General features: G+C 41.3%; 2 protein-coding genes and 5 long non-coding RNA genes across 7 annotated transcripts; 5 read left to right on the top strand and 2 right to left on the bottom strand.

Annotated features, from left to right (window-relative positions):
• The first annotated feature begins 26671 nt into the window (after positions 1–26671).
• On the top strand, positions 26672–28115 carry LOC124257036. The gene is made up of 3 exons (XM_046691009.1): positions 26672–26864; positions 27604–27763; positions 27901–28115. Exons 1-3 carry the CDS (start codon positions 26731–26733, stop codon positions 28099–28101), a joined length of 495 nt encoding a protein of 164 aa, XP_046546965.1. The 5' UTR covers positions 26672–26730; the 3' UTR covers positions 28102–28115.
• A 2289-nt stretch (positions 28116–30404) lies between these two features.
• Positions 30405–33262, top strand: LOC124257075. Its single transcript, XR_006893181.1, has 2 exons — positions 30405–30544; positions 33047–33262. It is a non-coding gene; the product is annotated as an uncharacterized LOC124257075 (long non-coding RNA).
• Positions 33263–33972: 710 nt separating this feature from the next.
• On the top strand, positions 33973–36059 carry LOC124257064. The gene is made up of 3 exons (XR_006893179.1): positions 33973–34147; positions 35237–35377; positions 35837–36059. It is a non-coding gene; the product is annotated as an uncharacterized LOC124257064 (long non-coding RNA).
• A 4512-nt stretch (positions 36060–40571) lies between these two features.
• Positions 40572–44504, bottom strand: LOC124257043. The gene is made up of 4 exons (XM_046691020.1): positions 44297–44504; positions 42195–42350; positions 40943–41065; positions 40572–40749 (listed from the first exon to the last, which is right to left on the bottom strand). Exons 1-4 carry the CDS (start codon positions 44316–44318, stop codon positions 40577–40579), a joined length of 474 nt encoding a protein of 157 aa, XP_046546976.1. The 5' UTR covers positions 44319–44504; the 3' UTR covers positions 40572–40576.
• A 32-nt stretch (positions 44505–44536) lies between these two features.
• On the bottom strand, positions 44537–45802 carry LOC124257050. Its single transcript, XR_006893171.1, has 2 exons — positions 45627–45802; positions 44537–44623 (listed from the first exon to the last, which is right to left on the bottom strand). It is a non-coding gene; the product is annotated as an uncharacterized LOC124257050 (long non-coding RNA).
• A 1115-nt stretch (positions 45803–46917) lies between these two features.
• Positions 46918–47761, top strand: LOC124257069. Its single transcript, XR_006893180.1, has 3 exons — positions 46918–46994; positions 47401–47465; positions 47647–47761. It is a non-coding gene; the product is annotated as an uncharacterized LOC124257069 (long non-coding RNA).
• A 6112-nt stretch (positions 47762–53873) lies between these two features.
• Positions 53874–55562, top strand: LOC124257059. Its single transcript, XR_006893178.1, has 3 exons — positions 53874–54812; positions 55217–55281; positions 55464–55562. It is a non-coding gene; the product is annotated as an uncharacterized LOC124257059 (long non-coding RNA).
• Positions 55563–72089: the final 16527 nt, after the last annotated feature.

Genomic DNA, 72089 nt, shown 5'->3' with positions numbered 1-72089 from the left:
AACAATATGGCGCCAAGCAGGGAGTGCTCATTAAACTAAACATCTCCGGGAGAAATCATTGTCAAATTATTCTCTTACATGATCAACCTTAATATATAAATGAAGATAAAGACCAACTATTATCACCAAAAATGACCAAACATTATCACAAATATTCAAAACAGGTGGTAATGAAAGAGCATTATCATCTTTCTCTTAAACTTTGTGGTGGATATACTGGAAACAAGTGAAATGTTAAAAACTTGTTACCTTAGCATTGCTCCTTTTATGTGATCCACAAAATTGATGCCACCCAATCTTCGAAGATGAGATTTCTGCAAATTCCATTAAAATTAAATCTTATTTCATAATTAACTGTTCCTTACTAAATTACTTCTTTTGTATGTAACATTTTAACCATTAAGAGACATAAATCATCACATCCCTTCCAAACAAGTGTAAGAATGAAAGTCTATGGGTGCAGTTTTGTTAATTGTCCCATCAAAGAATCATTAGTGAAGTTACACATTTTGTAAATAAATAAAAGTTCAAATAAATTATATACAATTTCATCCTTAACAAAGACTTGCACAAAACATTTTGATGTGAATTTTCGTTGCATGATCTGAGAAAGATTTCCTTTCGCCATTCTCCATCCCCCCTCCCTCCCCCCAAATAATATACATATGTTGACAGGGTTCAGAGCGTGCTCAATGCACAATTTACTGATAGATCTATTCAAACGAACAAATGTTAATAAAAATGTGATGCAATATAAAATGTTGATAAATTCTATTCGATTTTGTATAGCTGCCCTTAGGGACCGTTCATAATGTATTGCTTGGGGTGGGTGGGACACACACACACACACACACACACCCCCCCCCTTTTAAAATCATCACCACCACCACCCATAAATTATGAACGGTCCCTTATATTGATGTACTTCATTGATTATTTGAAATCTTATTCGATTATATAATAATATGCCAAATATATGCATGCAAATATATTGAAAAATAACAAAACAAGTTCATGGAAAACACGGGCTTCCACGAAATTGAGAAACAACATTCCTACGTTTTCATTACACATGAAGGACATACTTACCAAATAAGTGAAGATATTGAAAATAGAACGATATTGCGTTGAACTTTGCCAAAGTGAACTGACAACGATCAACTGCCTTTGCGCGCGATAATTGTGCGCATGTCCGGAAATGACCAAACGAGGCGATCGAAAGGTCAACATCTGGCATGTGTTTGAAAGCAAATTGTCGGGGAATTATACAATTTTGACAATTTGGTGGGAAACTATCAAATGTAATGCAATTCGGATAACTGATGACTTTATACCTAAAATTATTGATCTTTTCATTTTCAATTCGCGAAGTTACGTAATATTTCCTCAACCGCTCATCGATGCACAATCAAACAATATATAAGATTATATCTGTCACTAGCTTCGATCTTGATCTTTTATGAAATTAATGTTCAAATGATAGTTGGAAGTTGGATACCTATTACCGATATGGATACCTATTACCAATATGAATTATGTATCAAATTTGCCAAGGAAACAATTAGTTGACATTTTGTTGGTTCCTTACGTTGAAACAACGTTGACAACTAAACGAATCTCAACTAACTTTCTAGATATTCCGCTTTGGTTTCAAGTGGATTCTGTTGCGATGCAGTTCTGCACCACTCTGTGGGTCAAAAACGAGGTAAAATCGCGGAGCGTCTACCTTCTTCCTCACGACGGCTGGCTCCCACGTTCCCTGAGGCATGTGTGCCATGACCCTTTGCCCCTCGTGTAGGTCTGGCAGCTCTGTCAGCTCTGCATTTTTGTAGTAGTTCTTCTGCTGGATCTCTTTACGTACCTAAGACGGTCGACATGGTCCTCTACAGTCTGGTCCCTCTGGAGGCAGCCACTTGTAGGTAATAGGGTCCTATAATCACGACTGTTGAACAGTCTAGCTGGAGCAGGTAGACCATTGTCGATGTTGAAGGAAAACCAAGTTCTATGGATAGTCAACTTCTTTATTGCAATGAGTGTGACGTTTCAGTGTAGGTACTAACACTGTTATCACTGTTTGTACCTACACCGAAACGTCGCACTCATTGCAATAAAGAAGTTGACAATCCATAGAACTTGGTTTTCCTTCATCTATACAACTTCAAAAATGCCTCTCAAAGAAGTTGTTGGTGTTGTCCTGTACTGTCCTGTACTGCAGGAGTGCAAGATATGCCTCTTCACCTAAAAAAACAAATATTTATAATCTTACATTTTCATAATCATTTTGCAAACATTCATCACGCAAGGCTTGTTTATGGTCACGTCCCCTTGCATGTCGTGTGAGAGAATTAGTCCAATAATTGGAACTTCCTTGTGGAGCGGTCAGTTTGTTGGTCTTATTATGTCTCTGACAAAGTTTGCCTGTCTTGCCACATTTCTCGTTTGGCTTTTGTAGCCATGTGCAAGATTTAATCCAGTTTTCTTGATACTTTTCTCTCTCTTTTGTTTCTTGGATTGTTGTTATCAGAACTAAAAGCTATCATACATCTACAGTCAAATCCCCATCAGTCATGAAAGGTGTCATCCGCTCTGGTTTGTTAATTGCATAAGTTAGCTACGCCAATTAATTCTCATTCACTTACTTCGGCTTATGTATACAATATTACTGTTGTTTCAATATCATGGCACCAAATTTACTTCTCTAGTCATTGTGGTTATTTATCATACAAATTCGTGTAACCGGAAATCAAGTTATTACAACTGTAACAATAAATGGTAGGTACCCACAGCTACTTCGGGTTATGCATAATATTCTATACGCCGACATTCCACTAATCAGCATTTCACTGTATCTCAATAGTCGTGCGTGTTAGTGCACCTTCACAGTAAAAACAACCTGTCTACATTTCCGCATATGACTTGCATCTAGGGTACGCAGGTGCACCTCCATTGTTTACCTCCATTGTTTCGTATACTGCCCATGTTGCACAATATCATTGTGTGGACATTAGCTACCCATACTTACTAGCTACCAGTTACGCACCGTTCATAATTTTATACAAAGTCATTCACCCCCCTGCTTGTGATGTACAACATTTATCACTCCCCCCATAACATGTGTACAAAATGTATCACCCACCTACCTCCCCATAACAAAATGGGTCATCCCACATAAAACCATCATCATCCCACCCCCACCCATATGTTATGAACAGTACCTTATCGCCATTTTTTAGCGGGTTTTAACTATTAGCTCCATTTGTTCTTAACATAATGAAACAAAATTGGTCTTCAGTACACATTAGCCATTCACCTACATTTACTGCTTGTTTACAGTTGCCCATCGTGTTTCTCCCAAACGCGGTCAACAGGTAGCGCGGTAGTGTTTATTGTGCTTTCCCGACAAGTAACAGTACCAGTTATCGCCATTTCGTAACCAAATGTTACATAAATTTGGTAATAAAACTATTGTTTTTTTAAATCTTTACACGTTCAATAAATTTCATAACTGTATTTGTTTAAAAGTTATATCGATTCAAATTTTCCACATTAACCGAGAGTTCTATGTCCACAATAAACACACCATGGCTTATGTCCCTTGGAAATGACGTCACTGGTGCCAGACCGATAAACGAATCACGTTGTTACACCCATTTCACGTGATGCAGGTATAGGTGTGGTTCTAGTGTCTGGATGCGCAGGCTACTGTTTAATCCAGCTGTTGCCAGGCCGTCAGCTTGTTATGTGGTCAGTTCAACACTGTGTTTGAAAAAACCCGTATACATTGTACAAAACAGTGTTACAACGTAACAAAAAATCTAAAACGCTTATAAATGCACTACTTCTACCTTGCCATCAGTGAATGTGTCGGGCATTCCAAGTTGGTTACTTAATTCCTACATAAATCGTGAAATGTATGTCCCGCCTCTTCCACTCTTCCCACCTATCCATACCATATCCCAATACATCACGATGTTATAAATTCTGTTTGAAATTTGGTTTCTATCACATCATCTGCTCATTGTAAGGCAAATATGCTGAAAATTACATGCATCGTGAAATCTGGCCAGTTTTGATACATTACGAAATACACACAGTTAACGCCAAAGTGAATTTTCATCCCACTTGCTTAATAAAATCAATCAGCCACACATACTCTTACCACGAAATATATCACATGCCGCCATTGCATGGGAAATGTATTGTTGCGCTTATAGTTAAATAAGATAGGTGTATTCCAATCGTTTCCCAGATTCATCACAACATATTATAGTTTCTGAAAGCGTCACACCATAACTTATGAAAAATTCACGCACACCCACGATGGAAGTTCTCCTCATTTCTTACTATTTCCCTTGGTCACAATGAACACAAAAAGAAGATAAGAACCAGCAGATTGTCAGAATGTTTCCTACAACTTACATGTTACATTTATGTACACATATTTGGTATTTTCATTCACGTTAGGTTATGAATGAATCAATCTGTCCTGCTGCTTACATTTTCAGTTGTTATGTTTCTTTCGTATTTTTACAAAAAAATTCTCACGTGATTAATTTCTCACAGTATTATTATCTTTTGATTTGGCTCTTTTAATATTCTATCCCAATTAACACCTTCCCTGCATTTGCAATAATCATAAATAGTCTGCACAGGGTTTCTAACCTAGAATATCACCTTTCTAAAAAGTATGAATGTAAACAAAATCAAAATGGGTGGCCTTGCTAAGGCATAAAGTCGTACCAACTATGTCAATGGTATCTGTAAACTTTACACATGTTACGTCTAATAATAACGTTATTACGTTCACAGCACTCAGTGTGTACCTTGTAAAAATAATCATAACACATTATCGCCAATACATCTGTATCACACGTGCCCAGTTCCGGTCAATTACAATTCCGTTTTTTTTTCCCAATGGTATTTTACAACAATACAGGACAGCAAAAGAAAATTCTTCACGGCAAGTAACATAAGAGCAAGATCACCTATATAATAGCAAATTCAAGTTCACAAGTCATTACTTGTTTCATTACGTATCAATCTATTGCGAAAGAAACACTGAAATAGTCACACAATGAATTATTCAGTGTTTCTTTCGCAATAGAAATATACTGGATACATGTTGTTACACAGGGTTTGGGAAAGGCGGGGGCCATGGGCCAATTTTGCACATTAGAATAAAACATGGGCCATTACAATTTGGAAGTTTACTACTGATACAAGGACAGTGGTACATTATAAATTGAGAAAATGGCTTAAAAGATTGAACATGGCCCATTGTTAAATCTATGTATGTAAATACCTGAATTTACATGTTGTAGTGCGTAGTGCCTGACTATGGATGGTAAATTGTGATGGAACAAACCTACCTTCAGGATCTGTTATGATAGCAGCCGGTTCCAAGGGCTTCGGGCCATCTTTTCTTGCGCCATCTTATAAGTGTGGAAAAAAGAGTCACATGGAGATTGAATACATAAATATTACACTGTGCAGAACAATCAGAGAAATTGGACACAAAAAGGGGCGTTACTATCAAATGCCAATCTGCAGGAAAGACTGAACAAAAACTTGCTGGTGTATGCGAAAGCATGTAAATACATGCACATGCATGAAGAGCATACGTGATACATGTGGATGGCATTGAACGAACAGGATGCATGTGGTTACATGATGTAGTGACTGACTATGGATGGTAAATTGTAATGAAACAAACCTACCTTTACGACCAATTTTCGGAGCAGCCAGTACCAAGGGCTTGGGGTCATCTTTCCCTTTCCCTGCGCCATCTGATGAGTGTACCAAAAAAAAGTGGCATGGATATTGAATGAATAAATATTAAACTGTGCAGGACAATGAGAGACATTGCACACACAAAGGGGGGTTACTATCAGGTGCCAATGCCATCCCACATGCATGCATCATGAATGGTCCCCATACTACACGCATCCAGAATGTAACATACCCATCCGGATTTGTAGGCCTCATCCTGGATGCATGCTGACAAAATCCATACCCATCCGGATTTGGGGTGCCCATACTGGATGAATACTCAGAAAACCAGTGTCACCCACATGCATCCATCATTCATCCTTACCGTCCTGCATGCATCCGGAATGTCACAGACCCATCAGGATTTGCAGACCCAAGGATAACATGTACTAGGGCAAGCAACATACAGGATACATGTGGTTACACAGGGTTTGGGAAAGGTGGGGGCCATGGGCCAATTTTGCACATTAGAATACAACATGGGCCATTACAATTTGGAAGTTTACTACTGATACAAGGACAGTGGTACATTATAAATTGAGAAAATGGCTTAAAATATTGAACATGGCCCATTGTTAAAGCTATCTATCCCAATACCAGAATTTACAGGGTGTAGTGCGTAGTGCCTGACTATGGATGGTAAATTGTGATGGAACAAACCTACCTTCAGGACCAGTTTGGGTTGCAGCCGCTACCGAGGGCTTGTCGACCTCTTCTCTTGCGCCATCTGATGAGTCTATAAAAAAGAGTCACATGAACATTGAATGCATAAATATTACACTGTGCAGAACACTGAGAGAAATTGGACACTAAAAGGGGTGTTACTATCAGGTGCCGAGCTGCATGAAAAAGTGAACAAAAACTTGCTGGTTACATGATGTAGTGCCTCACTATGGATCGTAAATTGTTATGAAACAAACCTGCCTTTAGGAGTGGATGTCCAATCTGGGGCATGCGTGTTCTCTGGCTGAGACATGCTAATTTCATCAACCTCTGGAAATAGGCACATGAACAGGTGAGTGTAAATAAAATGGGATGTTACGATTAGCTACCTTACTCCATACAAATGGTCAACAAACAGTTGCTGATGTGCAATGTACACAAATGAAACACCCTAAGGAAGCCATATAGATAATTTATAATAACACATAGTAATAGAACATTACGCATTTAATGGGCTGGGTTAGGGCTAGGGTAACTGCAACCTTTACTGTGCAATGATTGTATACAAAAGTTGTAGAAAAGAGGGTACAACTCTAAATGCTTACGAGAGGTTGTATCACCTGTCATGGCATTAGAAGGGCTGGGAGGCGTTTGGCTGCACCACCCTAAGCCCCAGCTACATTGCTGTGTCCTACAAAGGATTAAACATCATGAAAATTTGAAACACACCATATTTGTATGAAACACAAAGATTGCAATTATTTTAAATATATTAATTACGCACTCTGGTATACATCATATTATTATGTGTTATTTATGCCAGTGTAGCTTGAACACTCACATTGCAGGTTCCAACAGCATAATCGCTTAACACGAAAACTGAAAAGAAAAAGAAAAACTGTAGTGTAATATTATACCATAAAGTTGTACTGGGATGCTTGGTTACATTCTTTAAGCATAATATATTACTCATGAATTTAGTGCAATACAACAGATAGAGACCAAGTACACCTTTTATAATACCATATATGTATATATTTATGGGTGATGTATACCTGCCGTACATTATGGAAAACTGTACAGATGAACAAGATAAAATTGTGATTGAAACTGCTTATTTGTTCAATACAGGAGTAATGGAGTGTATACAAATGTGTACTGGATGTGAGTTACGCATATGGATGTATACTGGATATGACTTAGTCAGAGGTATGTATACAGGATATGGCTTAGACATACGGATGTATACTGGATATGCCTTAGACATACGGATGTGTACTGGATATGCCTTAGACATACGGATGTGTACTGGACATGGCTTAGACATACGGATGTCTACTGGATATGGCTTAGACATACGGATGTCTACTGGACATGGCTTAGACATACGGATGTGTACAGGATATGGCTTAGACATACGGATGTGTACAGGATATGGCTTAGACATACGGATGTATACTGGATATGCCTTAGACATACGGATGTCTACTGGATATGGCTTAGACATACGGATGTGTACTGGACATGGCTTAGACATACGGATGTATACAGGATATGGCTTAGACATACGGATGCATATGTGACAGGATATGGCTTAGGATATACTGGCTTAGACATAACGGATGTATACTGGGCTTATATGGATGTACTGATAGATTAGACATACGGATGTCTACTGGATATGGCTTAGACATAACGGATGCATACTGGATGTTAGACATACTGGATATATGGCTTAGACATAATGGATGTATACAGGATATGAAAGCTTGACATAATGGATGTGTACTGATATATGTAGACATACTAGGATGTATACAGATATGGCTTGGAACATCACGGATGTATACTGGATATGGCTTAGACATACTATGGATGTATACTGGATATGCCTTTAGACATAATGGATGTGTACTGGCTTATATGGCTTAGACATACGGATGTATACAGGATATGGCTTGACATGTATACTGGATGTCTACATCACGGATATGTGTTAGACATATGGATGTATACTGGATATGGCTTGGCACACATACTGCATGTGGCTTGGTACAGATGGTTACTGTACACAATAAGTAGAATTACAAATGTGCTTGTGCTGTGCTTTGTTGTAGGCTACAGTTGAAACTGTTTTGGAGCAAATTAGAATGGAAATTGTTTAGTTGATAGCACAGGCCTATCCTAGTATTACAACTTAGCTAAACTCATACAGCCAAATCGAAAGGATGGAAAAAAGAGAGGCGTTATGTGCAGTAATACTATGGTATTGCTTCCACTGCAAATACAGGTTTCTAGGTAGAAAACGCATGACATGCATGGGAATGTAACTGTTTTTATGAAATAAATTAATTCTGTCTGAAGGTAAGCTGAGCGATATGAACAGATTGTACTTATTTTTACTTCACAAAATAGGTTTTAAGTTATGAAATAGTTTGCACATCTGATTGCTAATTCTGGCTCAGATACACGCAGTAATGTTAATCCCTGTAAATAATACAATGAATGAAGGAAAGGTTTATTCAGCGGTGTATATATTTTTCGTGCATAGATAAACACAAACCAATAACAGTAAGTTATTTAAGAAGATTCATACCTGCATGTGTTCATGTTAGCAGTAATACACAAATATATAAAGCCCTAATTTGTAATGAGTTCATGTGTTTCAATGTGATGACCTTTACAAAGAGACACTAACAAGTACACATTTATTTACTGCTGATTATTTTAGGACACTTTTACTATGTTAAACTAGTTGAAATTTGTGTACAAAGTAAAATACAAACACAAGTACATAATGAAGGAACTGAACACATGCATTTCTTAAGTAAATGACACCAAAGGAAAATTGTTGTATATGCAAACATATTTTTAAGTTTGTTTTTTCAACGATGGCATTTTGCAATAAAGACAACAGGAATTACCAGGAGATAGCCTCATACAACACACACAATCAAGGACATATCTATATCTTTAACAAAAATAACAGGAATATATATCCAGTTATTATTTACAGAAGCACTGACTACAATTTTCTACACTAACTTAGGGGAACCATATGCAAACCTGATGCAGATTACTTGCACTGGCACTATGCATGATTTTTGTTTTAAAAAGCATATGCAAATATAGCATGTCAACAGATACCTTCTAGTATGAGGGTTTGTTCAAAATTACCCAATTTTCAGTCAGTTTGATAATTTAGTCAACTAATGAGCGTAATTGTTTACACCTTAACAATTTACTTTACAAAATAGAGTTCATGTGTGCACAGTATGTTTAAACACTATGGAATATTCACAAAACAAAGTTTCAAACCCTTCACTAAAGTAAGTAGCTACATTTACACTTGTAATCATACACTTTCAATTAATAGTATCATTAAATGCCTTGAATAAAAACAATAAACATGACTCCAGACGTACTCACTATTGCAAGTCCTTCCAAACGTCCTCTCATCAATGTGATGATACCTCATCAACGTCCACTTCTCAAATGCGCCCAAACATGCTTCGACCAAGTGGTCACGTGACATACGAGAACCTTCTAGAAGCTTCCAGGAGGATACACCATGTGACTATGACACAACGCCACCTAGGAATGTAGTGAGAGTAAATACAATGCCGGCAGCAGTTATCTCCCTTGAATGAATTTTACGGCAGCCTCTTTCTATTTACAATGCCCACAGCAGTTACCTCCCTTCAATTGAAACAGTTGCAACTCCGTCAAAATGTCTATTCCCTACATGCATCCAGCATGAATCCTCATCATCCCGCATGCATCTTTAATGTCACATACCCATCCGGCTTTGCAGGCCACATACTGGATGCATCCTTGAAATGTCGTTGCTATCCTACATGCATCCAGTATGCATCCTCAACATCCTGCATGCATCCTTGATGTCACATACCCATCTGGATTGGCAGGCCACATACTGCATGCATACTCATAAATGCAATGCCGCACCAGATACATCCAGCATTCATCCTCACCATATGGCATGGATCCCGAATGTCACATCCCCATCCGGATTTGCAGGCCACATGCTTGATGATGCATCCTCAGAATGTCAATGCCACCCCCCTATGCATCCAGCTTGAATGGTCGCGATACTACATGCATCCGGAAAGTCAGATACCCATCCGAATAGGAAGGCCACATGCTGTATGCATCCTCATCATGCAATGCCACACCAGACACCTCATTATGTTAGTAATAATTAATCTAAATGTTAGTGATAATTAATTTAAAGTGACATGTTACATTGTAATGTTTTGGAATACATAGATTTACTGATAGACAATGAGTCTTTTGTGTGTTTTGTAGCATGTGTTTAGGGGAAAACCTTTTATTTTTAAAAATATGTTTCATGCTCTAAATATCTCACGGATAGTACAGAATAGGGAGGTGGAATTTAAATATTAAGCAAGACTTACCTGTAAGGTGAAGTTTAATATTAATTCCACCGACCTATGAAGTACTGAGGGATTAGGTGAGATGTGCGCATGCACTGAAACATCAGTCTTTAGCGAGAAATATGGTTCCTGGCCGACAAGGGTGGGAGTGGAGAGCACGTAATCCCTCAGTACTTCATAAGGCCTGAATCTATTTCCTTGGCCACAGCGAGCTCCACATGAAAAGGGTGATGAAGCAGTAAATCCCCTGTTGGCTTTGTCCGAGCTGTGTAGTTTGTTGCTCAGTTCTTTGCTCTCTGTAATGTCCTTTATGTTCTTTGGGAGGTCATCCCCTAACAAGTTTGTTGTTGCCACAGTTTCCCCTGAACACAACCGTTTATAAGGCCCACGAAGGTCAGGCTTAAATGTCTCTCGTCTTGTGTTGTTGATGTCACTGTGCAGGCCAACAAGCATCCTGACTGCGTCCTTGGTCTTCCCCAGAAGTTCTTTAGCATTAGGTTCCTTCTTGTGTACAACCGCCGACATCAGTGTATCCATCATCTGGACAACTGGAATAGTGGCCTTGTCAAGTAGACTTAGGATGCGTTGCAAATTAATGTCTTTAGACCTGATCATGGCTCTCGCCTCAAGCCAAATGACCGAATTTACAAGGGGTGCCATCAGGTAGTCCAGGTTTTGGGGGCATTTGTATGCTTCCATAAGTGGCTTAAGTTTGTCCATATTTGGTCTTTTAGTGAGTCCATCGTTGATGGACTTTGCCAAGTCACTGTTAATCTCAGGCCCATGGATTAGTGGTAACCTCCGTGAGGCTTTCCACAAAGTCAAAAATATTGTCATTGTGGGGAACAAAAATGCCTTCTTACTCTAAAATCTATTCCATCTACATGTACTGGATGATATGAACCTAAGTTATAAGCACAAATTATGAACGTTTACCCAATGCTGTTGACTTTGTCATGCATACATTGCTTGTTTATGCTGCTGTTATTTAACATTTTATATAACATGAAAACAAAAGCAAACCAGAATAAACGTTATTAGGCCAGACCAATTTTATTTCTTGTTTTACAGATTTTTGTACTCAGAAAACCTAAAGGAAGGAGGGAAATTTTTTTTTAAAAATAATCACCAGTATTAAAGTGTCAAGTAATAAGAAAACTCATCACGCTAAAACATGCCGTAGTTCAAACGTCATTAACCATGCTACATGCATGCAGGTTATCTACTGCCTCTCAAGTCCATGCTACATGCATGCAGGTTATCTAGTGCCTCTCAAGTCCATGCTACATGCATGCAGGTTATCTAGTGCCTCTCAAGTCCATGCAGCATAGGTATCTACAGATAACCTCCATCAAAAGGCAAGCACACAACTTTCATATCCATGTCTTGAACACTGATCACATGTCTCTTTGAATATTTTGAAAGGGTGTTTGGTTTCAGCACAGCAATGTTGATCAAATTTGAATCGCAAGGAAACTTCTGAATTTCCTACTCGTTCCTAACCTCTAATCTTTCTCGAAAACTACAGGATGCGTAGATTCACCGAAAGTGCTAGCAAAATGAATCTCCCCACTCCATCTAACCTTACTTAACCCGTACCCCGAAATAATACTTTATTCAAAAGAACATGTTGAGGGAAGGGGACGTGCAGTTCTTATTCAGAATGTATCAGTGGGAAAGAGTTCTCACCTCGAACCACCTGCTGGTTGTTCGGACTGCTGACTGAAACACTCTGCAGCGCCTATATACCGGACCACCGGCAAATAAGTGGATAACAGAAGTGAGGCTATCAACAATTGGTCCGCAATCCTGATGCCTCCACAATCAGAGTGTTCCTAGTAAACAACCGGACAATTAAAACATGGCAACTAACCATAACTGACTGTCAGACCTAGGATAAATCCAAAGGATGTACAAACGGTATTGGGATCTACATAAAGTGCAACTCATAAGAATAGACGTAATCAAGAATGGCCATATACCAGACGCAAAACACGTTTTTACTACACATCCTAAAACTTGTTCAGGTTTTTATTCTGTAGCAAGTCCACACCATTTTTAAATCAAAGGGTCAGATTTTTAAAACTATATTTCCAAGGTTTGTTGACACATCAGCATTGCAACAAACTTTACCTGTTTAAATTCTGTCCATCCGTTCATGACCAACAAGGTGTTGAAGTCAACTGCCGTCAACTCTGCAAAATGTCCACATTTCCATTTATTTTTTAAAAACGTCACACTTCTTCATTTCAAATACAAAACTATATTAAGCAAATGTTGTTGAACCACAAATATATTCATAGTCTTTTCTATCAGCACAGTGCTTTACAGAGGAAAAATGTTTCATCTGGAATTATACTTCTTCATTGAACATCCAAGAACTTCGATTCAAAGTACGTCCATCAGGTCAGCATACCTATAAGAAGAAAGAAACAGTTCATTACACATCATGAATGATGTACAATGTCAATATTGGCAAAAACAGTATCTTAACACTAAGTTATTGAGACACATTTAAGTTAGTGAGTCAAGATTATGAACTGCTACCTTTGTTTTGCATCAATTAAGATGAACTTAAGCTTGTAACATGTTTACATATATTCTAATCTTCAACCTGTATCACCAGTGTGAATATAGACAATGCTTTAATACCGAAGATACCATATTTCAAACATGAAGCACATCTGATACTGAATTTTTTCAGTGAAAATAATGAAATGGAGTTAGTATACATGGTTAATAAAACAGAACAAATCTTAACATAGGTTAGTATGTTAAAATCGTCAAACATAACATGACTTTCAGTATGCACTTTGCAAAAGTTATCAGATAAACAAAACAAACTCATTATGGTTTAATCCTACCATTTAACAGCAAAATATAAACCAATCATGTAAGGAAAACGGCTTTTAATTCATTATATTCATTATAATGATAAGAAACAAATCAATAACAAGGAACAAACAAATTCTCACAAAACATTAGTGTAAACATGTAAGGCCTAAAAAAAAATGCTTGTGGTTCCGATTTCCCTACCAACCCTAAATATTCCCGCCGAGCCTAACAATTTTACTCACCACATAATAAATTAAATTTATTTTCTGACACATGAGTAATGTCAAAATATTTTGCAAAAAAACCCCAAACCCCTACCTACCTACCCTACTGCTGAAATGTAGGAAATCGGAACCACAACATTTATTTTTTTTGGCCTAATAAAGAAACAATCATCTGATTAGTAAATCATGCAAATCATAACAATGCAGATCACAGTCATGCAGATCAGTCATGCTGATTCATGATTTATGATTGGTTGATGATTTGTGTTGAACTCCAGGCAGAAGCTGCAACTGTCTGTAATTGATAAGACTGTTCATGTACACGTGTGTAACTCATTGTGAACAATTACTCCTAACTTACCAAAGATTTTCAACTCTAGTGAGGAACAGTCTTATCACTTCATGATGCAGCAATGATGGGAATGATACCTCAGCTGCTATGATCTCCAGGTCACCTCTCTCATAATCACTACGGAGTTCACACACATACAGGCTTGGATCACCATCATATTGAATGTTGTACCATGATGAGTGGCCAGGTACACATGAGAGCACAGTTCCAGCATACACTCCATCATCAAATGTATGGCGGACTCTCTTTCCAACTAGTAGTGGAGACCCATGTTGTGTCTGTTCTTTGGTTGGCTAGCTGAATGACGCATGAACAAGTTTCATGACCTTTTTTCTTCAGTTCTGCCACGGTTGGATTCTTCTTTCCTTTTTGTGTGGATGCTCTGTCTGACATGGTATCTCTTATACTAGCCAGTATGTGATAGCCAACATCGGATTGCACAATGCCCCTTCCTTCATACACTACACAGGCTTCGGATATGTCAGACAGGATGTCTTTAAAGGTATCCAATGTTGTCACAGCGCTTTTGTCAGACATATCTCTGAGTCCTACGCAGTAGGTGCTGTCTCCATCTGCAATGATATATGTGCAGTACTTGTCGCCATACTTTGATGTTTCATCTGACAGAAGTGTTGTTGCTTCTGTTGTCCTTAAAACTCTACCAACATGAGCCTGTGTTAAAGCCAGTCTGCCATCTGCACACTTACTGACCATGCTTTTTGATGGTAATCTGTTAGCATGTTTTCCCACCAGAGACAATTTCATTGTTCACTTTAAACCTGAGTCAGTGAATGGAGTAGGCATGTTGTGATGTTGTAATGAAAAATTTGAAAAAATACTTACTCACTACTCAGATCCACATGTGTTGTATAAGTGCAATGACATCCACAAGTGTTCACTGCTGAATTCTGCTGAAATTAGAAGATCAATATAATATATTCAGTTTTAAACTATTATCCACTGTCTTGAGTTCTATGGCTGTCACTTTTGGATAAAGACAACAAAAAAATGCAAATCTGATTTATCATTGCTTAACTATCACCATGAAAACAACATACGGATGAATTTCACAAGGTATTTGAATCATGAAAAATGCCTTCCTACCTGTTTAATTAATTATCAAACTACACACATTTGAACACATTATAATATATTGAGCATATTAAATAAAATTAATCGATGAATGACACCATCATTGTCAGCTGGATTCACACATGGAGTTATCTGCCCTTGGCAATACACCCCACCCTGACACAAAACTATCTGAATTTTGCATCCGTGGTTGTATTAAGTTAAAATTTGTTTTATTATGGAGAGGATTGATATGTGCATATGATAATAATAATCTAAAGCGTGCTATCCACTGATAAAACACATTTCAGCGTTCAGCAATATTTCCAAGAGTTAAAAAACTACGAAAGAACAGAGCAAACCACCCTTTTTTCCAATGGCGCCAACACGGGAATAACTTCTGAAGGGACCAGTCATTGTTTTCCACTCAAATACATCGTGGACAAAACCAGAACGCGTAAAACAAGGACCCCTCCCGCGGACAAAAATAGACCAGGTTTTCATAAGTACTACAGAGTTACGTCCCTTGGCAACTCCGTGCGGACTTGCTATATTCTGGTTAATTAGCTGGTAAACCAAAGAATCATAACCTGAACCAACCACAAATCCGTCAATTTGGTCTTCAAGTGATTGTGGCTACATTGCCACCATCCTCTTAGCAATCATCTCAGATTGCCTCTTGTAGGCATTGTTGGTGATTTCTCTTATCTCATCAACGACCATTCGAACTAGTTTCTTCCGTGAATCTGGCTCAAGTTTCTTATTGCTGTGCAAACAAAAGGTTATCCCAGGAACTTTGTTCCATGGTGTTATGTGTTTACAGGACATTTTAGTCAGGATCAGCTCAAACACAACACCATTAAGGCTGATTCAAGGGAGACAACTCCTTTATAGACCCATTGTAACATACAGGCTGAATGGAAAACTGAAAGCACATCCCATTAGTAACCCCCATTCCCAACCGGTTTCTCAATTCTCACAGATCTGCTGATATAGTTCTCAGATAGGACTGGTGATATGGAATGAGATAAATATCCATCATTGGGAAGCCACAAGAGATAATATAAATGAAAGTTACTGTAGTGTTCTATGGGTCCTTCACTGCATGACTTGCTGTTCCTAGGAGGAGAGACAACACAACTAAGTGTTGACGATATGCCTTTTACTTCCCGAGTGCCAGAGCATCCGGTATGCCACGCATATGCGCATTACAACACATGATGTATAATATCACTATGCTACATTACATGATGTATAATATCACTACCCTACAGTTACCAACATTTTATTTAAGTTTGCGCTCTTTTTTTTTCTTCCATGTTTCATGGTACAGGCAAACATGTATGGATAAGTTTCATAATAATGCAATGTATATGTATATGAATGCATGTAAAAAATGTACAATTTGCTGAAAAATGTACAATTGGCAGGATTAATAAGTAATAAATGTAAAGTTGACCAATATTGAAAAAACAATTGTTCAGTTCCCGTTGAGGTTTCAGGTCTTTATCGTCGGGAAATCGTTGTGATAGGTGCGAAGAAAAGTTTTTCCCATGATGAGACACACATACGTGGGGCTTCGTGTCATCACCACAAAAGACAAAAAAAAAATCAAGGGAGCTAACTCTTAATATGCCAAGTTACGGATTCAAACCTAAAACGAAACTGGATATAAAAAATATACTTAACATGTTAAATAAAGACACACGTGAACTGTCAAGTCAAAAACTTTAGTGGTAAAACTATTAACAGTTTACATGTCTCTCGGAACATGTCTCGCTCTCTGTGGACTGGCCATATACCAGACGCAAAGCAGGTTTTACTACACATCCGAAAACTTGATCTTATGAAATAACTTGCCCACTCCTCAGTTCAGGTTTTTATTCTGGTTAATTAGCTGGTAGACCAAAGAATCATAACCTGAACCAACCACAAATCCGTCAATTTGGTCTTCAAGTGATTGTGGATACATTGCCACTATCCTCTTAGCAATCATCTCAGACTGCCTCTTGTAGGCATTGTTGGTGATTTCTCTTATCTCATCAACGACCATTCGAACTAGTTTCTTCCGTGAATCTGGCTCAAGTTTCTTATTGCTGTGCAAACAAAAGGTTATCCCAGGAACTTTGTTCCATGGTGTTATGTGTTTACAGGACATTTTAGTCAGGATCAGCTCAAACACAACACCATTAAGGCTGATTCAAGGGAGACAACTCCTTTATAGACCCATTGTAACATACAGGCTGAATGGAAAACTGAAAGCACATCCCATTAGTAACCCCCATTCCCAACTGGTTTCACAATTCTCACAGATCTGCTGATATAGTTCTCAGATAGGACTGGTGTGATGGAATGAGATAAATATCCATCATTGGGAAGCCACAAGAGATAATAAAAATAAAAGTTACCAACATTTTATTTAAGTTTGCGCCCTTTTTTTTCTTCCATGTTTCATGGTACAGGCAAACATGTATGGATAAGTTTCATAATAATACAATGTATAAGTATATGTATGCATGTAAAAAATGTACAATTTGCTGAAAAATGTACAATTGGCAGGATTAATAAGTAATAAATGTAAAGTTGACCAATATTGAAAAAACAATTGTTCAATTCCCGTTGAGGTTTCAGGTCTTTATCGCCGGGGAAATACTTGTACATCACTGTTTAATACAGATCGTTGTGATAGGTGCAAAGAAAAGTTTTTCCCATGACGAGACTCACATACGTGGGGCTTCGTGCCATCACCACAAAAGACAAAAACAAAATCAAGGGAGCTAACTCTTAATATGCCAAGTTACGGATTCAAACCTAAAACGAAACTGGATATAAAAAATATACTTAACATGTTAAATAAAGACACACGTGAACTGTCAAGTCAAAAACTTTAGTGGTAAAACTATTAACATTTTACATGTCTCTCGGAACATGTCTCGCTCTCTGTGGACTGGCCATATACCAGACACAAAGCAGGTTTTACTACTCATCCGAAAACTTGATCTTATGAAATAACTTGCCCACTCCTCAGTTCAGGTTTTTATTCTGGTTAATTAGCTGGTAGACCAAAGAATCATAACCTGAACCAACCACAAATCCATCAATTTGGTCTTCAAGTGATTGTGGATACATTGCCACTATCCTCTTAGCAATCATCTCAGACTGCCTCTTGTAGGCATTGTTGGTGATTTCTCTTATCTCATCAACGACCATTCGAACTAGTTTCTTCCGTGAATCTGGCTCAAGTTTCTTATTGCTGTGCAAACAAAAGGTTATCCCAGGAACTTTGTTCCATGGTGTTATGTGTTTACAGGACATTTTAGTCAGGATCAGCTCAAACACAACAACATTAAGGCTGATTCAAGGGAGACAACTCCTTTATAGACCCATTGTAACATACAGGCTGAATGGAAAACTGAAAGCACATCCCTTTAGTAACCCCCATTCCCAACCAGTTTCGCAATTCTCACAGATCTGCTGAGATAGTTCTCAGATAGGACTGGTGATATGGAATGAGATAAATATCCATCATTGGGAAGCCATAAGTGATAATAAAAATAAAAGTTACAAACATTTTATTTAAGTTTGCGCTCTTTTTTTTCTTCCATGTTTCATGGTACAGGCAAACATGTATGGATAAGTTTCATAATAATACAATGTATATGTATATGTATGCATGTAAAAAATGTACAATTTGCTGAAAAATGTACAATTGGCAGGATTAATAAGTAATAAATGTAAAGTTGACCAATATTGAAAAAACAATTGTTCAGTTCCCGTTGAGGTTTCAGGTCTTTATCGTTGGGAAATACTTGTACATCACTGTGTTTAATACAGATCGTTATGGTAGGTGCAAAGAAAAGTTTTTCCCATGACGAGACTCACATACGTGGGGCTTCATGTCATCACCACAAAAGACAAAAACAATATCAAGGGAGCTAACTCTTAATATGCCAAGTTACGGATTCAAACCTAAAACGAAACTGGATATGAAAAATATACTTAACATGTTAAATAAAGACACACGTGAACTGTCAAGTCAAAAACTTTAGTGGTAATACTATTAACATTTTACATGTCTCTCGGAACATGTCTCGCTCTCTCTGGACGGAGAAACTGTAACACTGTCTGACGAGTCAGTCGCATAGTTAAAGTGGGGCGGTGGGGTAGCCTAGTGATTAAAATGTTCATTGTCACGCTGAATGCCCGGGTTCGATTCCCCACATGGGTACAATGTGTAAAGCCCATTTCTGGTGTTCCTCACCGTGATATTGCTGGAATATTGCTTAAAAAGCCAACTCACTCACTCATAGTTAAAGTCACTGTTCACTGCAGGTATCATGGTGCTAGGACGCTTTGACCTTTGGCCATTGATCCAGCATCTGTTAACAAATGGCCCTGGTCTGAACTGGGAAAGACTGGGTCCCTCAATATCAATGCACATTAACATGTTGAGTGTTTCATTAGAAAGTCTGCATCTCCAGTCATTCTTTATCCTTTTCATGCAAGGGCATGAACAAGTCTGGAATACTGATACCTGCTGGACCTTGAGGTCAGACCAATATAAAAGTAAGATACTATATGGATAACAACTTCTTTATGATATGTGATGCGACGTTTTGGTATAGATCCTTATATCGTTGTCAAGCAACAGTGACAAGTATCTTACTTTCTTATTACTCACCGACGTCTAAAATGCCAATCAAACAGATCGAGGTCAGGCCATTCAACTTATGCAGCTGTGGTGTCTATTCCCTGAAGAAGGGACCTAAAGTAGTGTATTATCACCCTGACTTCCTCCACTCCACACTCATAAACAGCTGAAAAAATAAAAGGCAATCATATAATTTTAATACATCATGGAAATGCAGAAAACTATAAGTTTCTGAATGTAATTATTTTATTAAAGATTTAAGACAAGTATTCCAAATTTATTTCCTAATTCTTACTTTAAGATTTTAACAATGCTTAACTATTCACATGAGTTTTCTTACCTGGCCTTTGGCTCAACACTTGTGAAATAAACATCTCTCTTTCTTAGATTCCCATTCTGCAAGAGCAGCATCATAGGGAAATTCTTTAGATCTGGGCCCCTCAGTTTGGATTGTAGAAGGGGGTCGGCTTATCTACGGGTTACACTTTCGTGAAACATTTTTGGGGGATTTAGAAAACAACATTACATATCACTGTGAGTGGACGAACAAGAGAAGACGATTTTGTCAGTAAAGACAGTAAATTTGCAATTAAACATCACTAGCCAAGATTGTTTACCATTTCAGTTCTAATTTGTGTAAGCTTTGCATTGTATTATATGGCTATTTTTAGTTTGACACTAAGTCGTGATGTTTTCGACCAATCATCCAGCTGTTTGAGTGGCATTCTAGAAGTTGGTGGTAACAAGATGACAAGACTTTATGGATGATCAGCTTTTTTATTTTGACAATGGCGATGTTTCGGTATAGACTCTTATACCGTTTTCAAGCATGAAGTCTGATAATAGACAGGCCACCACTGTAACTACTAGGCTACAAATTCTACTGTTCCCACATGTGAAATTAAGGTTATATATTACACCTTGCAACAATGTGCCACTCGGCTTCTGCTTGCATGAAGATTTCTTACAGTAGATGAGGCCATAATTCTTATGGATTAGGGATGATTAATAAAGAGATCAAATTCAGCTACATCTTGCGTGGCTCGCTACCACCACAAGTGTTTCACCTAAATCTATCCTATACCTCCTACCTACATGACAATGGCAATGTACTTCCTCAGTAAAGTACTCTTCACTGAAGATGTATCCTCGATTCTAACAGCCTTGACCAAATCTGTCATAACATCATTTCTTCTGTGACTCAAGCTGTGATGGCACAATGGAAATATGTACATGTTTTCTTGAGGAATCTCTGCCTTCATGTGCATCTGAACCAGCTTATCCAGTGACTACATGTCTACTGATGCAGGATATATATGATATAACACATATGATATAACATATATCAAATACATACATGATGAAAGTATGTGATTATATAGCTAGACAATAACATTTATGGGTCTCTAGGGCTGTGGGGTAGCCTAGTGGTTAAATCGTTCGCTCCTCACGACGAAGACCTGGGTTCGATTCTGCACATGGGCAAAATGTAATGCGCCCATTTCTAGTGATATTGCTGGAATATTGCTAAAAGCAGTGTAAAAACCCAACTCACTCACTTACTCCCAATTCTCTAACGATGAAAGTAAAGATACTGGGCGATGACAATGCCAGACTTTCTTTCATACTTTTCAATCTCTGATGAAATTGTCCTGTAGGTCCTTGAAACTCAGGGTGATGTACACTAGATATCACTTGGTGTGCCCTCTATAACAACTTCACCTGTTGAAGTAATCTAGAGCCCTAATCAGACTGAATTACATCAGGTAGTCACTGCATAGAGAAGTGCTAAATGAATGAGTGAGTGAGTAAATAATAGTAAATGGATATTTCTTGTGTGCCATAGTCCAACCAGAGCATGCTCAAAGTGCTATATATAAAAGAGTTGCTTGAGTTCATGTGGCAAACATGGCAGTTCATCAATAAAGACCATCAGAATATTTGGCAGTTATTGCTTGTAGAATTTTTTGAAGAGGTCAGTTTTGACTTTAATGCTTCTAAAGATAAATGTTGCTTTACTTGTTTGGGATTGTTCTTAAAGTGCACCTAGGTGTTATTTTTCAAAAGCTATTTCAGATATCAATTAACTCTCATAAAAGGAATGAAAAGTCTTTATGGATGATCAACTTCTTTATTGTACAGCCCTAACCTCTATTGCCATGAAATGTCTGGAGCGCATTGTTAAGAACTTATTGTTGAATGAAGTCAGCCATGTTCTTGACCCATTACAATACAAAGCAAGGCTTGGGGTAGGAGATGCAACAATCACAATATTAAACAATATCTATAAGCATTTAGAAAACTATGGTACTTATGTCAGAATAATGTTTGTTGATTTTTCATCCGCCTTTTAATACTATTCAACCTCATTTGTTAATTGATAAACTTTTCCAAGATGAATGTTAATTCTAACATCATCAAATGGATTAATTCATTTCAAGTTAACAGACAACAGTTTATACATGTTAATAATGTGAAATCATCAATTGTAAACACATCAACTGGTGCTCCACAAGGTTGCGCTTATTTCACCAATTTTGTTTATATTTTACACCAATGACTTTGTATCCAACGCAGACACGTGTTTTACAGTTAAATTCACTGATGATCCTGCATTGGTACTGAGTAGTTCATTAGAGAATCAGAATATTGTTACAGAGCTGAAATCTCAAAATTTGTAGAATGTTGTAAATCTTAATCAAACTTTTATTTTTAAATGTGCAAAAAAATGACTCACCCAAAGAAAGTGATCATAAATTGTTTTTGAAAATAATGAGTATAGAAGTACAAGTATTGAAGATAAGATTCAAAGTATTGAGATAGGAAGCTAACTGAATGACAAATATCTTGGGTACTCCTGTGATTTAGATTTAAAAACTTCACCTGGAATGATTTAAAGCACCTGAATGATTTAAAACTATATAATGAGGGACAAAAATGCTTGCATTTTTTGTGGAAGTTGAAACCAAAAACTATCATGATGCTAGTGTTACAGAACCTTTATTCAGAATGTCATAACATTTAATTTCTTGAGATGATTCAGGAACCTGTCTGTTCAAAACAAAACAAACTCTCAAAAATCATAAACACGCATCTAAAAATCATTGGGCTTCCTATTGAAAGTATTGGCACTTATTATGAGCAGCAAATTTCCAAAAGGCAAACAAAATTTTAGTGATCCCACTCACAGACTTTTTTTCGAATATTCATCATTACATTCTTCACATTACAGGGTTCATGCCATTCACTTTTCCAGTTAAACAGGGTGTATCAATAACATGTTCAGTTAATGAATCTCTATATATCAATAACAAATGTGCAATATAGAATTTCTAGTCACCAATGCTTTGAATTGATGTATTTAAATCCTGATTATTTTATACAATAGTTTTATGATTATCATTTTGCAATGTTATATATAGCTGTTTTATGAATGTATAAACTGGAGAACTGTTACAGGATGCAAAGCCAAATTTCCTGAGGGATAATAAAGAAATTATCCTATCACATCTTATCTAAGCTGCATCAGCAATTATGCAGCTATTCAGCTAGGTGCTTATTGAAATAAAACATGCGGGTGAACCCGCACTGTAAATATATGATTTTGATAGAAAAATGTTCTCTTACCATCCTGTTGGGCAAAATCTGTAGAGTGTGATCGTCCAGGAGCATCTGGACTTATTTCACTATACACATACCCCGTGAAGATCCAGGTTAGAATTGATCTTCAGTAACCCATGCTTGTCATAAGAGGCTTACTTAACAGGATCGGGTGGTCAGACTTGCTGACTTGGTTGACACATGTCATCCATTATCCCACGATTCGCGTGATCGATGCTCATGCTGTTTATCACTGGATTGTCTGGTCCAGACTTCGATTATTTACAGACTGCCGCCATATAGCTGGAATATTGCTGAATGTGGTTTAAAAACTACACTCACTCACTCACTCCTCCACAGATGAGTGAATGAGTTAATATTTAATGTCACATCGGCAATATTTCAGCCATATCATCGATGACTCCACACATGAAATACCTTGTATATAATACTGTTGTTTTGAATGTAAACAATCTTGGGCTTCTGGTTAAGTTGACAGTGAATGTTTTTTGCTCTCTTCTTTTTTCCCATTACTTTTATCATGAAAAAGAAAGCTTACTTTAAATATTTGTATGTGGTCTTCTGCTTACCTAAAAGTTTGTTCTTCTGATCTGTTTAAAGTTTATGTTACTACTACAGGTCCTAAAGAGTGTTTTCTGCTTGGCTTGTGGACAGTACTTTTCTTGTATCTCCTCCAGTGTAGTGAATCTCCATTCTATTTTGAAAATATCCTTGACCCATTTGCCTGCATGTCTTTGTTTTAAGCCTGTTTGATATGGAACAATGCCCAAAATAGCCATCAAATCAAATATTTTAAAAATGAGAAATTCCGTGCTGATATGAAGATATGGTGTTGAATGTGGCCAAGGTGTACAACACACCGTATAATCAGAGATGCCTTCAGACAGCCAGACTGCAATTTTTTCAAGGTAAAAATACATGTCTGAACTATTCTAAAGATGTCAGTGCTCTAATGATAGTGTCTATATAAAATGTTATTATACATTAGGCCAAACCAATTATATTTCTTGTTTTATGGATCCTCCGGTCGTATTTTTTCAAGAATAAGAAAAAAAAAGTTTTTTTTCCTGCTTTAAAAATAAAATCCTTATGTTTATATTGGCCAAAAATGTAAAATTACAACAATTTTTTATATATTTTTTTGCCCCATATACACTTCATAAATTTCCAAAAATAAAATACTTTTAGTATTTAAAAGAAATATTACTTTGACTGGTGATTTTTATTTTTTATTTTTTCCCTCCTGTCTTTAGGTTTTCTGAGGAGAAAAATTCATAAAACAAGAAATAAAATTGGTCTGGCCTTAATATTTTTTGTGTATTTTGCCCTGTACTGTTGTTGGATTCATGTTTTAGACAAGCTGATTTGTTGAGGTTTTCGATGACAGCAAGATTGAAATAGTTGTTTTGTTAACGGAGAGTCATTTGTCCAGTCTTTACACATTCAAATTTGTTATTGTTAGTTCTTTTGTTAGTATTATATTCCTTGTGTATTGTCCTACCAATGTAAATCATGTATTATCCTGATATAACAAAATGCAAAAATTTGAAACTAATATCAAAAGCTATAAGCGAGTAGCTTGCAGCCACTTGTTTCAAGCTTTAACATGTACAATGTAAATTGGGGGCTCAAGGTTCCTGTATTGAGTGATTTCAGGTTTTGTTACATTTATCATGTTTGTTTATTTTGATTAAAAAATGTAATGCCTAATTTCTCTTGTGTCTTTTGTATCAGGGGTCATGTGCTGACCTAATGGTTTACGGTGATTCACGATGGTGGGTTTGAACCCTTGTTTTTGCTGAGGTTTCTCGGTTTGTCAGCACCCATGCTTGTGGCGGGTTTCACAAGTCACAGAGATCAAAGACCTGCAACATGGTGGACATGCTGTGATATAACTGGATCACTGTTTGAAGCAGCATTTAAACAAACTCATCCACTTTGATGCCTCCAAATTTCCAAAAGATATCGGTGACGATCTTCTTTAGAACTGATCTTCAGCAACCCATGTTTGTTGTAAGAGGCGACTAACAGGATTGGGTGGTCAGGCTCGCTGACTTGGTTGACATGTCATCGTATCCCAAGATCGATGCTCATGCTGGTGATCCCTGGGTTGTCTGGTCCAGACTCGATTATTTACAAACTGCTGCCATATAGCTGGAATATTGCTGAGTGCAGCATAAAACTAAACTCACATTGACTCCAAATTAACATACAAGTGAACATTCATACCAGTACATCTGACGGAAGTTGGAAATATGAGGCATTATATTGTGGATAATTTTTAATGTCCTTTAGTTTCTGAGCACTGGTGGCATCTCCACCCAAAATGATGTATCATTGGGGGATATATTTATTTTTGCGGCAGGTCGCTTTACCTGAGATTAAAAATACCAAATGGAGGTACCAGAGAAATGAAGCAGAAACGAAGCTGCCATCAGATTATATTTTTGGGTTGTGAACACCTAACCCATGAGTGTGGGTTTTGTCTAGATTGATACACAGCTGAGACATGCACCGTTTTGGAGGGGCGGTGGAGTAGCTGAGTGGTTAAAGCGTTCGCTCATCAAGCCGAAGCCCCGGGTTCGATTCCCCATATGGGTACAATGTTAAGCCCATTTCTGGTGTCCCTGGCAGCGATGTTTCTGGAATATTGCTGAAAGTGGCGTTAAACCAAAGTCACTCACTCACCGTTTGAGGCTTTCCTTCTTTGTTAGGCTGACATGCTGTGACTGGAATACTGTTCAAAGCGGTTTTAAACCCAACTCACTGACTCACTTTGTGGAGTGTTTTCAGGTCTTCAGGCACAGATTTATCAATTAGAGTAAATGATCTAATTTAAAAAAAAATAATTATTTGTTGTTAACGCCATACTCAGCAATATTCCAGCTATATGGCAGCAATGACTAAATAATTGAGACTAGACGAGACAATCCAGTGATCAACAAACAAACCCTATAGTCACGGCTCATACATTATTCATTCCCTTATATATTTCATTTGTATACATAACAGTAAATATATAGAGATAATATTGTCCTGAGAACTAGCCAGCTGGGTGTCAGATGTGTTTGATTGTCTCCCTGACAGTCATGTGTCGTACAGAGAGTTGATTACACCGCTCTGGTAGTCATGTGTCCGTACCTGCGACAGTTGACAGTAGCGGCAGCAGTGTTGGTGTTGTCTGTGTACAGTGTCAAGCTCGCAGTCACACCAAAGGATGTGGATACTGTGACGTTCCTGCTGACGGTGCATGCGCCATGGAAGTGAGTTTACCTTCAGCTTATTATGGGTGAAGTCTTAAGGCAGCTATTTTTATGATTTATTTGTAATATGATAAATACCCTTGACCGGTTCACAATTCCAGTTGGGCATGTCGAGCCCAATGTTACGTTGTACAGAGTTGCGTCCCTTAGGCATCTGGGAAACATATATCAATGTTCTTCGTTTGTCAGTACCATCCTCAAAAAGTGGTAAACTTCTAAGACGCTTGAGGCTTTCCTCTCACACAATCTTCCAAAAAACGTAAAGAGTAATGTTTAAATGAACCAACAACCAGAAGCTTTCGTTGCCACATCGTTACAACTGCTGTATAGGTTCAAAACATGTTTTGCCCTCGAACACACAAATAAACACACAAATGTAGACACGTAAATTATTCCATCTGCTTACATCTCTTATGCATGCAAGCAACGTCTGATTTAAATGTCCCAATTCCCCTTATCATGTTTTTAGATTTGCCAGGACCATACCCTTGCTCAAGTGTTCCTCTAAGCACTAAACATCTTATACCTTAACCACTTACAGCTTGTCTTCAGCGTGACCATCTGTGGTATAACTGGAATATTGTTCACAGTGACGTTAAACCCACCTACTCACTTTGTGAATGAATACCAATATCTAACACATGAAGATTGGAACAATGGAAGTGTAATACTCCTTTTCGTACATAATGTAGTCAAGTTTACCCATAACGTTCCTACCACATTTCCCCAATGTCTGCAGCGCCTGTTTTGCCTCTGTGGAGACGCCAGCAATCCTCCCTAACAAAGACTGGCACACTGGCAAACACGTGGACATCAACGGTTGTGATTCTGGGCCACTCACTTTCGTCATCCGCAACAACTCCAGCCCTTATTATTACCCATGCACTTGCAGCAGCATGGTAAGAATGAGACATCTTCACTACAATAGAATTTACCAATAAGCCAGGATCAGGCACCAACCTAACAACCCAGCAAAGACCCCCACTGACTTATTCTGTCTGAACCTAACTGTGCATTCGCTCCCCCTCCTTTGCAGGTGGTTGATGTGACATTCTACTCCGCTGATGTTCACGCCATGCCCCCCACGTGCAGTATCTGCTGGAACGGCACCTACCTCACCCCCCACACCATGTGGGCCAACGAGTCCCTGTTGCCCGGATGTGAGACGTCAGACTCTGTAGAGGGCTACCACATGACTTACTACTGGTTCCATATACTGTCCTGGAGAACTAAATAAAACCATAAAATCATTCTGGATGTCTCAGATTATTATGTAATTGAGTCACAGGATGTTTGGTGAGACCCATCAACACCAGTAGGGTGCCATGAAATTAAGGGTCATAATCAGAATGTATCTCGGGTTCGAACCTTGACCCTAGGATCCTTTAAAAGATCTTCTATGGTTTACATTTATTACAATCCAATATCAAGATTGAAGGATCTGTTCCACTAGGCACATTTTGAAGTAGGTCATAATGAGTGTTGATAGGTGAGTGTTTCATAAAAATGACAACTGAAACAATTTACTACATCCCCTAGATCCAATAAAACAACAGTGTATTTCACAACACTATAAAACATACTGAATCCTACCCAACACAATTGAACGAAGTAGATCCTGCTGAACACAGTTGAACGAAGTAGATCCTGCACATCACAGTTGAACGAAGTAGATCCTGCACAACACAGTTGAATTAAGTAGATCCTGCACAAACAACAGTTGAACAAAGTAGATCAGGAAACAGTTGAACGGGTAGATCCTGCACAACACAACTGGAACCTCCTGCACAACACAGTTGAACAAAGTAGATCGTGCACAACACAGTTGAACAAAGTAGAACCTGCACAACACGGTTGAACAAAGTAGATCCTGCACTACACAATTGAACAAAGATCCTGCACAACAATTAAACGAAGTAGATCCTGCACAACACAATTGAACGAAGTAGATCCTGTACGACACAATTGAACAAAGATCCTGCACAACAATTGAACGAAGTAGATCCTGCTCTACACAATTGAACAAAGATCCTGCACAACAATTGAACGAAGTAGATCCTGTACGACACAATTTAACAGGTACATCCTACACAACACAACTGAACGAAGTAGATCCTACACAACACAACTGAACGAAGTAGATCCTGCATGACACAACTGAAAGAAGTAGATCCTGCACAACACAACTGAACGAAGTAGATCCTGCACAACACAACTGAACGAAGTAGATGCTGCACAACACGACTGAACGAAGTAGATCCTGCACAACACAATTACATGTGGTACATGCTGGGGGACAGCATGAAACCAAAAACTAACTTATAGACTTGTTTTTGTCGTATATGCCGTCGGTTGGTGAAACCAGGGATACTCTACAACTCCTTATAGAGTCTCCCTGGTGAAACCGGCCCTGAACCGCGCTGTTTACTGATGGAAGACAGCTGCATGGGACTGAAAAATGTTTTAAAAAAACCTTGACAGGGCTTTAGAAATGAAAAAAGAACAATGTTCGATAACTGGCTAGATGTCCCATAAACGAAAGAAAAACGTTAAAAGCGGTTAAAATACAAAGCTAATCCATCCCGAACCCAGTCTGTCATTCAAACCCTGAAACAAATACAGTATACCCGATATGCAGCCCATGCAAGTTTGGAATATGTGGTAAGTCTAGATTATCATATTTTCTGAAAATGAAGAAAGCCTAGGCTCCTATATATTATCTTATGAAAACATTTAGAAACAGTTATTTTTTCCTGTAAATATATACGTTAATCTATCCCGCACCCTTGACGGTGAGAACTTTCCGTCTGTTTCCACGGTCTACAATGCCAAGGTCAGGTATGTTGTACTCAGGCCGTACTGCTGCCATAATAAACATACACAAGGGTTCAGCCGATTCAACACATGTTCAAGATGTATCGTGAGTTCCGGTTATCGGTGTTCGTGACGTCAGTGTTGGTGCTCTCCGTGTGCAGTGTCAAGGTTGACGTCAAACCAGAGGATGTGACGTCACTGACGTTTCTGATGTCAGTGCATGCACCTTGGAGGTAGGGATCATGTACTTACTATAAATTAGACATCGAGAAGACAGTGGGTGAGTGACTTCCTTCAACAATATCCAGGCATTATCGCGGCGAGGGTCGCTAGATAGACCATGGCTCCACACTTATTTTAAAAAGTTGAGATTGGAACCTGAAGTCTTCGGTTTGATTTGGAAGAGCCGCCTTGCCTTTAACCAGTACGCTCTGAAGTAACATTGATGTATTAGAGTGAGTGAGTTGAAGTAAGGTACACGTATGTTGTACTAAGGTATATTACCTGCTATTGTTAGGCACATACCCATTGTATAAAAGTAAATGTTGTATTAAGGAATCTTGTAAGGTACCTCCTGAGGTACTCTACCCGCTATATTATGGTGCAGATTTGTGCCACTAAGGTAAGATGTGCTGTACTCCGGTGCCGATCTGATCTAGTCAAATCTACACGTAACGTCTCTAAAATATTCCCCCAACAATGTCAACAGCAACTGTATAGCGACCGTGAAGACGCCGGCAATCTTCCCAAACGAGGACTGGCGAAACGGCACACACGTGGACGTCGGCGGCTGCGACTCGGGGCCGCTCACTTTCGTCGTCCGCAACAGCTCCAACCCCGACTACCCGTGCAGTAGCAGCAGCATGGTATGAATGAGACATCTTGACAACAATGGAATTTACCAGTCAGCCAGGATTGGGCACCAGCCTAACACCCCAGTGAAGACTATCCTTCTGAACCTTCCCTCTAACCGGCCTTCCCTCTAACCTGCCTTCCTTCTGAACCTTCCCTCTAACCTGCCTTCCCTCTAACCTGCCTTCCTTCTGAACCTTCCCTCTAACCTGCCTTCCCTCTAACCTGCCTTCCCTCTAACCTGCCTTCCCTCAAACCTGCCTTCCCTCTAACCTGCCTTCCCTCAAACCGGCCTTCCCTCTAACCTGCCTTTTCCTCCTAACCTGCCTTTGCCCCTTAACCGGCCTTCCCTCTAACCGGCCTTCCCTCTAACCGCCTTCCTCTAACCTGCCTTCCCTCTAACCTGCCTTCCTTCTAACCGGCCTTCCCTCTAACCGCCTTGCCCTCTAACCGGCCTTCCCTCTAACCTGCCTTCCTTCTAACCTGCCTTCCTTCTAACCTGCCTTCCCTCTAACCGGCCTTCCTCTAACCTGCCTTCCCTCTAACCGGCCTTCCCTCTAACCTGCCTTCCTTCTAACCGGCCTTCCCTCTAACCTGCCTTCCCTCTAACCTGCCTTCCCTGTAACCTGCCTTCCTTCTAACCGGCCTTGCCACTAACCGGCCTTCCCTCTAACCTGCCTTCCTTCTAACCGGCCTTCCCTCTAACCTGCCTTCCCTCTAACCTCTTCCTCTAACCTGCCTTCCTTCTAACCGCCTTCCTCTAACCTGCCTTCCTCTAACCTACCTTCGCTTCTAACCGCCTTCCTCTAACCGGCCTTGCCCCTAACCGGCCTTCCTACTAACCGGCCTTGCCCCTAACCTGCCTTCCCTCTAACCTGCCTTCCCTCTAACCTGCCTTCCCTCTAACCGGCCTTCCTTCTAACCGGCCTTCCCACTAACCGGCCTTGCCCCTAACCTGCCTTCCCTTTAACCTGCCTTCCCTCTAACCTGCCTTCCTTCTAACCGGCCTTCCCTCTAACCGGCCTTCCCTCTAACCTGCCTTCCCTCTAACCGGCCTTTCCTCTAACCGGCCTTCCCTCTAACCGGCCTTCCCTCTAACCGGCCTTCCCTCTAACCGGCCTTGCCCCTAACCGGCCTTCCCTCTAACCTGCCTTCCTTCTAACCGGCCTTCCCTCTAACCGGCCTTCCCTCTCACCGGCCTTCCCTCTAACCTGCCTTCCTTCTGACCGGCCTTCCCTATAACCTGACCATTTTGTTACTGTAGCCTTTCTATATCGTCGTGGCGTTGAAGTAGCCTAATGGTTAAAACATCCACTGAAGATCGGGGTCCGAATCCCCACGTGAGTACAGTCAGTGAAACCCATTTCTGATGGCATTGTTGGAATATTGCAAAAGGCAGCATAAAACCATACTCCCTAACTGACTCTACATCGCCTCTAATACCCGACAATGTCTTCACTACATCTTAACTGTGCTCATACCTCCTTATGGGACCTATGCCTTCACTTCGACATAACACCGACCCCTACCACCCCTGCAACAGCAGCGTGGTAAAAACACGAATATGAATAAGTCCAAACAGGGGCCTCCCCACTCCCACACCGTAGGACTTACGTCATACTTCGACCCGTGAAGATCCGGGTTGGAATTGGTCTTCAGCAACCCATGCTTGTCGTAAAAGGCGACTAACGGGATCGGGTGGTCAGGCACGTTGACTTGGTTTACACATGTTATCGTATCCCAATTTCGTAGATCAATGCTAATGCTGTTGATCACTGGATTGTCTGGTCCAGACTCGATTATTTACAGACCGTCGCCATATAGCTGGAATATTGCTGAGTGTGGCGTTAAACAACCAACCAACCAACCAACCTCATACTTCGAGAGAGGTGGCTGAACACTCATTTTCAACTCTTTCCAGGCTGCATTTGAACTAAATACACAAGCTGGGAGGATAATGTTGTGATTGTTGTTCTCTGTTGATGCAAACGGGCCATCAATATACTAACGCTTAGTCTCTAAATATATATAATTTTGATCGTAACAAAAAAACAAACAAAGGAGCCCCAGGGAGACCAGAGATTCAGCCTAAACCTGGGGAAATCTAGACTTGCTTCATTTAGTAGACTAACAGCTAGTCTCTGAAATGAACATATTTTACAGAAACGTTTTTACATTAAAATCATAAAACAATAAAAAGGAGCCCAGAGACTTTCTTCATTTGTAGTCTAGACTTGCCACATTTTTTAGACTTGCGTGGGCTTTCTTGGATATAATTGCTTCAGGGTCTGTACGACAGACTAGTCATTTAGAGCTATAGCATTGTAGAGAGGGCTTGGCAGTAGGAGACAATGTGGTTCAGGGACTGTGAGACAGAGTAGGTGATTTGGTATCCCTTTCTGAAAAGAGCAGGTTATTGATTACTGGACGACCTATTTTTTTAATGAGCAAAGTGTCCATATACTCTATGACTATTCTTTACTAAAATCGCGTCAACATGCATCTGTTTGTTGCAGAATGTTGGTGTGACCTTTTACTCCTCTGAAGTCGCCGCGTCACCCCCCGCGTGTGTCATCTGCTGGAACGGCACCTACCTCACCCCCCACACCACGTGGGCCAACGAGTCCCTGTTGCCCGGATGTGCAACCTCGGACTCGGACGAAGGCTATCATATGACTTACTATTGGTTTCACATCATGTCCTGGACAACTAAATAAAACTATAGAACTGGCGGTACAATGTCGTCGTCTAGCTACAGATTCCAATCCCAAACTCAGATTATTTTCTTCAACTGTCATTCCTTAACATAAATAGTAAACATCATCGATCTGACTCACCCAGGCCACGCCTCCCACATTGTGGGTCAACCGTTTAACTTTCTGCGGGGTGACTGCAAACCAAGTACTGGCTGTGAGTGAGTGAGTGAGTATGGTCTTACGCGGACTTAAGCAATATTCCAGCGTGGGACACCAGAAATGGACTTCTTAAACAACTCTTTCCAGTGATGGTTATAAAAATAGCAAACAGCAAATATTGCTGGGTACAGGGTACCCTGCCATCTACCGTACTGGTATTTATGAAACTGTTCCCGATTTTGAGGTATTTTGCAATCGTGTTTACTACTTATGTGAAGGAATGACAGATGAAGAAAATCGTTCTCATTTAAAGACAAACAGACTGTACCTTGAAACCAGATAACTCGTCGACTTTGCCTTGTCTTTGGATCAGACTACAGTTTGTACCCGTTTGGTGGGAGATCACTCATACACAATGGGACTTTATTTATGCAATACAACCTTTCTACGTATGGACAGTATGGACTTATGAAATGAGGTTAAGAGCTTGTCCGTTGTATCAAAGTACATTAATTCCTGGAACATAAATACACTGCTATAACACGGTCTCTGCGCATGCGTCAGGTCTTATCGCGTTTGTCTCGGGTTTTGGTTGAGATTCCTTATCTATATCTTTGTCACCATGTATTTAGCTCTGCTCCTCACATTACTGGTTGTATGTTTTGTGGAAGGGAAAGAGGATTCAGTAGACCTGTACGGAGATTTGGATGGGAAGGTGGGGATCAAGTTTCTTGTCACTGTGAATGACACCTGGGACGAAAAGTAAGTTGAGAGAGAGAGTAAGTGGAGTGACGCTGAAGAGAATGAGTTGAATGAGTGCCGTTAACTTCGATTGGTTGAAAGGAGAGGCGTTATAACGAGGAGTACATGAATAGAGTGACGTTAACGTGGAGTGATTAGTTCGACGTTGACGAGGAGGTAGGTTGTAGGGCGACGTTGACGTGGAGGTAGGGTGACGTTGACGTGGAGGTAGGTTGTAGGGCGACGTTGACGTGGAGGTAGGGTGTAGGGCGACGTTGACGTGGAGATAGGTTGTAGGGCGACGTTGACGTGGGAGGTAGGGTGTGGCGGGCGACGTTGACGTGGGAGGTAGGGTGCAGGGCGACGTTGACGTGGAGGTAGGGTGTAGGGCGACGTTGACGTGGAGGTAGGGATGGAGGGCGACGTTGACGTGGAGGTAGGTTGCAGAGCGACGTTGACGTGGCGGTAGGTTGTAGGGCGACGTTGACGTGGAGGTAGGGTGTAGGGCGACGTTGACGTGGAGGTAGGGTGTAGGGCGACGCTGACGTGGGAATAGGGTGTAGAGATAGGGTGTAGGGCGACGCTGACGTGGAGGTAGGTATGTTGTATGGGCCACGTTGATGGGGGTATGTGAGCACTCGTTAACTTGCAGTGAGCGTGTGGGTAGAGCAGAGGGAGTAGGTAGAATGGCATTGATGTGTGGTTGGGAACAACGTTGATGTAGCCTAATATTAATGATAATTAGCGTACTTTTATAGCGCCTCATCCACATCACTGAGGGACATGCTCTAAGCCCATAACATATATACAGGTTCTATGTACAGGACTGTGTGAATTGAGTGAATAGATTGACGTTGACATGGTGTGGTTGAGTATAGTATGACGTTGAGTTAATGTGAGTTAAAGCGACGTTGACATTACATGGTGGGTGAGTCAGTGTTGTGGTGGTTGAAATGGCACTTTCAAAGTGTGGAAGAGTAGAACGTGTACAATGACAAGAACGAGTGAAAGAGTGGGTTAGGGATTTGTCGTGGAAAGTTATATAAAGTTATTACAATAGTAGTTCATTCTCATGTGATGTTTAAACTATGGAACACATCTATTTCACAGTGGATGCATTGACCCATTGCGACCCCTATGTTAATATCCGGGGTCAAATACAACCTATCAGACGCCATTTCTGTCGGGTCATGTGACCGAGGTCCTCTCAGGTTCAACGTCCAGCAGCTGCAGGGACAGAAGACGTCCATGGTGTGGTATAAGCTTCATATTGCTGGACAAGCTCAGAAGGGGACGGTGTGGTTACTATGCTAAAGTTTAAAAATGTTATCATAATGATAGCACACCTAAAATGTATAGTACATAAACAGAGATGGTCAGACAAAAGTAGTATTTATATCCTTTGTGTCCGGTTCACTGAACTCTGTTTGTATCTATATATTTGTCACGGGGAAAACTGAATGTCATGTGATGCCTTATATCCCTCTATCTATCTAGCAAGTCTCGGCTCGCTAACTTTTTTGACACAGCTCATCGTATCCCCGTTGGATAGATCGATGCTTATACTGCTGAGCACTGGATTGTCTGGTCCAGACCCGATTATTTCCAGACCGCCACAGCGTTAAACAACAAACAAACGCCGGTTCCGCCATCTTCCCACGTGACGTTGGTAACCAGGCAACGTTAACATTGTCCCCTTTCTGTCTACAGCAGGTGGATCTGACCTTCTATTCCTCCGTTATAGAGGATGCCTCACCCCCTACATGCTCCCTACAGTGGAACGGGACTTACCTGGTCCCAAAATCAACGAACCCACGTGAGTCGCTTCTCCCCTGGCTGCTTCACCATGGACTCACGCGAGGGGTATCACATGACCTACTACTGGTTCTACATCTTGGAGTGGGCCTTCTATTAAACTTCATTTCGCATAACACTATTCCTGTTTGTCCTTTCTTGTATGTTCATTGCTTTGTCTGTTAATGAGAATAAGATCAATATTAAGTGACAATATGTCTCTTACATACTGACAGCTGTTTTGTGGGATTTGAATTCCCTGTTGTGACGTCGTAACAGCTGTGCATCTATAAGTGTTGACTGACGTTATTTGACAATCTCTTGATACAGGTGCTTACAAACTTTGTGAGTCTGTGCATCTCAGGATGAAGGTGTGCTTGTTTACCTTCCACCTATTATGTGGCCGTTTTTTCTGTCATAGAGTGAGTGAGTGAGTGAGTGAGTTTAGTTTTACGCCGCACTCAGCAATATTCCAGCTATAGCTACTTTGTCACTCACAGTTTGCAGACTAGAGCTGCGCATTTCTCGAGTCACAAGATATTGTAAATAGTAACTAGGGCGTGCATCTTTCCAACCCGGAAGTACGTTCAATGATTTAGGCTCAACACGACCGGGATGCGGTGTGATCTACCAACTGATATGTGGGCATGTTAAAGTCATGTTGCATACCATTCACAATTTCATGCCAAACCTCTCTCTCTCTCTCGCTCTCTCTCTCTCTCAATGGTATATCACACAATGCTTTCATTGCTGCTTTTACAACACTAATGCAGTTCCAAATGTTTGTACTACAAATAATAAGAGTTGTTAGAAACGTGCAGATTGCGAGTTCGAAAAGTATATTTCAAAAAGGTCAGTCAATTATGATACTGACATCGACAATACCAGTGAATGGTAACAAACTCCCACCTCCTAACCCGTTATCTACCTGTGGATGACAAACCTGTGTTACACAGGGATGTGTAGTCTGTCTCACAGTCCCCGAACCACATTATTTTCCCTACTGCCTAGCCCTCTCTGCAGTGCTAAAGCCCTAAATAAAGCAAGTCTAGATTTCCTCAGGTTCACGTTCTGAATCTGTGGTCTCCCTAGGGCTCCTTTTGAATTTAAATGGGCTTGTTTGTTACTATCAAAATTATATATATTCAGAGACTAAGCATTAGTCTAAGGGACGTGCTGCGATCCCCTCTCGTGCTACGATGTGAAACAGTGTGAGCACCCAGACTGTACTTTAGATGAACCAGTAACGCATACTCCTCTGAAGTCTTAGTAACAAACGTATCAATGAACGAATTGTGTTCCACCCTCGTTTAAGCCTGGTGGTTACATTTGTTTGAGTGGCATTCTAGAAGTTGGTGGTATAGAGATGACAAAACTTTAGGGATATCATATGCTTGAAAACGGTAAAAGAATCTATACCAAAACATCGCCATTGCGAAAATAAAGAAGTTGATCATCCATAACGTTTCGTCATCTCTGGCTGCTACACTTGGTTACAGAGAAAGTCACAATGTAACAGTAATTGTGTTGACATGAACAGGGAATACTGTATTCGTGGGATACCATAGAAGATAAACGAGTTCCTTTAACACGGTATCTAATGGGTGGGTGTGTTAGTTTGATCACCCAATTCAAATGACACATGTAAATATGAAGAGCAATGTCTGTTTGTTCTAAGGAAATACGTCGTCATATGAGCGAAATATTCATTAACGACGTAAAACCCAATTTCACCTCACCTCGCCTCTAATGAAATACATGTACTGTTGCAAATCCGGTAGCGTATGAACATTGATATGTACTTTTCAACGTTTGTTAAGTATCACGTTTTGATGATATCAAACAATCATCCAGCAGATAAAGATTAAAATATCCCGGTACACGATGATAGGTAACCCCTACTGGACCTGTTTCAAGATGAACGAGCTGTAGATTGCCTTCTCCCAACATCCTGTCTCCCAACAACTGTTCAGGTTTGTTACTTCGTTATGTAACGTCGAAATAAGCAATATTCCAGCTATTTGGCGGCAGTCTGTAAATAATCCAGTCAGGACCAGACAATCCAGTGATCAACAGCATGAGCATCGATATATGCAGTTGGGATACGATGACGTGTGTCAACCAAGTCAGCGAGCCTGGCCATCCGATCACGTTCCTCGCCCCTTAACGGAATGCATGGGTTGCTGAAAACCAATTCTAACCCGGGTCTTCACGGGTTCCAACAGCGCTACAGGAGCCCAGCAATGAAGAGCGAGACAATCATCCATTGGCAATCGGAGATGATGGCGCCTGGATATAATCTTGTGTGTTTTGAAATATGGGTCTGTTTCTGTGATTTGCTGACGTTTCAATTTCGGTCAGATACTTTAATTTTGACATGTCATCTGAGTGATTATTGCTCACATGCTGTTTGTCATTGTCATGTCAGACCACAGACTTCACGCCATGTTGACTGTGGTTATCTCAACACATAAACTCGATTAGATTATTTCCTTAAAAAGGTCATCAATAACATAGAGAAGCATACGCTCAAACATGGACGATGTGAACATGTCTGTGTACACTAGTGGTGGTCCGATTAATTGAAATAATCGAAGATTGGTCGCAGTGACTAAACGACCAAGCAATCGATCATGTTTTCTCATAATCGAACACAAACAATTCTTAAACACTTGTTTTCATAAACAATATTTTTCACAAGGTTGTTTTTGTCTGTTACATTTCATAAGCACTACAAGCTCGTTTCAAGTCATGATTGAATTTATCTTAAAGACTCCAAGAAATTTATGCTCCTGGCATACTAGTCATCCTTTAAAGAAGTGAAATTTTGCCAAAACACCCCAAAAGAACTACATGTTTTTTCCTTATATTTTTGTGCATTAACAAACATTAATGACGCTAACCAATTTTTTTCAATGATTGATCGGTTGTAATAAACCAATCATCAATTATGAGATTTTAACCAATTCCCAACACTAGTGTACACCTTTTAAATTATCAAGTCATTACTGATTTTATTTACCCATTATTGTAGAACTAATTCCATCTTTTTATGTCCATTTCAGTCTTTTATACACGACTGAATAACTGGTCACTGTACATTCTTGCTATTAGGTGTGCTGTTATGGCAGTAGCAAGGATCAACTTCAATATTTACGTTTAACTTCAACTAAAGATAGTTTAAGTGCATGGAACAGCTGCGATCACTCAACACAACGCCAAATAGGGCGGGTCTCCTAATCTCAGGTCCACATTCTGACGCCGCCCACATCCTCGCGGTGCATTGCTCGGTTTCCCAGACGCATCAGCAAGTTTATCCGGGAAGTGATGTCAATGTGACGGCAAGGGAAGAAATATTATCTGTATAACACTGCACTGAAATAGAGGATAATGTCAGTTACGACTTAAAGCCGAGAGCATCGTCACTATTGTTTTACAACAAAGATCAACAATATCACTCCTCACATCTCGGGTGTCTTGGGCGCCAAGTCTGAATCCAGGTACACGTTTTATAAGTACAGCCGTTTTATAAGTCCCGCCGTTTTAACTGGTATTAGACAATTCCATGTCAGGGACACCAGAAATGAGCTTCAGACAACGTACCTGAACATGGAATGTGACCTGGGCGTGGGAGGGAACGCTTTAACCACTCGGCCACCTCACCGCCTGACCAAACCACCAAAGCCTTGACACCAGATGAAAGGTGTGGATTCGAGGGTCTAAGAGATCAGTTCGGACATATGTACCCAAGTAGCGTCTGCCACATCTGGCCTACTAGTGTCACTGACTGACTGACTGAGTTTAGTTTTACGCCGCTTTTAGCAATATTCCAGCAATATCACGGCGGGGGACACCAGAAATGGGCTTAACACATTGTGCCCATGTGGGGAATCGAACCCGGGTCTTCGGCGTGACGAGCCAACGCTTTAACCACTACTAGTGTCATGTTGGGATGAACGTCGTTGTTTTCTGACGCTACACTCATGTCCCAGAAGTCCAGGTAATACACATAGTGTGGTGTCTCTGTACCTCCACGGTGTTCACTGTGTAGTGTTGTAGTCGGCCGTGTCTCCTGTCTGTATTCACGTAGTGTGGTGTCTCTGTACCTCCACGGTGTTCACTGTGTAGTGTTGTAGTAGGCCATGTCTCCTGTCTGTATTCACGTAGTGTGGTGTCTCTGTACCTCCACGGTGTTCACTGTGTAGTGTTGTAGTCGGCCATGTCTCCTGTCTGTATTCACGTAGTGTGGTGTCTCTGTACCTCCACGGTGTTCACTGTGTAGTGTTGTAGTAGGCCATGTCTCCTGTCTGTATTCACGTAGTGTGGTGTCTCTGAACCTCCACGGTGTTCACTGTGTAGTGTTGTAGCAGGCCATGTCTCCTGTCTGTATTCACGTAGTGTGGTGTCTCTGAACCTCCACGGTGTTCACTGTGTAGTGTTGTAGCAGGCCATGTCTCCTGTCTGTATTCACGTAGTGTGGTGTCTCTGAACCTCCACGGTGTTCACTGTGTAGTGTTGTAGTAGGCCATGTCTCCTGTCTGTATTCACGTAGTGTGGTGTCTCTGAACCTCCACGGTGTTCACTGTGTAGTGTTGTAGCAGGCCATGTCTCCTGTCTGTATTCACGTAGTGTGGTGTCTCTGAACCTCCACGGTGTTCACTGTGTAGTGTTGTAGTAGGCTGTGTCTCCTGTATCCCTTTCTGTATTCACGTAGTGTGGTGTCTCTGCACCCTCCACGGTGTTGACGTACTGCCTCGGAGCCATGGCGTATTGGTGATCGACGTCCTCGTACGCTGATGTAGAGGCGTAAACGTTTGTAGTTTGGGCATCTGAGACAAATAACACTTCAAATGTTACTTCAAGTACGGAGTGTGTTTTATGACATTTTCGTTTGCGTCACTCGTGTCTTAGCATGTTTAGTGTACAAAGCATTCTTGTGTTTTTGACTGTCTAAGTCATTCTCGTTCTTGTTTTTGTGATAACATCATGCATGCAACACCTATAACAAGGCATATTCCACACCTTTGGTCTTGTTCTTGTTGTGCGTCCACAGGGCGACGACAACGACAGTGACGACGCTGCCGAACACAGCACCGCCAACAGTTCCAGCTGCTACGTAGACGCCACTGGAGGAGGTAACACACGCTGTAAATGGGAAACAACAGTCACTGTCCTGGGTCAAAATTCGAATTTTGTTAGGGCTCAGGGCTCACGCTACCAGAACAGAGTCGGAATTACAATCAGTGAACGGTTTCCCAACACGTGGACACAAATATCTCCCCGAATCTGTTGTCGTGCTGTATGAATGAATACTACAGACATTAATGACCATAACAGTGTTAAACTGAGTAGATGTAACATTGCTCAAACATACTACACAATCTAAACAATAAACATAAAACAACATGGTAATCGTTTAAGTGTATATACTTTATTTTTATAATGTATGCAATTTCAAACAATGTGAAAACGTATCGCTCCAGTTGTTTTAAGTCACTGCATATGTTTAACTGGTCAACTACACAACATGAAACAGTATATGTAACTCTGGTCAAGTTATACAACATTCTCGGTGTCTGCAATGATGCTTAGTTCTGTGACAATCTTGTAGGTTGAGCTCCTGATTTCAGGAAGCGATATTGATAACTTTTAACACTTGATTCACTTTTCTAGTACTTTTTTTGTTATTATTATATGCCACATTTCTTTAGCACCCTATATGACCTACTTCCAGATCACTCTAAGGCGCTTCACAAGTTGTTTTCCCCTCGATTATCGGATGTCAGTCTCAAACGTCACATTGCATTATCAATCTCAACTCCCTGGGGCATCATACAACTCTTGCAGCCACTAGGCGCACCGAGTTAATGTGACTTTCGCATCTTTACTCGGTACCCATTCACAGCTGGGTGGACTGGGACACATAGTCACAGTACTTTGTCCAAGTTTACTGCACATTGCTGCACTCGCAACTAAGTGTTTGCACGTATTCATGAGGCCACCATCTGGTCATCTACCAACGGATTGGGTTGTTTAAGTACTGTACACTAGAGGTTGTGACAACACTGAGAGAGTTTGCACACAGAGTTGACTCCGAGGTTTTTACACCCGGTCACAGGTGGGCTCGATCCCGGCACCTCAAGCTCGTTGGATCACTAGCCTGGCGCCTTAGACAGCTCGCCCACCACGCCCCACGAAATATGTTTTCTGTTTTACTAGTCCAGCAGATCTGGGTTTTATCTGAAAGTAAAGCCAGTGTCCGTCACGAGCGTACCTGGACACTGCCGTGTCGTTGTCACAGGGGGAGTACTGATGGACATACTAGTGTCACCTGGGGGAATTATTGACGCCGACGATGATGATGCTGTTGTGGTTGTTGTAGAAACTGTAGAAACTGATGCAGAGTGTGTTGACTGGGGAACAGTCACATCTGAAGCAAAGGGGGACAAGTTAATAAGTACCAAAAGGTTAAAACTTTCCGTCTTAGTCACATTCTGTTAGTGAGCGAGTGAGTGAGTGGTTTACGTCATTAAAGGTACAATGTCACACAATAGTTTGGCCTATATTATATTATTATTTCTTTTTAGAGAAGTGTGGTGTGATATAGTGCCTTATCACGGACAATAATAAGTTTCTGCCCTTTTGGCATCCCACAGAAATTTACTTAGTCAATGTGATAGCATGATTCGGCTGCTATTAAATCATTCACGTCTATAATACGTACACAGACCTTGTGTGCATATTTTGCATTTGTGTACACTTTAGAATGTATTATTAGGGTAGAAACATGGCTCGTCTTCTGCTTGCTTTCGGCACTCTGACAGAAAATACACAAGGTCAAGTCCACTGTTGAAGTACCCCTGAGTAAAGAGCAGTATCCTTCATCTGAAACACCAGTCTGTTTATTTCCTTGTGAAGCATTTGACTGTTCCTTGGCAAGCCTTACATTTATTTTTCCCTAATTTGTGTATGCCAGCTACGTATATACCGCTGGCTACGTATATACCGCTGGCTACGTATATACCGCTGGCTACGTATATACCGCCACTGATGACCTCTCCTGGTACACACACACACTGCACCTTTTGAATAAAAAAGTACAAGCAGTGCGCCAACAAACAAAATCCTCTGGCACAAAGATTCCTAAAACCAAATATGTGATAGCAAAGTCTTTTAGTACAGCCTCGATCCTTCAGTCATAGCAATGGCTTGTATGCATATACTTTCCACTTTCGCCTTCATCTTCATACTATGTATTTGACACATTATCGGATAGGGTTCCCACCTGTTCCTGTGATTTCCTGAACTGTTCTGTGGGTAATTATGTTGCTAAAATCATTAATCAACCTCACTGGATGAATGAAAGCAGTTTCATTTGATACATTTGACATGCATGTGAAGCGGTATAAAAGCATTCGTGTGGCATACATGTAAAAACGCCTATCGCATCCTGTCACACTCATTAACCTTTGAAGTAATTATGCGCTTATTATGCAAATTTTGTGATCTAAACAGTTTGCCTGGAATATAATTCTGTCAACAAAAGGAAAACATTCAGCCTTGCTTTGCATTTTTTAGCCAAAATGCTTGTAAAAAGTAGCTCTTCACGCAAAATCTAAAAGTCGCTCCATAAGGGAAATATTTGCAAAAATACAATTTTTTTCCTTCAGCATTTCCATGAAATCCAACATTGTGAAATCCTTTGGTAACATTATTAATCAATATATTGTAAAAAGAGTTCATTGTATGGATGGAGAATGATAAATAAAACACTTTTTAAAAATTTGAATTTTGCACTCATTGACCTTTGACCCCTATTTGTGACCTAATTAGGCATTTTTGAGCTTAGCAAACAACAGATTCGTATTCAGCACGAAAAACTACCCTAGAAAATGCTATTTGCTGGCTTTTACTCAAAAATGCCTCATGCATCATTAAACTCCACATTTCTTAGAAATTTGACTAGACGATAAGCGGGTGTGTTGTGACAGGCGCTGACAGTCTAAGGGAGATAACTTTAGTTACCAGAAGTTAGAATTAATGCAGACACTATCATTGAGTTGGGATATATTAATGTTGCACGGCAACTGGTAAGTAAATCTACATTATTGAAGCAGTTTTGTACATCTCACCAGGATATCTGGTGGTTTCAGATTATGTTGATGTACAGATATTGTAGAAACAGCCGTTTTGTGTCTGGTTACAGAATGTATGTTGTAAGAGGCTGTGCTGAAGTTTGATCTTTCAGTTGGGGGAATGTCCAAAATGATGCATGTCTTGGGTGTTTATTTTGTTGTCGACCAACGGCTTGGTGCTGACAAATCTAATGATGTAATGTTGTTGCTGATAATGAACAAAGAAAACACAGCGCCTCACATATCGCCATCGTATTGCTCATCTGAGTGTTGACATTATCCACACACTGCCACCTGGATCCATTGTCTGCGGCGGAGTTGATCCTGAGAGTCACATTGTGTTGTGTGGCATCACAGCTCACATTGACCCGACCTAACAGATACCTGTTGAAGATGTAATTGTTGGCTACATCGGGACTGTGTGAACCTTGTGTTGTGGAGATGACTACTGTATCTTCTCTGCTCCACTGTCATCTATATTGTCCCACAGTTGTGTTACTGCTGCAGATCAGGGTGAACAGTTCTCCGTCTGTCACTGTCATGGGGGAACTTGTCAGGACTAAAGAACCTGATAAAAATCGCACATGAAAAAGATGTCACAATCTTATTAAACCCGGGGACAAAAATAAGTTAGTAAGTATAATGTGATGTACAAAAGATAAGGATTACTCGTATGCTGTTCTGCATTACAAGTAAAGACATTTTCCCATGCCGTTAATGTCATCCCACGACTATCTGTTTTAGTCTTCCTGATTGAAGGTTATTTCACCTTCTCGAATGTTTCTGAGTACATAGACATTCTTTCAATATTGAGAAGTAACTATACTAATAACATGCTGATGAATTCATAGCTGCAGAGCTAAAGTGAGTGAGTGAGTTTAGTTTTACGCCGCGCTCGGCAATATTCCAGCTATATGGCGGCAGTCTGTAAATAATCGAGTCTGGACCAGACAATCCAGTGATCAACAGCACGAGCATCGACCTGTGCAACTGGGAACCGATGACATGTGTCAACCAAGTCAACGAGCCTGACCACCCGATCCCGTCAGTCGCCTCTTACGACATGCATATGCATTGGTTACTGAAGGTTCATTCTGACCCGCATCTTACGCGGGTTTGCAGCGCTGAAGACGTTGATTTAGTTTTCTGTTACATTAAATCCGAATCGGGATTCGAACCCACTACCTTCAGAAAGTACTCAATGATGAATTCCGAAATACAGCATGTGTTACATCTGACCACTTTCTGAAAGGCACTGTATATTGCATCACCGTTGTTGTGACTGACTTACTGAGTTTGGTTTTACGCCGCTTTTAGCAATATTCCAGCAATATCACGGCGGGGGACACCAGAAATGGGTTTCACTCATTGTACCCATGTGGGGATTCGAACCCGGGTCTTCGGCGCCGTTGTTGTGAGTCGCATTAACACGACACTGCAAACATTGGATTGGAAGACTATTCTGCATGAAGAACATATGCACAAGAGTAAGTAGTTTATATTACGATACTAGTATCAGGTAGCTAAACGCATATGTCAGGAAAATACTATTCCGTTTAACGAGCACCCACCTACGTGTTCTGTGAAGCCAACGAATGTCAGCAGCATCAGTCGTGAAATCCGATACATGACCATCATACAATCAGCGTGGTCCGTCTGTAAAATACACAGCAGTTGCTCATCCATTGTGTCATTCTACATATTGGTGACCTAGGCAGTTCCGATATTCCAGGACAGTGTCACAGTATGCACTCTCTTCTCTTATTTTTCTCTGAAATAACGTTCTTTCATGTCAGCGTCTAAATCGCGTACTTTATATTACACATCTCTATCCCCCTGAGAGTAAACCTGTGTATACGTGTAGCAATGACACATCACCCTGTAATCACTGTGTCGTTTATATTGACAGTAAACAAGACGTGTGTACACATGTAACGGATACTGATCAGGTGCAAAGGTATGTATTTTCTCCAAGCGAAAAAAAGCCCTCATTCCTATAAATACTTTGATACGTTGACCTAATGTAAATGCCAGAATACCTTCGAAATATTCCAGAATAATGTGCCAAGCAGTGACTGAGTGAGTATGGTTTTACGCCACTTTTAGCAATATTCCAGCAACATCACGGGACACCAGACATGGGCTTCACACATTGTACCCATGTGGGGAACCGAACCCCGGGTCTTCGTCGTGACGAGCGAGCGCTCTGGCCACTAAGCTACCCTACCGCCCCTTGTACAAAGGAAGTGAGATGTAGGGATTTGTCCGGGTCAGTGTCACCATCCTCATCTAGCACTGCAGTGATGACCTATCTACAGATAACAGTATTATCCTTACACCCTGTAAACAGTCGAACATCGTTGTGTTGAAGTTGAAGAAACACGTAAATACGTCGAGTTTCACAAGGTTCAACACAACATTAAATAATGGCTGAAACAAATTCGGAGGCATTTACTTCGAGACAACCGTTGGTTCCATACATCAAAGTTCCACACAACGGTGTTTATCTGTACTTCAAGAGCTTCGTGTCAACAGAGCTGCATATGTGGCAGTAACAGATTTTGTATATTTTAACATGTTGTAAATTGATTAGAATTCATGTAAAACTAAATGCTTTAAATTTCATTGCACAGCTTTTGTTGTAGTCATTTTATTTTATCATGATAAAATCTTAGCCTGCCTTTTGTAACTAACTATCACTCACAGCCAGTTCACTGAGCATGCATGCTACCGCATGTTCACCACACAGCACAATAACATAAGCCCTTCCCCACCTACGTTCTTTTGTCTTTATAGCCAGCTTGGGCAATCAGCGTAGCTTTACACTTTTACACCTTACAAGGTTTGTGGTCACTCCACATTCAATCTTCAGTGTGTCAACATGTCTTGTTCATTTTCTGGACATACCTTTGGATCGTATCTTTGGATCATATTCTAAGGTAATTTGGATATTTTATCTATTTATTGTTCATGTATATCATTTGTAGATATAACTTGTAGTTGTATCAGTGTGTGTTAGTCTTAAATTAGTACTGTGAAGTTGGTGATAAATACTCTACATTCATTATAATGTAATATTAGTAACTTGATTATTAAAAGGCAAGGTTAACCACGTGAGCATGTGATGAATGGATGAACACAAGTATAGCTTTGTAATCATAAATGGGTGAATGAAAATAAGCAATGAATGAATGAATGAATGAATGAATGAATCTTATGCATTGTTTTATATCTTGCTCAGCTACAGCCAAATTTGTGTTTGATTACTGTATCAGTGCTGAGAATGCTTTTGTATATGTTCATCATTAGCATGTCTGTATATATTTGTTGTTATTTTCTCTACAGGCAAACATTTAATACAGATACAGCAGCGTCCCCAGGTGTGAAATAAACCTAGGCCCACACACCTGGTAGGTTTATATGTTGTATATATGTCATGTATATCAAATGAAATACATTTGTACACAGTAATTGTTTACTGAAGCAACTATTTTGTAAAGTTATGACATACGTACGAATTATATGTGTATATCTGTGTTTGGATATGTGTATATTGCTGCATTTATTATATTGTACACCTGATTGTTTCAGGGTTGTCGTTTTCACCTATACCATATCTCCAATAAATCATCGGCCATTGAAGAACAACAAAAGTAGCGTCTGTTGTCTGTGCGTGACTGACGCAGTCCTGCTACATTGGAGCCCCAGTGAGGAATGGCCTAACTGGAGATTTGAGGGCGAGCTTGCTGTCATCAACATTCGAGATCCTATCCACAACCGCTCACGGAACCATGACGTGATCAACGGTAACAACGTGACGCGAGGTGCGTTTTGTCCTGTGATATATACAACTTGTATCTTGTTACCTGCAGATATAGAGACACTTGAGTGTAGGTTGAACTACACATATTATACACTGTATGTACAGATCTGTGCTGATGTTATACTTGACGTTTGCAAACGGCGGTTCAAGGAACCATTATTTACACACGGAATTCATGTACACATGTTCATTATTTAATGCAAGTCAATGTTTGAACATGTTCTGAATTTTTGCTTGTACATTTTTCTGAATATCATGTACCCGGGTTGTGCCTGCGTGCACAATATTTCTTGGCCAATTTAGATCTTGTTGCATGCATGTGTTGTGAATACTTAGACTTAGAATGAGCGCTCATACACTTCAGTACTGACTTCCATAAACGTAGCTGTTATTTAGTGGGGTTTTAATCCTCAACCTCGGTGATTGTGTGCGTGAATGAGAATACCCAACCTATATGAATGTTTGAGTTCCATGCAGTAAACCAAATAAAGTGCATTTATGCATTCATGTAAATAGACCAACAACTACGTTAATGTCATAAATAGGTGTTGTGTTGTTCAACAGGTTATGGTTATGGTTTGTTCTCTCTGCGTTTAGGCTTCTGGTTTCATGGATCATGAGTAATTGTGTTTCCTTCTGTTGGCTTGATGTTGTGGTTCATACGAATGGGTAGTCGTTGTGTTAGGTTTAGTCGACATACCCTATGGGTGTCCCCTTACTCTGCTGCCCCAGCCAATTCATGACCATCCCAAGCACTCAGTCACAACTAACACCTTCTCATGCATTTAGCCCTAAATTGTTTTGGGGTTTTGTTTTGTTTTGTCATCTTTCATGAAGTCAAATGGCCAGCTCATTTCGCGAACATTTGGACGTTTACCTATACGGTTACCACACCTGCTTTTCTTCGTTTACATTTGACTACTTCCCTCGTTTCTGTCACTATGACTGAACCAACACCAGAAGAAGTAAAGAATCTGATTGGAGCTTTCAAGGCGCTCAAGACCTGGCCCAAGTCCGATAGCCCCCGAGGACTTAGTACAATGGATGACGAGTTACACTCAGGCCAAGGTAGAGGCTGAAGATGAACCTCAGGTGCAGTTAGTTCAGGAAAATTTCAGAAGCAATCTCCTTCTGGTTTTCCGTCACCAGTTACCTTGACACAAGCCCCAAGGTTACCATCCTTCTCAGGTGAACAGAAGGGCGAGACTTCATTCGAAGTCTGGAAGTACCAAGTTGAATGTTTGCTACAGAACAAATCGTTGTCTCAACAAGCTGTTGCCAATACTGTGCAGCATTCTTTACGTGGGAAGGCAGCCACTATTGCTATGTGCCTAGGGCCAGAAGCTGATTTAAAACAGCTCATCTCAAAGTTAGAAAGTATTTTCGGCAGTGTTGACAGGAACCAGTCATTGTTAGCATGCTTTTATGGTGCACGCCAGGGAGAGTCAGAAGATGTTGCTGTATGGGATTGTAGGCTCGAACACCTACTGAACCAGGCTGCAACACAGGGATCCATCCCACTAGAGACCAGGAGTGAGATGTTGAGGACCCAGCTATGGTCAGGATCTAAACCAGATCTGCGAGATCTGACAGCACATGTATTTGACCAGGGCAACAGTTATGAAGATCTCCTACGAGCTCTTCGGCGAGCAGAGGCTGACTTACAGCAAAGGGGAGCAAGGACTGGGAAGAAGGGTGCAACCCCCAATATGGCCGCTGTAGCAGTCCGGGATCCAGAGATGAAGGAGATCAAGGGGATCTTGAAACAGTTAACAACTGAAGTTGCCGAGCTCAAGAAGCAACGGGACACTTCTTATTCTGACGACAGGACACCATGGCAATACTCACATGGCCATCAGGGATTTAATACAGCGGTTGGGTCAGAATCATACTGGCATCCACAACACCCATCTCAGGAGCAGCATTGGTCATTGCCCCCGACAGGACCACAGGTTCAAAGGTGGAATCAACCAACTTCAAGAACCCCCCAGGACCAGCATCGTTCTAGATGTCCAGACACCCAAGAGCCTATTTGCTTCAGATGTAAACAGCCAGGACACTTACAGTATGGATGTCGAGTTAGGCTGGATCATTCCAAGTTCTCTTTAAACAGGAAGACGCCTATGGGACGGGGCAAACCATAGGCTTTGGTCACAAACGCCCACCCAACAGCAGTCAGCAGGTAGCCACCCTGATAGGTAAACCTAATGAAGGAACAGTTTTTGTAAATGGGATAGAGGCAAGAGCCTTATTGGATACTGGGTCAACAGTGTCAACTGTGTCCCATAGTTTTTACGTTCGCTCCCTACCAGCTACACCCCTACAGCCCTTAGATGCTATTCTGAAGATAGAGTGTGCAGATGGCCAGCATCTCCCTTATGATGGGTTTATAGAGGTTGAAGTACAGGGTGTAGGTGCAACCTCAGCTAAACTGCCTTGCATTATGCTTGTTGTCCCTGATACCCCGTATAACACCACAGTCCCAGTGCTGCTAGGCACAAATATTTTATCTTGCTACATGGATGAATGCAAGAATCAGTATGGAAGCCGATTCCTTCAAAAGGCTGATATCCATACACCATGGTATATGGCATTCCGCAATATGCTCTTACAAGAGAGGGAACTGGCAAGGCATAACTATTCGTTAGGTAAGGTTCGCAGTGCTGAACATGGTCGTTTTACCATTCTACCTAACACTGAGAGGGGTTATCCAGGGATATTTGTGCAAGCCTATAGTCTACAAAGACACCTGTGCTGTTGTACAACCGACCAAGAACTCTGCTATTCCACCTGATCTAGACATTGCACCAACCATTGTCGATTTCCATCACGATGAAAGATCATGGTTCAAGTTCATGTTTCTAATGTCACCACAAGGACTGTATCTATTCCAACAAGAGCCCTGTTATGCGAGCTTCAAGTTGTCTCCATTGAAGATCTCCCAGCCAAAACACCTACCCAGGATGAAGGTCAACAGGCCATGGACTTAATGGATTTCAATGAGGCTGATGTCACGCCTGAACAACTCAGACTTGGAAAGGAAACCATTTCACAGTTTCTTGATGTATTTTCCACGGGCGAACAGGACATTGGACATGTGACAACAGTGAAACATAGGATTGACCTTGAAGATGACCGACCCTTCAAGCAGAGGCACAGAAGGATTCCACCCGCCATGTACCAAGAAGTGAAGGAACATCTTCAACAACTTCTTACAAGTGGAGTCATCCGTCATTCCTTCTCACCCTGGTCATCTAATGTTGTATTGGTGCGTAAGAAAAGCGGAAAATTACGCATGTGTGTGGACTTCCGACAGCTTAACCAACAGACCATAAAGGACTCCTACGCTCTGCCACGCATAGAGGAGATGTTTGATGCCCTTGCAGGATCCAAATTCTACAGCACCTTGGACATGAAAAGCGGATATCATCAAGTGGAAATTGAAGAGTGCCACAAGGAGAGAACAGCCTTCACCGTTGGTCCATTAGGTTTTTTCGAATACAACCGTATGCCATTTGGACTTTGCAATAGCCCAGCAACATATCAGAGGCTCATGGCTGAGTGTTTCGATGGACTCCACCTTAAAATATGTCTAATTTACCTGGACGATATTATCGTGTTCTCCACAACCTATGACGAACATCTGGAGCGTCTTCAACAGATCCTTCAAAGAGTCAGAGACACTGGAATGAAGCTCACCCCAGACAAGTGCTCCTTCTTCAAGACTAAGATCAAATTTCTTGGACATGTCGTCTCAGAACATGGTATAGAAGCTGATCCAGATAAGGTACAACGGATCAAGGATTGGCCTATTCCTGGAAATCCTGAGGAAGTTCGAAAGTTTCTGGGATTTACAGGATACTACCGTAAGTTTGTACGAGACTTTGCGAAGATTGCCAAACCATTAACTTCCTTAATGCCCAGTACAAGACCCAAGAAACGTGGAAATACAAGAACTGCAGATGCTGATAAACCTTTTCTGTGGGGACCGTCTCAACAATCAGCATTCTGTCAGCTCAAGGATCTTCTCACTTCACCACCTGTCCTTGGATATGCTGATTACAGCAAGTCATTCGAGGTGCACACTGATGCCAGCACCTGTGGCCTAGGTGCAGTTCTGTACCAAGAACAGGAAGGAATTAAAAGAGTCATCAGCTACGCAAGTAGAGGGCTTAGCAAGTCTGAGGGTAACTATTCAGCTCATCGCCTTGAGTTTCTAGCACTCAAGTGGGCGGTGACTGAAAAGTTCCATGATTATCTGTATGGTAATAGCTTTACTGTCTACACAGATAATAACCCTCTTACTTATGTACTCACCACAGCCAAACTTGATGCCACAGGACACCGATGGCTGGCAGCTTTAGCTGCATACAACTTCGACATTGTCTACAGGCCAGGCCTCAATAATGCGGATGCGGATGGACTCTCCAGACTCCGGGAATAGAGGATTGCCATCAACAGTCCCAGATGCCAGCTGAGTCAGTTAGAGCAGTATGCAATACTCTGCAAGGTCACCCTGTTATACAGTCACTATCCTTCTCCATATCACCAGAGGTCACAGATATGGATCCACCTGGACAGCATCTCACAGCAATGACACAGCGAGACTGGAGAATGGCTCAGTCTTCAGATGACATTCTGAGACCATGGATAGCGCTGGTTAAAGCAAGGAAGAAACCAAGACGACAGGATTATCCACCATGTCCAGCTAATAATGCTTTTTATCGGCACTTTGACAGCTTGACATTACAGAGTGGAGTTCTGTACAGAAAGGTTATCCTGGATGGACAAGAGCGACAACAGCTGGTATTGCCTTCTGCCTTTATAGATGATGCATTGCGAGGATTGCACGATGATGTTGGACATCTTGGGAGAGACCGCACATTATCATCGCTCCTACGTGACCGTTTCTTCTGGCCAGGAATGCACAAGGATGTGGAGGATTACATTCAAAGATGTGGCCGATGTTTACGCAGGAAGTCTCCTATCAATGCTCGTGCACCTCTGATGAACATAACTACCACCCAGCCCTTGGAGTTAGTCTGTCTTGACTTTTTGTCTCTAGAAGCTTCTAAAGGAGGTCATCAGTATGTACTTGTCATAACTGACCATTTTACAAGATATGCACAAGCGATTCCAACACGCAACATGACTGCAAAAACAACAGCAGAAGTGTTCTTTAGAAACTTCATTCTACACTATGGCATTCCCAAGCGTATACATAGTGACCAGGGAGCTAATTTTGAGAGCCGTCTGATGAAGGAACTATGTACCATCTTGGGAATGGAGAAAAGCAGGACAACTCCATATCATCCAATGGGCAATGGAATGGTTGAGCGTTTCAACAGGACACTACTCAGCATGCTCGGAACTCTACAGCCTGACAAGAAGACGGATTGGAAGAGCTATGTTGCTCCCCTTGTCCATGCATATAACAGTACTAGGCATGAATCCACCAACCATTCCCCATTTTACTTGATGTTTGGTCGAGAGCCTCGCCTGCCAATTGATCTGGCTTTTGGCATTGAAACCAGCCAGGGACATGGATCAGTTTCATCATATGGGGATTCTCTTCGAAAGAAACTTCAAGGGGCTTATGAGCTAGCAGCCAGAGCATCAGAGACAGCCAAAGATAGACAGAAGACTGGTTATGACTTGAAAGTGCGTGGCGCGATTGTTCAGACTGGAGACAGAGTGCTAGTAAAGGCACTTGCCTTCGATGGAAAACATAAGTTGGCAGATCGCTGGGAAGAGGATCCGTTTGTTGTTCTCTCGCAGCCAAACCAGGATATCCCTGTGTTTGTTGTGCAGAGAGAAACGGGAGAGGGGAGGAAGAGGACCCTTCATCGGAATCACCTCTTACCTATAGGATCAATTGCCATTTCTGAGGCACACAGCCAGCACCAAGATCAAGGACGTCTATAGGATCAGTTCCAATTTCCAACGCACCAGCTACACCAGCCAACACCTGCACCAAGATCCAGGAAACGACCAAACCAGTCACCGAATCATCAGTGGAATCAGAAGACACTCAGGACAATGAGTCAGAGGAGGAAGATCTGTTGATAATTCCAGCAGTTCCTGATGACGAGACTTTCATCAGTGGGAGTACTGTGGACAAGGATACATCTATCTCACAGACAAGTGGTGACGACCAGGTGTCTGCTGAGACAGATGGTAATGCTTCTGGTGGTGACGACCACGTGCAGACTGATACTAGTGAAGACTGCACAGAAGCAGAACCTGAAGACACATCAGAGCAAGAAGACTCATTTGGAAGGGAATCTCCTCCTGTAACTCCTGTAGTTGTCTCAAGACCAACACCACTTCCACGACGCTCTGGACGCCAAACTAAGAAACCAACATGGCAGACGTCCGGGGAATATGTGATGTGCCAGACTTCTGATCCAGATTGGCATCAGAAGAGTCGACGCATAGAACAGTTAGTTGCTACCGGCGTCATTGGTCACATCAGCAGTGGCATTTCCAAAGCACTTCTTTCACTCATTGACGAACCCCAAGAATGACGTGGACGTCATTTTCCACAGGAGGGAAGTATGTGGCAGTAACAGATTTTGTATATTTTAACATGTTGTAAATTGATTAGAATTCATGTAAATAAATGCTTTAAATTTCATTGCACAGCTTTAGTCATTTTATTTTATCATGATACTTAGCCTGCCTTAACTAACTATCACTCACAGCCAGTTCACTGAGCATGCTTACCGCATGTTCACCACACAGCACAATAACATAAGCCCTTCCCCACCTACGTTCTTTTGTCTTTATAGCCAGCTTGGGCAATCAGCTAAGCTTTACACTTTTACACATTACAAGGTTTGTGGTCACTCCACATTCAATCTTCAGTGTGTCAACATGTCTTGTTCATTTTCTGGACATACCTTTGGATCATATCTTTGGATCATATTCTAAGGTAATTTGGATATTTTATCTATTTATTGTTCATGTATATCATTTGTAGATATAACTTGTAGTTGTATCAGTGTGTGTTAGTCTTAAATTAGTACTGTGAAGTTGGTGATAAATACTCTACATTCATTATAATGTAATATTAGTAACATGATTATTAAAAGGCAAGGTTAACCACGTGAGCATGTGATGAATGGATGAACACAAGTATAGCTTTGTAATCATAAATGGGTGAATGAAAATAAGCACGAATGAATGAATGAATGAATGAGGTCTTATTTTGCATTGTTTTATATCTTGCTCAGCTACAGCCAAATTTGTGTTTGATTACTGTATCAGTGCTGAGAATGCTTTTGTATATGTTCATCATTAGCATGTCTGTATATATTATTGTTATTTTCTCTACAGGCAAACATTTAATACAGATACAGCAGCGTCCCCAGGTGTGAAATAAACCTAGGCCCACACACCTGGTAGGTTTATATATTGTATATATGTCATGTATATCAAATGAAATACATTTTGTACACAGTAATTGTTTACTGAAGCAACTATTTTGTAATGTTATAACATATGTACGAATTATATGTGTATATCTGTGTTTGGATATGTGTATATTGCTGCATTTATTATATTGTACACCTGATTGTTTCAGGGTTGTCGTTTTCACCTATACCATATCTCCAATAAATCATCGGCCATTGAAGAACAACAAAAGTAGCGTCTGTTGTCTGTGCGTGACTGACGCAGTCCTGCTACAGGGATGCGGTGTGATCTACCCACTGATATGTGGGCATGTTAAAGTCATGTTGCATACAATTCACAATTTCATGCCAAACCCCTCTCTCTCTCTCTCTCTCTCTCTCTCTCTCTCACCTCTCTCTCTCTCTCTCTCAATGGTATATCACACAATGCTTTCATTGCTGCTTTTACAACACTGATGCAGTTCCAAATGTTTGTACTACAAACAATAAGAGTTGTTAGAAACGTGCAGATTGCGAGTTTGAAAAGTATATTTCAAAAGGTCATTCAATGATGATATTGACATCAGCAATACCAGTGAACGGTAACAAACTCCCACCTCCTAACCCGTTATCTATTTGTGTGAACCAGTTTCAGTCCTGTGGATGACAAACCTGTGTTACACAGGGACGTGTAGTCTGTCTCACAGTCCCCGAACCACATTATTTTCCCTACTGCCTAGCCCTCTCTGCAGTGCTAAAGCCCTAAATAAAGCAAGTCTAGATTTCCTCAGGTTCTGAATCTCTGGTCTCCCTAGGGCTCCTTTTGAATTTAAATGGGCTTGTTTGTTACTATCAAAATTATATATATTCAGAGACTAAGCATTAGTCTAAGGGACGTGCTGCGATCCCCTCTCGTGCTACGAGTTGAAACAGTGTGAGCACCCAGACTGTACTTTAGATGAACCAGTAACGCATACTCCTCTGAAGTCTTAGTAAAAAATGTATCAATGAACGAATTGTGTTCCACCCTCGTTTAAGCCTGGTTGTTACATTTGTTTGAGTGGCATTCTAGAAGTTGGTGGTATAGAGATGACAAAACTTTAGGGACAGCATATGCTTGAAAACGGTAAAAGAATCTATACCAAAAATAAAGAAGTTGATCATCCATAACGTTTCGTCATCTCTGGCTGCTACACTTGGTTACAGAGAAAGTCACAATGTAACTGTAATTGTTGTTGACATGAACAGGGAATACTGTATTCGTGGGATACCACAGAAGATAAACGCGTTCCGTTAACACGGTATCTAATGGGTGGGTGTGTTAGTTTGATCACCCAATTCAAATGACACATGTAAATATGAAGAGCAATGTCTGTTTGTTCTAAGGAAATACGTCGTCATATGAGCGAAATATTCTCAAGCACGACGTAAAACCCAATTTCACCTCACCTCGCCTCTAATGAAATACATGTACAGGTCATCAATAGCATAGAGAAGCATACGCTCAAACATGGACGATGTGAACATGTCCGGTGTACAGTAGTGGTGGTCCGATTAATTGAAATAATCGAAGATTGGTCGCAGTGACCAAACGACCAAGCAATTGATCATGTTTTCTCATAATCGAACTCAAACAATTCTTGAAACACTTGTTTTCATAAACAATATTTTTCACAAGGTTGTTTTTGTCTGTTACATTTCATAAGCACTACAAGCTCGTTTCAAGTCATGATTGAATTTATCTTAAAGACTCCAAGAAATTTATGCTCCTGGCATACTAGTCATCCTTTAAAGAAGTGAAATTTTGCCAAAAACACCCCAAAAGAACCACGTTTTTTCCTTATATTTATGTGCATTAACAAACATTAATGACGCTAACCAATTTTTTTCGATGATTGATCGGTTGTAATAAACCAATCATCAATTATGAGATTTTAACCAATTCCCAACACTAGTGTACACCTTTTAAATTATCAAGTCATTACTGATTTTATTTACCCATTATTGTAGAACTAATTCCATCTTTTTATGTCCATTTCAGTCTTTTATACACGACTGAATAACTGGTCACTGTACATTCTTGCTATTAGGTGTGCTGTTATGGCAGTAGCAAGGATCAACTTCAATATTTACGTTTAACTTCAACTAAAGATAGTTTAAGTGCATGGAACAGCTGCGATCACTCAACACAACGCCAAATAGGGCGGGTCTCCTAATCTCAGGTCCACATTCTGACGCCGCCCACATCCTCGCGGTGCATTGCTCGGTTTCCCAGACGCATCAGCAAGTTTATCCGGGAAGTGATGTCAATGTGACGGCAAGGGAAGAAATATTATCTGTATAACTTACTGCACTGAAATAGTGGATAATGTCAGTTACGACTTAAAGCCGAGAGCATCGTCACCGTCAGTAAGAAGAAATAACTATCATCTAACACTATTGTTTTACAACAAAGATCAACAATATCACTCCTCACATCTCGGGTGTCTTGGGCGCCAAGTCTGAAGCCAGGTACACGTTTTATAAGTCCCGCCGTTTTAACTGGTATTAGACAATTCCATGTCAGGGACACCAGAAATGAACTTCAGACAACGTACCTGAACATGGAATGTGACCTGGGCGTGGGAGGGAACGCTTTAACCACTCGGCCACCTCACCGCCTGACCAAACCACCAAAGCCTTGACACCAGATGAAGGTGTGGATTCGAGGTCCTAAGAGATCAGTTCGGACATATGTACCCAAGTAGCGTCTGCCATCTGGCCTACTAGTGTCATGTTGGGATGAACGTCGTTGTTTTCTGACGCTTGACTCATGTCCCAGAAGTCCAGGTAATACACATAGTGTGGTGTCTCTGTACCTCCACGGTGTTCACTGTGTAGTGTTGTAGTCGCCCCTGTCTCCTGTCTGTATTCACGTAGTATGGTGTCGCTGTACCTCCAGGGGAGTTCACTGTGTAGTCTTGTAGTCGGCCGTGTCTCCTGTCTGTATTCACATAGTGCAGTGTCTCTGTACCTCCACGGTGTTCACTGTGTAGTGTTGTAGTAGGCCGTGTCTCCTGTTTGTATTCACGTAGTGTGGTGTCTGTGAACCTCCACGGTGTTCACTGTGTAGTGTTGTAGTAGGCCGTGCATCTTGTACCACTGTTTGTATTCACGTAGTGTGGTGTCTCTGTACCACCACGGTTTTCACTGTGTAGTGTTGTAGTAGGCCATGTCTCCTGTCTGTATTCACGTAGTGTGGTGTCTCTGAACCTCCACGGTGTTCACTGTGTAGTGTTGTAGTAGGCTGTGTCTCCTGTCTGTATTCACGTAGTGTGGTGTCTCTGTACCTCCACGGTGTTCACTGTGTAGTGTTGTAGTAGGCCGTGCATCTTGTACCACTGTTTGTATTCACGTAGTGTGGTGTCTCTGTACCACCACGGTGGTCACTGTGTAGTGTTGTAGTAGGCGTTGTCTCCTGTCTGTATTCACGTAGTGTGGTGTCTCTGAACCTCTACGGTGTTCACTGTGTAGTGTTGTAGTAGGCCGTGTCTCCTGTATCCCTTTCTGTATTCACGTAGTGTGGTGTCTCTGAGGTGAAATTGGGTTTAACGTCGTGCTTGAGAATATTTCGCTCATATGACGACGTGCATGCGTATGTGTATGTGCGTCTGCTTGTACTAGCCCAGACTGAAGCTGGTTTTATAGTGCTAGCCCACTGAGATAGCATGCCGCAGTGAAGCAGGAATACCCCACTCCAGACACATTATACTGACTCCGAGCCGACCAGTCCTTGTTTTACCCATTAATGCCGAGCGCCAGGCAGGGACCAACAAGTACCATATTTTAACGTCTTTTGGTATGACGCGGTCGGGGATCGAACCTGCGACCTTCCGCTCTCCGGGCGGACGCTCTTACCACTACACCACGGAGGCAGTTGTGGTGTCTCTGAACCTCCACGGTGTTCACTGTGTAGTGTTGTAGTCAGCCGTGTCTCCTGTCTGTATTCACGTAGTATGGTGTCTCTGTACCTCCACGGTGTTCACTGTGTAGTGTTGTAGTAGGCCGTGTCTCCTGTCTGTATTCACATAGTGTGGTGTCTCTGTACCTCCACGGTGTTCACTGTGTAGTGTTGTAGTAGGCCGTGCATCTTGTACCACGGTCTGTATTCACGTAGTATGGTGTCTCTGTACCTCCACGGTGTTCACTGTGTAGTGTTGTAGTCGCTTGTGTCTCCTGTCTGTATTCACGTAGTATGGTGTCTCTGTACCTCCACGGTGTTCACTGTGTGGTGTTGTAGTAGGCCGTGTCTCCTGTAAAATGTAATTTTTCCACAGAGACAACTAAAATTGATATTTTATACTTATCCTGACTCATGCTCTTTTGCTTGTCTTCTTCTTCTTGCGAACATAGTGGAACACTTGTATCTCCTTAATTGAAGCTCCCTTCAATGTAAAATCACTAATTGGTACTCACCAAGAGTTGCCTCCCTTGCCCTTTGCGCGGGAACAGGTGTCGCCACCCTCTGGCCTCATGCTTCACTCTCTCCTGATTTTGCGAGCCCAACACTTGAATTTACAGGGAAATCCAAAGTGTTATGTGGGGAGGATGGGAGGGCTTACCTCATGAGTCAGGATAAGTATAAAATATCAATTTTACTCTAAAAATTACATATTTTTCCTTATCCTGACTCATGCTCTTTTGCTTGTAGAATCCTACGGAAACGGAGGTGGGAAAAACAGAATACTTTGGATTTATAGAATTAGTGATTTATATAGATATAACTGTAATAACCCCTTACGGGAACTTCATAAAGGCATAGACTTAGGATATTTCCTCTATTATAAGCCATAGGTTATATTTTGCCATACTGGGGTATTTACAATAATAATATACTGTGATATTATCAAATAACAATATCAAAGCGACTCTGATAGAGAAGCTATACAACTGAACATAATCATCAGTAAAAGCTTAAGGGTGAGTAGACCTAAGCTAAGTATATACATAGTGCTAGAACTCCGTAGAGTTATAAGCTAGATAATGCATGTATCAATTATGCATATTAATCTCGTAAGACTATGTGTTAACGTTTACGAGGGACTGTCAACTGCTGTGCGAGGACCAAGGGACCGAAATGGTGAATACCTGAGACGTCCTCGGTGGTGATATCTCTCAGATAGTGATTAGCAAACACCATGTTAGATTTCCAAAAGCATCCTTCCATAATTGTATTCAATGAACAGTTACCGTGTAGGGCGAGAGTGGAAGCCAATGCCCTGATCTCATGGGGATTTGATGCTGTTGGAGGGTCCAGTCCTGCTGCCTTGTAGGCGCGAAGTATGACAGTTCTTATCCATATAGATATGGTGGTACGAGAGACTTCTGTCTGAGTTGTTGCCGACAAAGGGGATGAATAATCGTTTGAGAAATCTTCGCCTTGTTTTGGAACGTCGTAAATAGATTTTGAGAGCTCTGACTGGGCATAGAGATAAGTCCAGTGTATCTTGAGATCCGAGAATCGAGGATAGTGCAGGGATATGGAATAACCTGTCTGGTTGACCTGGTAGTTGATTTTTGGCGATGAAATCCCATCTTAGTCCCAGGTGTGCTGTGTTTTGATTGTCATCAAACTGTATCCTCTCATAATCTAGTGCGTGAATTTCTGACATCCTGGCTGCTGTGGCTAGAGATAACAGGAAAAGCGTTTTCTGTGAGAGAAATTCAAAGTTGTCGATTCCAACGGTTCATAAGCCTCACTTGTGAGGTGTTGTAGCACTATATTCAGATCCCAAGCTGGGGCGTGGAACTTCCGCTTTGGTCCTCAATCGGAAAGCACGTAGTAAGGCCAGTAACTCTGGGTTTTAGTCAATTTGACACCCGTTCTCATAGTAATCACACAGAACTAAGCGGCAAGATATGTTGACAATGTCAGGCCTTTTAAATGTTTGTTTTGTTTTTAAAAATATTTCTGTATTGAGCATCCATTCTGTTGGTGACGGTTGATGTGGCCAAGAGAGTGCGTCTGCTAGTACATTCTTGGCTCCGGGAATGTGACATGCTCTGACATGTAGGTTGAGATCGTGGATTAGATCGAACAGTTGAAAGCTTAAAGTCAATAGGTTCAGTGATCTCGTTGAGCCTTGTTTGTTCACATAGAACACCACTGTCGAGTTGTCGGTATGAATCATTAGGTGCGCATTCTGTAGAATGGTGCTCCAATGAAGTATGGCGTTGATTACAGCTTTCATCTCTAACATGTTTATATGCAGCTTGCTTTCTTGCTGATTCCATAACCCTGATGCCGTCCGGTTGGCGAGATGAGCTCCCCAACCTTGGAGCGACGCGTCTACATATAGATGGGTTTTGAATTCCTGCTCTGCGAAACAAATACCTTCGCAGACATTCGACCTCCTGGTCCACCATAGTAGATGAGGTCTGAGATGTTTGGTGAGACTGAATGGTTGTAGGTCGTCGAGATGTGCATTGATGAAGACCTGTAGCGGTAGCGTAACTGTAATCTGCCTCTGACTGTCATGTCTTGGGCTGATGTGAGGGAGACCAACAAGCTCTGCCATTGTCGTAGTGGTAGCGGAGAGAGTAGAAACTGGCGGAATGGTCTGTTGGATCTTGAGCCAGCGGTCTTCTGGTCTGACGATACGGTTGAGATTAAGTGATAAATCGAATGCCTAGGAACTGCAGATCTTGCGATGGTACTAGGTCCGACTTGAGTAAGTTTACTAACCATCCTAGCTGTGTTAGTAGCTTTATGATGTAGTTTAACTGTAGTTTGAGGCGCTGTGGATCTTGATCTACTTGTATCCCGTCGTCTAGGTAGAGCGCTCTCGTAGCCCTAGGCGATGTAGATAGGTGACAATAGGTTTACGTTATCCTCGTGAATAGCCAGGGGGCTGATGATATTCGAATGGGAATTACTTTCCATTGGTAATGTAGCCCGTCTAGTGTAAATCGTAGAGTATTTCCTGGATTAGGGATGTATCGGGATGTGTAGATATCGTCTTGCAGATCTATACTGGCCATGTAATCCATGGGGTGAATCAACTGCGTAACTGAGGTAGGTGTATCATCTGAAACTTTGGTGGTTTTGCGTAGATAATTCCTGTTGAAAAAGCTCATGTTGTAAATGAGTCTGTATTTCTCCTTGGAGTTTTTCTTGGGTACTAGGAAAACTGGGGAGTAGAAGCCTGGTTCGATGTTTACTTGATCTAGTACTTCTATGGCCTGCTTGGTTAGGAGTGATGTAACAGCCTCTCTTAACTTTGGTAGTTGTTGTGCCTGTAAGTCGAACTTGTGAGGGTTGACTGTCAGCGGAGGCGTGGCCTGTAGTGGGATACGAAATCCGTGTTGAAGAATGTTGGAGACATAAGGGTCTTGTAACATTCCCCAGTTCTCCCAGTGTAGTTGGAGGCGTCCACCCACTTGTGACGGTTGTACTGGAACGGCTGGGGGTGGAAGACTCCAGTCGTTCCGAACCTGTCTTTCAGCGTTTATAGTTGCGGGAACCTCTGGGTGTCCTGCCTCTTCCTGACCCTCCTCTATAGTTGCCATATGGGCGTGAAAAGAATCTTTTCCCCTGGCTGGCTATCTTCCTATCCGTGCTTTCTGTAGTCCGAGAACTTAGATCTCCTGAGTATCTTTGTGAAGTCTGCCTGATGACGCTGGCTAGCGTGTCCATCGACTTGATCATAAGGACTTCTCTGGAGTCCTTAGTGACTTCCTTGGAGACTTTGTCTATTCCTCCGTCAAAGATGGATGGGGAAGACCACGGGGCTGTATAGAGTGGAGCTGTAAAGTTCTCACCCCAGCTGCAGGAAGCGAGGAGGCCTTGACGACGAGCTAAGGTCAGCGCTGCTGAGACAGATGTGAGATGATCTGTTAGGAACTGCTGGTCCTTCTTTTGCATCAGTAGGGCCGAGTAGATCATCCTATCATCTTCAGAGGTAAATTATTCACGAAATCTGGTGATAAGTGTCTCATTGATCGTTCTAGATCTATTTAGGCCAAAAACATCGTCTCGTCATGGTTTCTATCTGCACCAGCTTGCGATCGTCAATCTTGTAGTTCTTGTTCTTAACATCGGCTGATCAGCTTGTAGTTGTCATCGATGTCTTGTGCCTTGAGGAAGGGTCCATGTTGTGCGTGGAGAACTTCTTAAGCGTGAAAGTTCGGCAGATGTGGTGTCTGCACTTTCGTGGCTTTATGGAAGGCTGTATCTAGATTCTGTGGCACCGCGGCAATCGGGTTCGATCGGAGTAGGGTGGCGGCGTCTGCATCGTCTTCCTTCATCAGGTATGTCTGCGCTGAGTTGCCACTCTTGGGCGGTGAAGATAAATCTAGGTTGTTTACCATCCAATATCTTATCTCAGCGTCTGAGAAAATGATGCCTCCATCATCTTCTGTTCCAGCATCGGTGATGAGAGGTTGATGCTCTTCTGATGGTGAACTGTGTGCTGCTATCTCTATGTCGGGTGGGCAGGGGGAGACCTGACTGTAGACTTGTGTGCAGACTTGTGTGGTGACCTGCGAGGTGATCGGCGTGGTGATGTCGCGGAGATGCGGCGTGGTGAAGCGGCGTGGAGATCGTCTAGGTGATCTCGTCTATGGGATGACCTTCTCCGGAGATCTGCGAGGAGAATGTTGATAACCCGCGAAGCTCTTGAGTAGTCCCTCGATGTCCTTCTGGGCGATGGCGATCTGTGTGGCGGCCTTAGGTGAAGCTTCCTCTGCGTCGGACCTGGGGGCTGGCGCCTTGACCTCCGTGGCGGCTTCCGTGATGTCTGGTGGTCTGAGTCCGCATCTGAGGATGAGGCGAGGGCGGTGGCGATCTCTCCGCCTTGCGAAGGCCTTAGAAGGCTGTACATCTGGGTCCTTCGTCGAGGTGGTCTGTGACTTCCTTCGAAGGCTGCTTAAATCGTGGCTGCTTTCGCTGACTGGGGGTGCCTCTGGGGTGTGTCGTCTGCGTTGCTCAGGCCCTGGGCTGGCTGCTTCTCCCGTCTGTAGTGGCCCTCCATCATGGTCATGATCTGCCGCAACAGCTCGTCTGGGATGGTCTGCGACGAAGTAGTCGGTGCCCTCTCTGCGATGATAGCGGCTGGGCCCTCAGGGGAGTCGTCTGACATCAGTGTAGAGACATCAGGCTGCATGGCGATCTCTGCTGATGTCACTGTAGCTGTCACCGGCCGCTTCTTGTGGCGTACGTCAGGGATGATGATCGGCTGATCATCGTAGAGGCCCAGTTCGGCGGCTGGAGCGATCTCGGCTGAGAAAGTTCTTGGCGACCGTGAACTTTCCCTTGGAGGTGGCGCTGCCCTGGGGTCGAAGTCTGCGTTGAGAAGGCGTCGAGGCCCTCTTGGACTTTAGCTGCGATGGCCAGGGCGTCTGGGGAGGCAGGGCGCTTCTTAGAGGTGGCGGACTGCATCCCGCCCTCTTCCGGCAGGGTCTCTAGCGGAACACCAGGCGGGAGGGTCGATCGACAGCAGCTGACTGGATGGGGAATCCGATGTATGCGGCCATGTCTAACCCTTGTTTGCGTGACCTATCTGCGATGCGTCTCAAGGCCTTAAAGATATTTATGAAAAGCAGAATTAGATAGATTAATGCAGTAACTGCAAGCGTGAATCAAGCGCACAAGGTGTAGCACAACTAGGGCATAATACATGCGGGTCAGCAACAGAGCGTAAACTGCAAATGGTACAGATTTTCATCAGCGTAATACTAGCTGAACAATCCGCGAACTCCGTGAATAAACGGTAGAAATACGATTAATTATCAATGCAAATTAATGAAGGATACTAGCTATACCTCTATAGTAACCTATAAGGGTAACTAACTAAGAAAAACCAAAGGGATATAGTGTGTAAGGAGACACAGAAATCTCATCCTGCTCACTGGTGAAGATGAGGAGAGAGTGAAGCATGAGGCCAGGTGAGAGGGTGGCGACACCTGTTCCCAAGCAAAGGCAAGGGGAGGCAACTCTTGGTGAGTACCAATTAGTGATTTTACATTGAAGGGGCTTCAATTAAGGAGATACAAGTGTTCCACTATGTTAAACATAAGAAGAAGACAAGCAAAGAGCATGAGTCAGGATAAGGAAAAATGCCTTCAAAGTTGTTTTCCCCTCGATTAACGGATGTCAGTCTCAAGCGTCACATTGCATTATCAATGTCAACTCCCTGGGGCATCATACAACTCTTGCAGCCACTAGGCGCACCGAGTTAATGTGACTTTCGCATCTTTACTCGGTACCCATTCACAGCTGGGTGGACTGGGACACATAGTCACAGTACTTTGTCCAAGTTTACTGCACATTGCTGCACTCGCAACTAAGTGTTTGCACGTATTCATGGCGGCGGTCTGTAAATAATCGAGTCTGGACCAGACAATCCAGTGATCAACAGCATGAAGATCGATCTACGCAATTTGGAACCGAGGACATGTGTCAACCAAGTCGGCGAGCCTGACCACCTGATCCCGTAAAATTAAGCCTCTTCGACAAGCATGGGTTTACAGAAGATCAATATTCCAACATGGACCTTCACGGTACGTTTTTCATAGATCTACCTGTGGTTGGAAATGACTAACAAAAAAAAAGACTGAATAAGGCATTACAAGGTTGTGTTGCAGGCGAAATCTGTGCATTATGCTGTATATGGGAAGAACTGTGAAACTCCCCACTACAGTTCCAATCAGAAGAACGTTATTGTCCCATGAGAGAGCCACTGGGCTCTGAGACACAACATAAGTAAGGTTGTGCCACGCTCTTAGCAATCCAATATTCATTCATCCAATATCATGGAGGTGGACACCAGAAATGGGCTTCACACATTGTTGTGAATCCATGAATGTATTCAGCGTGACAATCAACGCTACTCTATCTCCATTGCCTGCCCCCACCAAAAAAACCCCAACAAAACAAACTATTATCTGTTGTTGTATCATATCCCTGTTTACTAGTAAGTAATAATAATAATTGTGAATTCATAATGCACCTTTTCCATGTACAAGGCACATGCTCAAAGCACTAACACACAATCTGATTATTATAACCCAAGCTGCCCATGAAAAAGGTTAATAGTCACATGACATATCCCACTGGGTACCCATTTTCTGCTGGGTAATTGAGTCTGGCATTCGTGACCAACTCGTGTTATTCCGGGACAAGCCGAATAAGCGTCTCGTGCCTGTCTGGAAGGATTTCAGAACTAGTTCAAACAGGAGCGATAACTCTATTCCTGTTTCATTCCAAAGGTACTTTATATCACGAAAAGTACTCATACATTGTATTGCTGTTTTTGCTTTTGCTTATATATTTTTAAAGAATTAAACCTCCTTGGTACAACTAGAAGAAAGACAAAACATATTTGTTAAAGACATACTAGTATTCTGGCGTAATCATTACCAGATGTTCACCTTCTATTTCCAATTATATTTCTGAAAGGGGTTTAATAATCTAAAATGGGATTTGTTTTATTGAATATGCAAATAAAATTTATAAAAACCAGCTACATTAAATCCCAAAGCAGAAACTCAAAAAATGACTTTTATAATATTTCTCAAACTGAACATTAAATTGTACCCTTGCTGTCATACCCCAAGTGGAATTTTAAATGAATTCTCTGAAAAAATATATGAATGACCACAATAAGGTCAGACTAAAATATTCCCAGAGAATTGAAATATATGCCGAATGTTAAAAGATTAAAGTTCATTAGTTACATACAGCTATATAATATTATTGTTTTGAAACTTCGGCGATCTATAATTACATTTCCAAAACTGTTGGAAGCCCACGGACAATCACCACAACAAGCCCACTTAAGATCGCCAGAAATACATTCAGTTGGACCCATGGGAGCCGTTATGTCAACAAACTCCGCGTCGTGTATTTGAAACTCTTACCGTCAATTGCATGATTCTTATCAAAACTTCATGATAGACAGCACAATTCTGTTAGCTACCTTCTAAGTACTTTCAATAAGATGATATATATTTTCATGATTTTTAAACAATAACATAATGCCATAAGCGATATAAGTAGTGGGAGTTATTCTTATCAAAGCACGCAGTTAGCATTACGTGTGTTCTGATTGGTTTGTCGTATTTTTAAGCACATAACAAACATCGGGCGGGGCCGAGTCTTCTTGGAGTTCTGGAAGAGGTGAGTGGTGTGAATGTGAGTCTAGACCACACATCACATGGAAGCTTTAAAATCTTTGAATCTGGACCAAACAAATCAGTGATGCACAGCACTAGCACAAGTCACAAAGCGGGACTAACCAGTCCTCTTTATTTGGCTCTCCACGGTCATCATATGACCTGAATGAGGTGTTACATTAAACATCATTCCACATGTCATGTTGCCTGGAAGACAGGATTGTTGGTTTAACTGACTGACTGACTGACTTGGTTTGGTTTTACACTGCTTTTAGCAATATTCCAGCAACATCAGAGTGGGGTACACCAGAAATGGGCTGCACACATTGTACCCATGTGGGAATCAAACCAGGGGTCTTATTGGCCAGAGCGCTTTAACCACTAGGCTACCCACAGCCCTGATTGTGGTTTTAACACCACTCTCATGGTCAATTATTGATTCTGGGCCACAATACCAGTGATTGATATTCTGAGCACTGATCTGCCCAATGGGGATAGATGTATCAATCATGTCAGCAATCCTGACCACCAGTATCTTCATGTGCAACAAGTCACACCTCAGCCCTTCTTTCTGACAACAATTTTCTTGGACACTTTCTGCCACAAGGTATCATGAGAACAAACAAACGAAGTAAGTACAAAATACTTTATGAATATCAATTTCAAATCAACTGAATAAGAACTTATTATGTACATCATCCACATTGGCACTATGAGGAAATGTATGAGGAATAGGGAGCTCACAATGTATATACATTCCAGGTGACCCAACACAAAGTGATAACACATATTGGCACAGAAAATATCATTCGTCCATAATGAAAAAAAAACCAATGGACGGTCAAGGCCTCTAGTAAGACAGGACCTACAGTAAAATTCAACATACTAATTTGGTGTTATCAGTTTTATAACAGATAACTTGACAACTTAGTCATGCTACTTGTAGCAGCATTGAAAACACTACATATGAAAAGATAACATGACTGGAAGCTTGTGTAGGGAGCTAATCAGATCTCAGTTCAGAGGAACTATCTTCCAACTACTACATGAGGTACATGACCTGTAACATAGAATGCATACTATCTACAGTTTGGTGTCTGCAGCTGTGATCTTTAAACAAGAAAGAGTGAGTGAGTGAGTGAGTTTGTTTTGCGGCTTTTAGCAATATTCCTGCAATATCGCGGGGAGGGACACCAGAAATGGGTTTCACATATTGTACCCATGTGGGGAATCAAACCCGGGTCTTAGCCCGGCATGGCGAATAGCGCTTTAACCACTAGGCTACCGACCACCCCAACAAGAAAAGAAATATTCTGTGTATGTAAAGGCGCATGTTTGTAACAGTGACATTTCAAAGCGAAACCCTGTCATTATATATATATATTCCAAACTAAGAAAGACATTGCTTACTACAATGTTATTTTGAAATTTCTATAATCACATATGAGCTTAATGTGTGACCTCTGCTCAGTTTACTTAAAAAGAAACAATGCTGTTTTCTACATCTATACAAAGGTTTCAATGCAATATATGACAAAAAAATCATACAGTCATCAAAACATTCTCCATGCAAACTTAGGTTCATGACCAAAAACATACTATCAAAATGGTGGAAATCAAATACAAGCATACCTGAGTAAATATACTGAGTTCAGTGACACAAGAAGAACAGAAAACATTCTTATTCAAAAGTTATGTAATACCAACACATGGGATCAATTTGATGCAAAATTCAAACTTATTCCGCCAAACAAGATGAAAAACAAATCGACAAGCCTGAGTAGTCTTTTCTTCCAATAAAACAATACACTAAATGTTCCAGCACACAAAGTAAAACATTATAGAGGAAGTGCAGCTTGCATAACTGTGAAGAACAAATTTTTAACCCAACACCCCTCAATGAACTTAACAGTCTGACAAGAGGGTATTTCCATGGATATAATCTTTGTTATGCTGATAAACAGGACACATACCACATACCCGTTTCATATACAAATAAAATATAGACTGCAATTGTGATACAATATTTGAATCTGACTGACCACCAGTGCTGGATTTCATTAAGCTATCATAGTGCTACTGCTTTATATCCATGCGTTAACAAATGACCAGGTGAATCTCAGCTGGACAAACATGGCATTGGACTATTGCTGTACTATAAAGACATATGAGCTGTGAGTCCAGGTGAGTCACAGTTTTTACTGCTTTCTAAAACACATAAGGAAAGGAATATTGCTGACAAACTAAGAATCCTTATCAAGGTGAAACTGAAATTTGCACACATGATCGCCGGGTCCTACAGGCAAACATGGATAAGTTGGACCGGTGCAGAGAGCGATGTTTACAGAGTAGGCGGTGCACAGCAGTGAGGCAAACCCATTTTGGTTTGTGTAAATTAGAGCAGATGTAGGCTAATGCCGTCTATTGCATGACGATGACATTGATTCAGCGTAGCTGCACACGCCTTGCTCATAAGACTCCTGCTTGTCCCGGTGCAGCAGAATTAAGCACTACACATGATCGCGGACAACCTGGGGCCCCTTAAGTAAACAATGGCAAGCGCGAAGTGGATTGGCACTCATACATGTTAATATGGGTCAATTGTCGAATTAGGTGCTCAACTTATCCTTGTTTGCCAGAAATATGACTAAGGACACAACTTCAAATGCCTTAGAGAACTGAGGCAGCACCATAACATTGCTATGAGGCTCAACTATGCCACATTTCATTAGGTAGGGTTACAGATGTGGCAACTCATATATTCTAACATTATTACCCATATAGGAAGAAGGACACAGGGTAGTATTTTTTTCCAACTTCGGGATGAGGGGAATGACAGATTTCCCTTGTTATATTAACTACCGTATATTACCGTAGATAAGCCAAATTTTGAGGACCAAAAAAGCAGTCTGTAGAAGGGGTCGGCTTATCTATGGGTTACGCTTTCGTCAAACTTTTCCAGGGGTATGTACTTAATATAACTCAGGAAAGATAATATGTCATTCCCGTCACTCGTTATTGTCTAAGTACTCACTCAGATCTCCATGCAATGCATGGCCCTGAATAACAAACAAAACATCTCTCCCAAAATTGAGAGAAATGCAAAGAAAGGTTCTGAGGTAGTACAAACTGGTACTTAATGACTAGCCTTTTCAGTAAACTTTGGCTGTAACACTCATTGGTAACATGAAAAGTTAACACAAAATCACGTTCTCCTTACAGGAATGTTACATTGGTTCCGAGACTTGGTCAGTAAAAGCTGCAATACGACCGTTAGCACTAATCCCTATCTCCTAGAGAGCATAGCACTATGTGTGAACAAGGCCCTGTCATGTTAATCCACTTCACAGAAATTACAGAAAAATGTTTGTCTCACCAAGGATCACAGTGAGGGGTAAATATGGGATTTGAACCTATAATCAGCGAATCCTGTCATGGCTAAGGGACACTACTCTGTACAGCCAGAGCTAGTGCCTATTGTGATAAACATGTAACAAAAAAATAGCATTAAATGCCTTCAAAACATATACACAAAAGTAACTACAGAGATCTACCTTGATTCCAAGTCTAACAGCAGATCAAAGACAGAGAGTCCATTATCAGCATGATACATACCATTCTTCATATATTTAACATACTGTGTTTTGTTACACAAATGGACAAAATCAGCTAAGTTAATACATCAAGTGAATGAGTCATTAGCATTTGAAAACCGATCTTGACAATGTAGGTTATCATGTAAGCAGGAGTGATGACCCACCTGAAAAATCTGTTCCGATTTAATTGAGTGAGTATTGTTTTTCGCCGCTTTTAGCAATATTCCAGCAATATCCGGCAGGGGACACCAGAAATGGGCTTCACACATTGTACCCATGTGGGGACTTAGACAGGTCTTGATTGTGACGAGCAAAAGCGCTTTAACAACTAGGCTACCCACCGCCCTGTTCTGGTTTGCTTAAATGGCAGATGACAGAATGAAAGGGGTTCAGTACAGGGATAATGATTTTAGTTAAAACCCTCTAGCATGCACAGGCCATAAAATACCCCGGAGTGTTTATGAAATCGTCGTTAAGCAGATGTACATATTACTTAATGTAATGATTTCTGTTATGCCTGAGGATGCTATTATGGAGAGATGTATTATATGGAATGTCTGGTTCATCAACAATTTTTCAAGATGATGATGAGTATTATTACGCCTTCTCTCCGTAGCGTGATGAATCCACTACCCCATGATGCCATTGTTGTGACATCTGTGGCTACTGCTTCATGACAACGTATTCACTGTAGAGCCAGATGCTGCCTTCCGGACACCTTATTTCCAGTCTTAGGAACTCCTCTTGGAACAGCGTGTATCTCCTGCAGGTAGGACATGTTCTTTCATGGCCCAACACCCACTCTCGGATACACTGCAACATATAAGTTGACCTGGGTCAGTAGGGGGCCAGGGCCCACGTTCCTCAAAGGCGATCGTGGCGGCTACGACAGTCGTAAGTCTATGTTAAAGTATAGGAGTTCTACGATCACCTTAGAGATTCACGATAAGCCTTGAGGCGGGGCCCTGGCTGAATGTGAGGGGTCTGTGAAAGGGAGGGTTATTGGTTGAAAAAGTGGATGACCCATGTGATACTCTGAGTAATGAGTTAATATTGCTCAACGCCATA

Source organism: Haliotis rubra, unplaced genomic scaffold (genome assembly GCF_003918875.1).
Source record: "Haliotis rubra isolate DU_JTF1 unplaced genomic scaffold, ASM391887v1 Scf1169, whole genome shotgun sequence".
In the NCBI taxonomy this organism is placed as follows: domain Eukaryota; kingdom Metazoa; phylum Mollusca; class Gastropoda; order Lepetellida; family Haliotidae; genus Haliotis; species Haliotis rubra.
This window is presented reverse-complemented; position numbering and strand designations above follow the sequence as displayed.

Bases quoted from the DNA above. Each gene is read 5' to 3' on its own strand.
- LOC124257036 (XM_046691009.1), top strand. From the start codon at position 26,731: ATGTGTCCGTACCTGCGACAGTTGACAGTAGCGGCAGCAGTGTTGGTG. The intron at 26,865-27,603 runs GTGAGTTTACCT...CAATGTCTGCAG, and splicing joins ACGGTGCATGCGCCATGGAA to CGCCTGTTTTGCCTCTGTGG. The intron at 27,764-27,900 runs GTAAGAATGAGA...CCTCCTTTGCAG, and splicing joins CATGCACTTGCAGCAGCATG to GTGGTTGATGTGACATTCTA.
- LOC124257043 (XM_046691020.1), bottom strand. From the start codon at position 44,318: ATGAGCAATACGATGGCGATAT. The intron at 42,351-44,296 runs GTGAGGCGCTGT...CCTTTGCTTCAG, and splicing joins GAGCAATACGATGGCGATAT to ATGTGACTGTTCCCCAGTCA. The intron at 41,066-42,194 runs GTACGCTCGTGA...TCCCATTTACAG, and splicing joins AACGACACGGCAGTGTCCAG to CGTGTGTTACCTCCTCCAGT.